This window comes from Indicator indicator, chromosome 21 (genome assembly GCF_027791375.1).
Source record: "Indicator indicator isolate 239-I01 chromosome 21, UM_Iind_1.1, whole genome shotgun sequence".
Taxonomy (NCBI): Eukaryota; Metazoa; Chordata; class Aves; order Piciformes; family Indicatoridae; genus Indicator; species Indicator indicator.
This window is the reverse complement of record NC_072030.1, coordinates 8,266,192-8,338,280: the sequence shown is the minus strand read 5'-3', so window position 1 is coordinate 8,338,280 and position 72,089 is coordinate 8,266,192. Positions and strand designations below refer to the sequence as shown.

Here is a 72,089-nt window from a genome sequence, read left to right as displayed (position 1 = left end):
CTTTCTGGGACAGCTAGAGCCAGCTTGCCAACCCCACAGCAGTGGTCTTCCTGGTTCCAAGCAGTACAGCTCACTCCCGAGGCAGTCCTGCCTGCTGCTGATGCTTCTCAGACAGCTTTCTGACAGCTGTGTGTGCATCAACAGGAGAATGGACGTTTTCCTTTGCCAGTGAATGGCAGAACACTGGGAACATTGAGGTGGCTTCCCAAGATCAGGATTTTGTGCTTGGGGAGGCAGGGAAATCAGTTTGCATTTTTAATTGATGAGGTTTCTGTTATTCCAGTGCCTCAATTATAACAGTTTTGGAAGGATTTTAGTGCTTAAAAATAACGGTGAAGAAACAAGTGGGTGTGTTTTCCTGCTTTTGAAGTAAGCATGCTTGCAGCATTCTTATTTCTTAGTCTCCAAGGTAGAAAGGGTCATCTGCAGAGAGCAATCATCTCTTTAATCACTTTACAAAATTCATTAGGTCTTTAAGTAGAATTTTTTTCCAAATTCTGGTCCTTGGACATTCAAGATAAAACTATGTTTTCTTTCCTTCCTCTCTTTCCTTCCTCTCTTTCCTTCCTCTCTTTCCTTCCTCTCTTTCCTTCCTCTCTTTCCTTCCTCTCTTTCCTTCCTCTCTTTCCTTCCTTCCTCTCTTTCCTTCCTCTCTTTCCTTCCTCTTTCCTTCCTCTCTTTCCTTCCTCTCTTTCCTTCCTCTCTTTCCTTCCTCTCTTTCCTTCCTCTCTTTCCTTCCTCTCTTTCCTTCCTCTTTCCTTCCTCTCTTTCCTTCCTCTCTTCCTTCCTCTCTTTCCTTCCTCTCTTTCCTTCCTCTCTTTCCTTCCTCTCTTTCCTTCCTCTCTTTCCTTCCTCTCTTTCCTTCCTCTCTTTCCTTCCTCTCTTTCCTTCCTCTCTTTCCTTCCTCTCTTTCCTTCCTCTCTTTCCTTCCTCTCTTTCCTTCCTCTCTTTCCTTCCTCTCTTTCCTTCCTCTCTTTCCTTCCTCTCTTTCCTTCCTCTCTTTCCTTCCTCTCTTTCCTTCCTCTCTCCTTCCTCTCTTCCTTCTCTCTTCCTTCCTCTTTCCTTCCTCTCTTTCCTTCCTCTCTTTCCTTCCTCTCTTTCCTTCCTCTCTTTCCTTCCTCTCTTTCCTTCCTCTCTTTCCTTCCTCTCTTTCGTATTGAAGTATTTGTCCTGCCTGTTTATGAATGGAAGTGACTGATAATACAAAGGCTGCAGCTACCTTTGTAAGGGAAAAAAGAAAGGTTAGTTGTTTAATCAACTATTTATACTGGCTGACACTCTGTACATGGTGTTGCAGAAACATATATTCAAAGAATATATGTTTTGTATCATCTAGGAATATGCAAATGTAAATAGCTATTTGAAGTGTCAGAAACTGTAGACCTCCCATCTGAATGTTACTACAACTACAGTTGCCAGTTAAGAGGAAAGTCTTTACTACTTACGAGTTTTGTGGGTTCGTATTTTGTCTTATGCCTACTTGTAAAACTCAAGTACCCAATAAATAATCGTGGTCATAGGTTAATATGTTATTTATCCCATATTCTCTTCCACACTGCTTATTTCCATTTTTCGCATGTTGTGGTATATGGTGCTGCGTAGATCCAAGGTCTGTGAGAAAGGTGCATCAAGAGACTGTTCTAGATGAGAAAGAAGTACCACAGAAAACGTAAGGATAGCTGTTTTGTTTTCTTACAAGGTCCTTCTGAGGTGGACACAAATGTGTCAGTAAACTAATTTAGCTGTCATAGGGATTCTATAAAGCCAGAGCTGATCAGTTAGGACCTGCTACCATGTCGCTTTCACCACCTGCTGCCAGGAGACTACCTATATTTGGGGACCATACCTAACAATGTATTAGGAAGGTAATATTTGTAGGGGGAGTTTATTGGAGATGTTTTTTTCTTTAACACCTGCTCTTGAAGATTATTTTGGAAAATCAGGAACAAGTGAGCACTCATTGGATTTATGTGGCAGAGCTTAAAGTTACGGTTCATTAATGCTATCCAAGAGTATGATGACAAAGCTGAGACCTAATGTGATAGCTGCAGACTGTCTGCTGCAGATGAGTAAGACCATTTTTCAAAGTGAATTGATATCAAGCACACTGGAAATGCCAAGACCCATGTAGGTTAATTAGTTTAGATGAGTACAGAAGCACTGTTTTCAGATTCAGTATTTTAAGCTGTTTCCAGCACAGAGCCAATGGTTTGTGTAGTTTCACTTGGACAGGAAGTACAGGAAAATGTGAAGGTTTACATTGCTGTTAAGTAAAACAAAGTGAATTTTCTGCATCCCTTAGTGTCTGTCTTTTTTAATTCTATATCTTGCATGCTTTACATTTTTAACCTTTGTTACTGGTTTTATACATAGTTTGGTTTATGAAAGAGGGCAGAAAAGCAGTAGAAAGCAGTTACCTATATCCCCAACTAATGGAAAGAACTCTGAAGTTAGTTGTCTTTAATAAGGATGTGTAAATGCATATAATATGCAGATGACTGCAAAGAGAAGCCCCAAATAAGTACACATTGTTAAGCTTGAGTGGCTTCCTTGTTCTCAATAAGTTTACAGAATGCAAAGAATACTGTTTCTCTATTTAATACATCAAACATGGTTTGAAACTCATTTTTGGCTATCATGGCACTTAAACTTCAGACTAAAATAACTGGCTTTGATAAATGTAGTAGTTGAGGTGACACTGACTTGAACTCAGCGTCAACTTTTGCATTTAGTTGTTGAAAGCTCTACTTGATCAGCCGATGGAAATTGCTTGAGGAATAAGGTGCTTTATGGCAGTTTCAAAAGCTGTGAAAGAGTTTTCAGCCTTGGTCTTTCAGACTTTTTAAGAGTTGCTGTAGGTAGATTTTAGGTAATGGGGACTAAAGAAAAGCAGAGGTATAGTCTGCCTGTTGTGTATGAATCTCTCTCTCTCTCTGTATGTATATGGTAGTCTTGCATTGCAGTAGTAAATATGAGTTTGCATACTCCAGTGGGGATATGTGAAAGTCAAAGCATTGAAACAATACAAAATAATGCTCTTGCAAAATGAGAAAGCCTTTCATTTTAAGAGTGTATTGACTTATTTAGGAAGCCTGTTGCTTGCTATTTTTCTCTTTTTTTTTTTTTTTTTTTTTAAAGAGAGATCCCAGTTGTAATTATCCAATTGTTTTTATCTGTATTTAATCACTATGAGTATTGCCAGGTAACTTATGTATATTTAATAGAATTTCGCACTGAATGAAATGGATATCAAGGTGAATGGCTTGCTGGCATGAATTACATATTCCATCTATTTTTTCTTTTACCTCAGTTTGTTGAAAAAAATGCAGTAAGGCTACTTACCAAGGCCCAGGCTTCATCTCCTTGGAAACCTGATCTTTCACCAGATGTTGAGAAATTTCTTTTTTAATCCATTCTGCAGAAGAACACAGATCAAAAGAGCATTTTCAGGCATTTGGAATATTCATTAACTAAAATCCACAGTCTGACATTTCAGTCTTTGTCCCAAAGGTGATTGATAGTTTCTGTTGCATTTGACATTACTTAAAATTTATTTTAACTTTAGCTAAAATTCCTGTACTAGTTGCATAGTTCAATTCAAAAAGTGGTTACTAATGTCTGCTTCAGGTGTACCGTTTGTGTTCCCTGTCCCTTCCTTTTCTGCAAGGATTCATCTTTCTTCTCTGTGTTCAGGTCATCTTTTTTCCTTTGCAGATGCAAAAAATTCTTAGTCAAGGCATACAGAATTTGTAACCTTTTCAGTCTCCTGCCATTTGAGAAGCTGTTATTCAATGTCTCTGATGTCAGATGCACTTCTAGGTCAGCTGCTGGTGTCAGAACAGCTTGTGATCCTGAGCTGAAGCTATGCTGTAGTTTACTAGGTTGGCCTTCTGTAGGAACAGTGCCAGTAGGCTACTTATAGAGCAAGAAATATTGTTGGCAGGATTTTAGAATGGTAAAATAACAAGCCACATTTCTTGTGGTCTAAGGTATTGATGTTCATTACTAACTTTAGAGAAAGCCATTCATGTGAATGTGAGCAGTTGAGGAAGATGGTTGTAGCTTTCATGTGTGTTTTGACACTATTTTCTTTGCAATGTTAGTAATCTCTGTTTTCCACAGGTACAAGGCGATTTAGTGGCACTTCATGTAAAGGAAGCAGAAGACTTACTGCTAAAGCCTTAATGGTGGCTGTGATGGAAATCCATCTTTGGAAGTACAGTTGTTGTAGTGCTGAAAATGCACAACTAATTAGTGTGTGTTTTTCAGGGATAAATTCTGGCATCCAGAATACTTTGCCAAAAAAAATAGGTGGTAGTCTTTGAGGTTGTTACAGTGTGTTTTCTGACATTGTCTTGACCATGTTTGGTTTTCCAGTTTGCAGTTCCAAACTAGAATACACAGCTGAGTGGTATGTATTGGTGTGTCTCTCAAATCACTTTAATATGAAGGCGTTTTATAGTAAGTCATGTATGCAGCCATTTGCCTTAATTTCTTTCTATGTCAGCTAAAAATAAGTGAATGGAATCCATGTATTTTAAAGATTGTATGTGGTCTTGATACAAGACCACTCAGAAAACTCTAGTTAGGCTTACTCATTTGGGATTGATGTGAGGATTTTTATTTTGGAAGTATCTTTAAAGTGGCTTTGTCTTTTCTAGTTCTTCTAACAGAAAAGGAGAAGAACAGAAAGACTGTAATAGAAATTGTTACATAATGTTGTACTGCAGAATATTAATGGAGGGAAGTGAGAAGGAAAAGTTACTTCCTAGGGAAAAAAGCCACCCCAAACCAGAAGAAAAAAAACCCAAAACTAGTATACTTTTGGTTTAACCTTTTTTTTAAGAATGTTTTTTTTCCCCTGTCTTAAAATGGGTTTATAGTTTCCTTGAACTGGTTTGATTGTGATACGTTTTTTTTTCCTTGACTTGTTATGAATGGATTTCTTTTTGTCACCTATGGATTTTTCTAGGAGTGTTATAAAATTTAGGACTTCTGCTTCTAGAAAGCAAAAGTATATATTAAAAAGTAATAAAACTTCTCTCCTTCGTGTTGAATGTGTACATTGTGATTGTGTTGAGTGTGATGGCAAAAAGGGGTTGCTTTGGGCGTTTTCATCCTTCACCCAAGGACCTCAGAGAACTGTATTTAACTCCTCCTCATTTTGGACTTTATGCTGCAGTTTGGCTATCAACATATTAATTTTTGTGCTCAGCATTTTGTCCTGTAGTGACACATGAATCCTTTGCAACATCTATTGGCAGTTGGTTGAATCTGGACAGTAGTTTTGATAACCGTTTGAATTGGGTTGCTATGGATAGTGTAGCCATCAACACTCTAACTCCTTCCTGGTTGTCCCTCTGCTGTGTGGTGGTATGTGTTTGGGTAAAAGTACTGGACTGAGCCATGTGCTGTAGCTCAAGGACAAGTTTTTTTTCCCCTCCAGAGACTGATTTGAGATTACTCAGTTCAGTGGTACAGCTTGTGGCTTTGTAGGTTAGGAAACAGCACAGCTCATGAACTGAGTCGTCCTGAGGGAGAGGTATATAAGACACTAAGTGTGAAGAGTGCTGTTTTAAATATATTACATTGCAACCTTGACATGGAAGGAGAGGATTTATGGCAGATTATTTTTGGTTTAAGCTGTGTTAGGTCATTTCTTTCATAAATACACATAAAAATTTGATTTAAAAATCTGATGTTGATACTGACACCCAGAAGCCAGAAAAATAAGCAACTTTTCACTTCCATTTCTGAGGCTCTGCACTTGAGCTTTTCACTATTTATTGTGCCATTTAATAAAGTTTTCTTTTTCATATCAAGACAGAGTAACTCAGCTAGACCTCTGACACTTTTCCCTTTTCCCTTACTGGCCCATGTGCTTCTGGGTTTCCAGATAAACAAATATAGAACTGTTTCAGATACACAAATCTCTCAGGAGCTCATTCACCACAATCCCCTGACCCTACTGGAGCTGAATACTTACACGTCCAAGTTGTTGTCAAACTGATAAGTTATCTAAAAATGGCAGAGTCCCAGCAATGTCTCCAGTTAGGTTTGCCAGGAAATCTGGAGGAAATGGAATATAGGAAGGAGACTGAAAGGAAGAAGATTTTATTTTCCACCAAGGCAACATGGTTTGGATTTCAGTCCACACACCTCTGCTCCCTTCTGGGGGTGGAAGCTGTCTTTTTAAAAAACGCCAAAACAAAAGAGCAAGTCAAGATTTTTATTTACTTTTTTTTTTTTTTTAACTAATTCTCTTACTTGGTGTAGATCTCATGTTGCTGTCAGTTTGTCTACATACGCTGTTTTCTGGAAGCAAAACTCTCTAAAACCTACTCAGGGTTCTCTTCAGAGAAAAATTGACACTTCAGGGTTTTCTTCATCTTTCTTGATTTTGAATGGCTATTTCTATCAAATAGCCATTCAGGAGAGCTGCCCTTGTTTACAGTGATGTGAAAAATCTATTTTTTGTATTACTGTGATGTACATTTTTAAAACCAGATTTACTAGTATTTTTGAACTTAATTTGGAATATAAATGGAAAGAAGGAAAAGGCTTAAGTCAGCAGATAACAGGAGAATCTTTTGCCTTCTACTTAAAATGAATCAATGGTTATTTTTTTTTTCCCTAGAGCATGCTAACATTAGTAAAGACCAAGTAGCTGCACATGCCAGAAATAAGCAGGACCCCAAAAAGAAAATCCTTCATGGATAAAAAAGACCCAAGGTTAGGAAAAAGTCCCTATTGGTATCTCATTGAGACCTAGAAAGCACTGCAGCATATTGACAATCTTTTGTCTCTAGGCAAACTGGTGTGTTTTTATTATTATAATAACAGCCTTACAAGACTATTGAGGTTCCTTTAAATGCTTAAGTTAGTCTAGGAGAGTTCCGGATGCTTTTCAGGCAAAATTAATGTGCCTTTTAGATTTGCTCAGACTGGTAGTTAAGCTTCCATGGATTCATTCATGGTATGCTGTATAACTTGTGTAATCTGCTTCCTTTGGCACAGCTTTCAGATGCATACTTCTTATTTTTTAAAGCAAATATTTTGACAACCGTCTGACTTGTCCTCTAGTTTTAGGGTATTTCTGTGGTGTGCTGTTTGCCTGTAGCCCTAAACATGGGAATGATGGCATCCTTTGACAAATGTGGAAAAGTACTGACTTGATACTCATCAATGAAACCTTTTCAGTTTTTCTGCTGGACTTTGTTTGCTGAGTCCTAGAAACTGGGTAACTGGTCTCTGACTTTGCACACCAGGAAAAAAAAAAAAGGCTATTTTTTTTTCCTCTTAAAGTTGCCTGTCTGAGGTTTTTTGTTATCATTGTGTCTCAGTTCTGTGAGTACTTTGTTTGCTTTTTTGTGTGTGTTGTGGTGATGTTGACATTTTGGAATAATGCTGTGTTGGCAACCAGGTCACAGCATAACATTGGTACAAGTTCTGAGATTTGTCTGTAGGAGTGGCTGGTGAGTAGATCACAGTGACTTTCAGGGAGGAGGAAAAGGAACTTTCCTGGCTTTCTAATACCTTCAAGAATCTCGATGGACTTGCAGGTTTCTACTTAAGAAACATTAGGAATAAGTACAGTTAACTTTTGTTGCCCTTTCTAATAAACCTAATTGCATGTTGTAGCAAAGTATCATAGTTTTCCACCTTCAAAGACAACGCAGCATATCCCCTTTGACTCCTCCCTATGATGTCATTTGGCTGAGTCTTTCTTTGGTGTGTAAGCTTCTCTTCAATTATTCTTTATGGTGTAGTTCTGTATTTTCCATGCATCCTTCCAAAAGCGTACTCATCAGAATGATTTCCACATGTGAGCTAATCATTGTCTTCCACTCTTAAAAGGAGTGGTCAGTTAGTTCCTGCTGGCTTCCTGTGTTGTTGTGTTCTGCTTATTGTCAGTTTTCACATTCTTACTATTCAGTCTGTAGACATCAGTCACCCCGGTACAATTTTGCTGGGTTTATGTGCCATTCTTATACAGAACAATGTTTCATAAACCAAACTTACCCTAGATGCTGAATAGCATTTCTACAGGTTATTTCTGGGCTGTGTTCTGTGCATTGGACATTGTTTTAACTTGGGTTGATAAAAGAGCCTTCTATAACAGGAGTAAGTTTATTCAAAGTGGCAGCTTGGAAGCAAAATAAATACCATTTTTTGGACTGTTTCTATTACACCAGAGGCTTTGTAGGCTTATTCTTGCTGTAATATCCCTGGAGAAGTTAACTGGCGTGTACTTGTGTTTAGTGTTCAGGTGTGTGTTTGCTAAGTAAGTTATATGTACACTTACTGTTGACATCATCATGTCTCCCCCTGCTTTGTACAATACTGGTACTTGTCTGGCTCCCTAAATCACCTTACTGTGATCTACTCAGACTTGGAGCTTTTTTAAAAAAATTTTTTTTTTGGCAGGATTAGTTTCATCTCTTTTGGATTTCTGAACAGTTCACTGTGGGGTTAGTTAAATGCCAGTGCTGAAGGGGAGTACACAGCTGAGAGATTAAACTAGGAGGCTAACAAGTCTTGCAGTTGCACTTAATTACAAAGGGATAAATGTTTAGACTTCTCATCCAATAAAAAAAAAAAAAATTCTGTCACATGAATCTCCCAAAGAAGGGTCTATGCTGCCTTGTAAAGTCCATGTAGGCCCAAATTAAACAAACTAGCTAACCTATTCATACAGATCTCTGATGTAAGCAGAGATTAGTCAGTAGCGTTGTTTCTGGCAATTTCCACGTCGCTTTGACCCTGATGTTACGCTAGTCTGGATCTGAATCAATCATACAATGGCAAAAGAGGTTTCAAGTGACTGAGAATGGGAGGACCTTATTGTCTGGGAGTTCCTAGAGTAGTGTTACAGAGAGATGAAAAAATGAATTTTTGGCTTGGTAAACAATGATATCAAGCTGGATTCAAAGGTGGATTGATCTGTGTATTATGTTAATTATGTAATAATGTAAATAATTTCCTGGACTTCATGAAGTGTTTATAAAAAACTGAAAAGAGTTCAAGAAATACATGTGTTCTGCAAACGTAACCTTACAACATGAGATCAAAGAAATTGGACTAGATGTACTTAGAGGAGGGAAAGGCAATTCAATGGATTTAGCCTTCAGTTAATGACCTGATCAGGTTACCTGGTAGGAGAAAATGAAATGAGGTAAAGTAGCTGGTAGGTGACCTACTCAAATACGTATTAGAAAAGTTGGAAATTTTGAACAATAGAAACTAAGCATTGAAACAGAAAAGATAGGAGGAGGGTTATAGATTCTTGCAATGTATCAGTTCACCCAGGATATCTTTCTAAAATAAACTTTGGCCTGAATTACAGAATATCAGTTAGTTGTATAAAATAGTAGATGAGGTTGCCTTCTATTGCTGAGAAGATCAGAAAAATTATCATACAAGGGAATGAATCTGGTGTTGATATTAAGATAAAATTTAATGTACTTATCTCCATGCTACTGTGGTAGTTTTAGGCTATGCATTTAAAATTTTTCACAGATCTTGAACAGAAAATGATAAAATGTAAATAAATCACTATGGGGTGTAAAAAGGAAAATAATGATAATTCTAAACAATCCCATTGGAGAGATATCTACCATATGATTTAGTTCCCAAAACAATCTCTCTCTCTTCTCACTTCTGCAGGCTGGGAGGTACTAACTTGCTTCTGCTTGACCTTGGCTGCATTGTTTAGGCTAAGTTTAACATCTCTCTGCTCTCTGGTCCCTTTTGTACAGGGGGGTAAAGGGGAGGCAGGGAGGGAGAAGCTATTAGTTTCCCCATGTCTTTGGCCAGGGAGGGTCCTTGTGCTGTTCATTAATTGTAAATACTTGTAAATATGGTAAATACTGTATATTTAGTATATATTAATTGCATTTCATTGTAGATTGTAGTTTTGCTTGTAAATACAGCTTTTATTTGCTTCCAACTGAGCTGGTCTGGCAAATTTGGGAAGGCATTTTCAACCCACCACAGCTACTCTGATAAAACTTAATGTACTTAATCTCTGTGTTACTCTGTGCTTGAGTAGAAGGAAGTTGAAGGACATACAGCCTTAATCAGTCTCTGAAGGAGAGGGAGGGTCAGAAAGACTTGTAAAAGAAAAAGGGACTACCAGTAATGACTCTATTGCAACCTATCTTTGAAGCAGCTTAAAAGGTTAAAGATACTACTGGGGATTCTCATATTGTTACTCTGTATAAGGCACAGACAGAATATAATACCCAAGAGTTTTGTTCAGCAATACTTAAAAGCAAAGCAAACCTCTCTTTTGCTCTGTAGCCTTACTAATTAAAGGGAGCAAATGACAACATTTCTATATTTTGAAATAAGAATATAAAATTTTACTATCAGTGATTTATGTAAGAATTTTAAGCACTGATACTTAGTGGAGGCAAAAAGGGGAATAGAAACTTGAGGAGCTGATACTCGTATTCAGGAAAACAAAGATGCAGTGATTTAACATGAAGATAATGAAAGGACATTTATGTTTGTCAGTTAAGGTAAATATTTCCTGTGTAGTCAGTTACCTGAGAATTTATGGAATATGAACTTAAGCTTATACCTCTAAGAACAAAGAATAATTTCAGTACGTATGGAAGAGTAGACATAACCCTTAACGACAGCTGAAAAGGGTTTAGTAGATAGCCTTAAAAAACTTTTCAGTTGAGCACCAGGTGAACAACTGAGGCAAGAACACATAGCAAAAAAAAAAAAAAAAAAAAAAAACAAACAAAACCCACAACCAAAAAAATCCAGCCAACCAAATCTCTGTTAAAGTTGGGGTAAAATGGCACATGAGAGTCTAGATCATATTCTGAAGTGAGTGTTGCAGAAAAGTAGGACTCTGAAAAAAGCTAGAAATACTCATATCTAGTGATTAGTGTATGATTCCCTGAAATACGTGATTCTTTTCTATTCTATTCTAAGCATGTTTGTCTGATTGGGATTTTCCCCATGTGTTACCAGTAACAGTACCTCTACTTTGCTGGCTTCTCTGGCCTCCTTAAATGAGAATTCTGAGCTCTACTGGATGATTTGAAATTTAACTTCATAGTGTAGGTGAGACTTAAGGTGAGTGGAGAACTGTGTGTATATACTGGAGTGCTTAGTAACGTGAAGCATGGGACTGACATGAGTGTTTGTTTTGGGTGGTTTGTGCCTGTGCTCTTTTACATGGATCTCTGCTCAGTGCTATTGTTTCTTGGTGCTGCATAGGAACTTAGTTGTTTGAACTGGATTTGAAATTCCATTTAGGAGAGCAGATACCTAACATATAAGTCTTGTTTCCTATAGTAGACTATTTCACGTTTGCCTTGCTAAATAAACTGAGTGTAATGTAACTGGCTGAATTTAGTCTTTCATCTGGTGTTGTGTGATGATATGGTCATAGCTGCAGGTTAGTTGATTTAAACCAGAGGTTAGATAGAAAGGAAGGTTTTTTTAAGGATGTTGTATTCTTTACACTTCGATTATGGGTATTCCATGTATGCTGTAGCTACATGTAGAAGTTTTCTCTGAATATTTACAAATGGAGATAATGTTCTTTTGCTAGTATTGAAAGAAGGTAAGAGTGACCATTGCATGCCATAACAAAGACCCAGTTCATGTAGAGTCCTGCCTCAGGCAGTGGCTGTAAGGGACTGCCTGGTGAAGACTAAGATTAGGGCAAGCATGTGTCCTCTACTACTGGCCCACAGCTACTTTGGGAACTTCACAAGCCAGATGTGGGGGTAACCTTCAGAAGAATTCCTTTCCACAAGTCAGTCCTACCTCTCTTTGGAAACCACATGAACTCCTGGCCGTCCTGCTGCTTGTCAGAGACTTTCTGCAGCCAGTTTATGTCATGCACAAAGAGCTGTGTTGTTTTGTACCTTTCAGCTAAGCCGTCTTTGTGTGACATTTGATGATTTTGTAGATCTTGGCCCTGTTAGTTTTCTAAGCTGAAGAATACTAGCCTACTTGATTATTCCTTAGGCAGAACTCATCGACCGTCTTGTTCCAACGAGTTAAGCTAGAAGGTTTTCCATTTTCTAATAAATTTGCTTGCTGTGGATTTGGGTGATATCCAAGTCATCCTCCGTACTATTCAGGAGCTGTAAATAATTATGAGCATTTGTAAGTGGTAACTAAGGGGCTGCATTATTAATATTTGGCACAAGATTGCCACTCGTGGAAATAAGGTCGTCTAAACCTACTTAAACTTTCTGTGGAGGAATGTGAACTGTCTAGTGATCCTTCCTAGGCCCTTTGGGATCAAACTGCGTAGGTCGTGGAATGTTCTCTTTTGGAATAAAACAATGGGTTGGAAAAACTTCTGTTTGCAACTGTTAGTCAGATGTCCCTTTGCTCTGTATTGTATCCCCTCTTCATTTGGAAGGGGAGGGGATGTTGTATGGGTGGATCTCTGATCCAAGAAAAAACAATCATTAACAGAAATAAACCTCACAGCCTTCAGTTTGACCAAGAGTCCTTTTGTGGTGCATGTGTAGCTGTGGCTTTTTAATTTTTTTTTTTTTTAATGAGCAAGTTATCTTTCTCTTTTGCCCATGTTTGGAGTTGGCAGGATTTTTATCTGGGTGAAGGGTGGTTGGATTTACTTTGTGTGTGCGTATGACACAGTATTCTTCTCCACTTGCAGTGGTTTTTTTTTTCTTTTCTTTTTTGTAGCAGTCAAGATGCCTGCACAGCATAAGGACCCTACTGAGTGAATTGTTGGTGTTCCCTGATTGTTTCTCTGCCTGTCATTATTCGATAATGAGATTCCTGTTCTAAAAACAACAGCAATTTTAAAACACTTTTCCAGTTTCAATTGAAACGTAGAAGTATACATTCAGGCTTGACTGTTGATTTAAATTAGATTAGATTTAAAAGCCTGTCTGCAAAAATGCAGGTCTGAGGCTTATGTACAGCTGTATCCCTGGCAAATGAATGTCACAGGTTTAGTGGTTCCAAACATCAGCATTGATGTACAAAATGGGAATGTTTTATCAGTTGTTTCTGTAAAGGCCTTTCCTACTGCTGCAGGCCTTTCTCAAGAAAATAAAGCTTATATTCCCACTGAAGCAATGAATACAGAGTGGATAGGAATACTCCTCTACTGTGTCTGCCTATTCATAACTTGTCATTCACAAAAGAACAAACTGCTGAACAGAGAAAATGTCAGTGCAGATGTGGATCAGTAGGAAGGTTTTAGCACACCTTGCCTTGCTCAAACCATGCAGGGATTTGCATGTTGAAAACAAATCCCAGTGGAGTGATATGAATAAGCTGGAAGTGCAGCTCAAGTATTTAACATGGATATTTTAACCACTTCATGCTGTTGAAAGGGATAGTTCTGCCTCTCTTCTGGCATGTCTCACCTTTTTGCTTTGCACTGGCTCTAGGTGTCATCTGACCTTTCAGTGAGATGGTTGGACTTGCTAACCACCCAGAAGAAGACTCTGCTTTCTATCAGGTTACTATTCGGCCTGATGAGGAGATTGATTCAATGTACAGTACAGATACGCTTTAGGGACTGTATAAAGTCTGTGCTGGACTACTGCAAGGGAAATCGGGGGAAGGTGACAAGGAAGAGAAGGGAATGACGCCATCCCTTTGATGGCACTAAGGCATTACATCAGCTGTTCTGTGGAACTTTACTGTGAGCTTTTCAATAGCATCTCATGCTTACCCTGAGCTAGACAAATATGACTTTCCAGGCTGTGTAGCTGTTACTGAGGTACTTGCCACTCTGGACACGAATGTAAAAGACATGAAATACTCTGCTGGTGTCTCTATAAAGTATCACATGATTTGCTCCACCAAATCTTACTATGAATGCTGTGATTTACCTGCAGCCAGAGTCCCTTCAGGACTTAACCTGTTCCAACATGGTCTTGCCTATGGCTGCAGCCTCTCTGGGTGCACCTGCTCTTGTCATGGGCTTATGCATGGCCATAGATGCTTTGGGGTGTCGTGCTCCTGTATGTACTCATTCATAGGTCACTGTCCCTTTGATGTGAGATCACACTGGAATTCTAGTCTGACCGGTACCACAGCACAGAAATAGCATCAATGCCACTGCCATCTGCCAGCCCAGGACCATGGCCATTGACATTCATTAGAGTGTTCTCAGGCACAGCAGAGTAAGATGATCAGCAGCGCATCAAGCAGTGAAAGCAAAAAGCAGCCACTAACGAGCACTAGACTGTAATGTACAATATGGCAAGCACAAGAGCCTGTCAATAGCTAAACAGCAGTAACAGCTATAAATTCAAACTAGTACATTCCAATCAACTTGTCATCATGATCTCAAAATCTTTGAGCCCCATATTGGGCACCAAAAAAGACTGTTGTTGTTTAACGCCAGCCAGCAAAATTAGCCGTACACAGCTGCTCTCTCACTTCTCCCCCAGTGGGATGGAGAAGAACATGGGAAGAGTAGAAGTGAATAAACGTCATGGATTGAGATAAAGACAATGTAATAAGTAATTGGAAAGCTATGTGCATAAAGAAAGCCAAACAAGAAATTAATTCACCACTTCCCATCAGCAAGCAGGGGACCCAGGCTCTGTCACATATTAATGGTGACTTAAGAAGACAAACACCATCACGCTAAATGTCCCCCTCCTTCCTTTTTCCCCCAGCTTTATATGCTGAGTGTGACATCGTATGGTATGGAACATCCCTTTGGTCAGCTGGGGTCAGCTGTCCCAGCTGTGTCCACTTGTGCACCCAGCCTGTACACTGGTGGGGTGCTGTGAGGAGCAGAAAATGACTTTACTCTGCATAAGCACTGCTCAGCCATGACCAAAACATCCCTGAATTACTAACAGTTTTCAGCACAAATCAAAACCATAGCTCCAGACTATTAACTCTACACCAGCCCAAACCAGCACAATCACGTTGCAAAGTATTTCCAGTTAGTCCAAGAGAGGAGGAAATGTAAAAGGTAGCTAGTGCTGTGGCAGAGCAAGCCATGAGTATGTCACTTACACATTTGGTGGATGGTATGGTGACACGTCTGAATTTACTTTTAATGTCCTGTTAAAAGACTTCTTTTAATTGTCATTTTGGTTTTACAGTCATGTAAAACTGGTGAAAGTGTGAAATGAGACTGGAAGAAGCTGTCCTATTGTGCTTGCCTTGTCCTGTAGCAATACTAGGTGCTGCTTGTGGGCACTGAATGGGTCATCTTCAGCTACAGCTCCTAACACACTGTGTCAGTGCTGGTGCTGGCCCTAGGTGGGTGTTGGGAACTTGCCCTACTTCTCAGTGTTTGCTGTTACTGTGGTTCCAAACCGCTTTATGTGGATCTCTCTGAAGAGCAGAGTATTGGATAATGCCACAGTGTGAGCTGTCATAACTCTGAAGTGCTGCCTTTCTCAGCATCAGCAGCAGATCACTCATTTAAAAACAGGATTTGGGGAATGGGGGAGGTTATTATTTCTGAGACATTGAGCAAGACTGAAAATAGCATGTGTATCTTTTCTATGATGTTTGTGTCTTTGCATGTTTTCCATAAAACTGAACTGCTAAATTGTTGCAGTATCTCAGTTTTCAATCATAGAATTTGGATTTAAATGGCAAATAGTGTGACTTCAGGAAACCAAACTGCTGAGCTTATTTATGTTAGTGTTTATTGTTCCACATATATCAAAGGGACTCCAGGTGCAGAGACAGGTAGCTGAGGCTGTTTGCCAAGAGCATGTGTGTGGAGGGGGTCGTTCTCTTAAAACTGGAAATGTGTGAATAACTGAGTTGTAAATGTCTCCCTTTCCACGCAGAGACTGTAACACAGAACAGTAGCTATGTCATCATTGTATATTCTGCAATTTTTTTTAGCAGACTACCTACTCATCTACTTAACAAAAAGCTGTGATGCCTTCCTATCCAAACCCCAGTGGTATAGTGGAAGAACAAAAAGGAGCTTTTAAGAAACCAGTGGGAAAAATGGAATGTTTTGTGGATATGCGTGTGAGAGGAAACAACAGAGAGGTGACTGAGTGGGGAATACCCAGCTTGGTTCCATGCAGGCTGAGAATATCTTCTTTTTCCCAAGGCCTAATTCAGGGAACCTGACAGCCTGTCAGCTTTTCTTTCTCAAAGTGGCAGAGTGCCCAGAGCAGGGACAGCTTCTTTCAGCCAGAGATGGAATTTAGCAAGACCAAAGGAAGTGTGTAAAAACTTACACTTTCATTTCAAGGTGTAAATGTAACCACCTGTGTCTACACTCCTTTTTGTGATAGTTTTGCCCTCTTGTTTCCATGCTTTGTTCCCTGAAGATATATAAAGTCTTCAGTTGTAGTTTGTTTGGCAGTGGATCTCCAAGTAGAAGGTCTCACACGTCCCAAATGTGCTTGGGTTCGTTGTAATAATGTGACTGTAAAACAGAATCCACTGTATGCATATGTGTAACAATATTTGAACCAGGTAATATAACTCAAAGAAAAATGCAGGGAACTAGGTTTGTCACATTGATAAACACACTTCAGGGACTAGAAAAAGTGTGTAGTGGCTCAACCTATTAAACTGAAAAATGATTAACATAACTGAATGCATAACATTTAAAAGGTAAGTGAGAAAGTATTACATGTACTATTAGTCATGCCAGAGCTTGAACATACTGTCTGGTTTTGATGCCTACTGTGCCCCAGTATGAGGAAGGAAGAGAACCTAACAAAGGCAGAGAAAGATTTGGTGACTGGAAGCTGGAGTAACCAGTGGAGTACTACAGTAGTGCTTTGCCAGTGAGAAAAGCAGATAGTGTTAAACTTTGCTCTCCCTTGAAATCTTTTGAATCTACATCCTGTAGCAAGTTATATTAAAGCAGAGATCTTGTGAACTATTTTACCAGCATTTAACATTGGTGGACTCTTGTTTCTCAAATGAAATATGATTTTCTTCTATAACTTGCTCTACAGAAATTCTGGAGTGCTGTGTTGAACAAAATGTCTGCAGCACTGTCTTAAAATAAGTTGGTTTGGGATTTTGTTTTCTTTGTTGGTTTTAAAGAATTAAAACATTGAATTCAATCTTTTTCCAACAAGTGGCTATTCTTTGGACTACAGATTTTTATTCCATTCTGGTTGCATCCTTTTCCAGTGAAATCAAATTGGATGTTTGAGATCAGAAGGACCTGTTGAAATAAGGGATCCAAAGGCATGAAAGAGTGTGCTAATTGAGAACAGCTCTTACATGGATAGTTATACCTGAGTGTAGTTTTTCTTGTTCTTTGTAGGAGACTGGCTGTGGTCTTCCAGATTTTTTCTATAGTAGCTATACTTTTTTTTTTTCTGTAAAAGTTGCTTTAAATTAGCCATCTTTGTGACATTTGAGATGAAATCTGAAAATACATTCCTAGAATACCTGTGGGGATCTTGGTGTGTCAGTGAAATAAGGCAGCACCCAGTTTGTTTGCACAGCTTTGAGGCAGAATTCCCTCATTCCTGCTTTAAGCAGAGGCATCTGAACTAGTCACTCTCATTCTGGCCATTGTGGCTGAGCTTAGGAAGTACATCAGCATTCGGTATTTAGTGATGGGAGGACCAGTACTTGTTGCTTCCAGAAGCCTGTATAGATGCTACAGTTTGATTCATGTGTAGGGAACAGCTGTGTTTGGAAGGTGTGCTGCAGAAGTCCTATAAAACCTATTCTTCCAAGAAACACCAGTCCATTTTGTTTTTCCTGTAAAAGCAGTTTCTGGAAACCTAAGGAATACATGTACTAGAGGATTGATTATTGAATTAGGCCAAGTTCCTTTGGTAACAGCAGCATGTTAGTACTGATTTTCAAAAGTGTGCATCACCACCTTTTCACAAGGGCTTGGTTAGTTCCCTTGTGATGCTTGTTTTTGATGGCTGCCCAGGTCAGCACAAGTGTACTTCAAAGAATAAGAGCTCAAAGAGTCTAATCTTGGCTGACAAGAAGCTTATACTAGATCAAGCTTTCAATAATGCTTGTAAACTAGCAAGCTTTTTTGAAACCCTTTTAGCTGAGATTCATTGAATAGGTAGAGAGACAAATGGTGTTCAGACACGAGAGGAAATGGCATCTCCTGTGTCTCAGGGTCAGTCTGTTAGTTTGATGCTTCTGATGATGATATAGTCTCCAGACCCAGTGGGTGTTGTGTAGAATTATATGCTAGACTTTTACCTATATCTCTAGAAATAGGTACCAGTCGTTAGGAGGTGGGGGGAAATACTTCATCCATGGCACAGACCCCTTCATGTTCAAACAGGTTTGATTCCTGGAAGGGGCATGGGTTGGCTTTGGATTTGTTCCAGGTTTTTCATTTTCTGATGTGAAGGTGGTCCATATCTCCATCTGTAAAGCCTTCTCATGGGACTGCAACCAGCCTTGAAGAAAACTGCTTCACCGGGAAGAGTATGAGCTTTTCCTTTCTTTGTGCCATCTGAAGCCTCATACTTAGAGATGCAGACAATACAACATGGGAAGGAATGACTGATACACTACATCGGTGTGCTACATATCAGAGGGATCTCTACAAGCCAGAGAAAAGAGTTGACAAGAACCTTATGGAATTCAGTAAAAGGAAATGCTAAGTCCTGTACCTGGAGAGGAAAAATCTTGTGCTATAGTACAAACTAGGGGCTGATGAGCTGGAAAACAGCTTGGCAGAAAAGATCTTTGGGGGCCATGAGCCAGCAATGGTGCCCTTGCAGCAAAGAAAGCCAGCAGCTTCCTGGATTGTACTAGGAGTAGTGTTGCCAACCGGCTGAGCACAGTGATCCTTCCCGTTTACTGAGTGCTGGTGAGACAATTCTGTGTTCCTGGGTCTAGTCCTGAGCTTCCCAGTGCAAGAGAAAGTTATTTCAGTTATTGCTTATTCTTGGTTTTGGAGCAACAGAGAAGTCCTTTGTCAAAAGAGCTGGAAGTAAAATTTTTAAGTAGTTCCCCTTTTAAGCAAGCAGAGATGGGATAAGAGGCCTCTCTGGAAGTCCAAGTACTCTATGAACAAGATAAAGTTTAGAATATGGTCCTGTGGCTCCATTACCACTATGATAATGTGGAAAATTCCTGTGAAGTGATGCCATGAGATGATTTGTTCTGACTTTTCTCAGAGATATCAGTGAGGAATAGACTTGTTTTTGGTAGGGTAGTGCATGTGGACAGTATATTGATCTGATGAGATGCTGCCTTTATATTAACTTCCTAGAGCTGAAAGATCTTCTTTGTTTGTGTGGAGTTTTTCTTCTGTTTATTGGAGACTCCCCCCCAATCTCCTATTGCAAAATGATTCATCTTGTAGCTTTGTGGCTGGTTTATATTCATGGGCTGTTTCCCTCCAGCCTACTGTGTTTTTCATAGGAAAGATGGGGAGCGGCTGTTGGCACGGTTAAGTTGCTTGAGCTGCTGAGGGCTGTGCCTCTGTCTGCCACAGAACAGGGGATACTTGTGCCCTGTTGTGAGGGGTTGGGGAGCAGCAGCTGCTAACATGAGAGGTGCAGGAGGCTGTTGGAGCACTGCTGCTCTGTGTGTGCTTAAGGATGTGGTTGAGACATGAGGTACTGATGTCATTAAGAGATTGGGTTGGGAAGAGCTCCAAAACTCAGATATGGGTCATAGGATGCAAGGGGTTGACGAACATGCTGATGAGAGAGTGGTAAAAGGATGACCTCCACAAGCAAACCAGGGAAAAATCACTTCTTGTTCCAGAGGATGTGGTGAGATGTATCTACATGTGAGAGGAAGGCACAAGGCTTCTTATCTTCTGGGAATACAGTGTTCCTGCAAATAGGGTAGGGACTTCAAAGAATGTGAATGTGCCATTAAAACAAAACAGTATCAATATATCAGGCAAATATGAAGTATTCTAACATCTGCTCCTTAAGTACCGAGGGAAAAGGAAAACACCGCTGCTTTAATTCAAAGACCTTCCTTTGATTCCCACAGATACTTAGAGAGATTCTAATGCAGGAACTGCTTGTTACAGCCATGGCCATGTGTGCTGGTATGCATCCTGAAGTTATCACAGGGACTCCTGCAGTCCTTGGGCTGCTTAGCAGAAATCCCCCACAGTTGTGTGCATCTGCCTCTGGAGTGTATGTACATCTACAAAAACACAGATAATGAAGTTAAATAACCCTGCTCTTCTCTTTCTTACTAGTTCATACAGTGACAGTTAACTTTAATACTGCTATGAAGGAAAGTAGATGATTTCCTTTTTGTAGCTGTTTTTGTTGCAGTCATTACTCATAGGGACAGTATCTTTTCAATTACTTCTTAAGGAAACCACACCACAGTTTTCCTCTGTCATTGCAAAATAGTGCTTTTAAAGTATGAGACACTTCTAATTCATAAAGTTATGCATTGTGTTTCTCTTAGAATACATATGTCTGTATGTTGGAGATAGCTGACTCTTGCCTAGGGGTAATTGAAACCAGTGGTCCTTGTGTGAAGAGGTCTTGACTACCCGGATGGGTGCTTGTCAGATGTAGTTAACCTACTTTAGCTCTGACCTTGATTTGCTCAGAGGTGTTTATGTACTCGTGATCAGCTTTGCTGCATGATTAGGTTAGTCACGTGTCATCTAATTTTTTTTTTTTTTAAGGGATGAACAGTAAGATTTGTTCTTACTATCTTATTAGCCTTGTTAACATGGGCTTGAAGTAAGATTGAATGCATGAGAAGACTCCTGAAGGAAGTGGTCCCAAGCAGGCTGCGGAGGGACACTGTCATGTGATACAGTGACATTATGTCTGTTTGATCCTCATGTGTAGGAAGTGAACTACATAGCATTCAAGTAGGTCTTTGGAGTACTTTAGCAACAGCCTGGGCATCATAAAATGAAGATTTGAACTTTGCTTATATATGGGTCACTTCTCCTTATAGAGGATTTTTTTTTAGTCGTTGAACAACTAGCAGCTGGAGGCTGAAAAGATAGTAAAATACTCCATTTTCTCAGAATTTCAAGAAAGCCTTGCAACAAAACGTCTCTCTGAACTGTTCACTATTATAGTGAGGCTTGCTGATTTTTGCTCTGATCATTGGGTTGACATTTTCTTAACTTCAAACCTCATTTCAAGAGACATCTGTGATTCTTAGCTCCTGTAATGCCAAAATGTTGCTCCTGTAATGCCAAAATGAGCATTTGGGACATGGTAGAGAAAGGGCTGACTTGAAAAGAAATTGAGAATTCTAGGTTCTGTGTAATTCTTTTATGTTGTTGTTCTTAAATGGTCAAGACACTTAAAATATCTGCTGTGAAACTATCAAATATAGACATTTGGCTGTGATTAAAAATAGCAGCACCAGATGAGTGAATGCTTGATTTCAAGATTTTTTTCTATAAAACTCCTTTGAAATTTTTGTTTTGCAGTCAACAACAAAACAATTTTTTTTTTCGTTAAAGCACACCAGTGATTATACAGTGTTCTGACAATTAAGCTAAATTGTTGACTGTTGCAATGTAGGCATTCTTAAATGGACAGGACTGTGTTAAGCTTACAAGCTGCCTTTTTCCCCCCCTTATTTTAATTCCAGTTGATCCCAACCTTCTGTCTGAGGTCATCTTAAATGGTCCATGAAACTATATTAAGCAGTAAAGTGTGAGTTCAACAAGTACACTCACATATAGAAGTGTTTAGCAACTTTTGGACTGGAAGGCCGGAGGGGGACTTTTTCACAAGCAATAGGACAAGGGGGAATCGTTTTAAGATGAGGGAGAGTAGGTTTAAACTGGAAAAAGTTCTTTAGTGTGGAATAGGTTACTCTGGGAGGTTGTGGATGCCTCCTCACTGGGGGTGTTCAAGGCCAGGTTGGATGAGGCCTTGAGCAGTCAAGTAGTTGAGAGGCTTCCCCATCCATGGCACGGAGGTTGCAGTAGATGATCTCTAAGGTCCCTTCCAGCCTAAGCTATTCTATGATTCTATGAACTGTGTTTGTTTGAGCCTGAAATTTTAGAAACTACTTGTTTCTAGTATGTGCATTAAACAGTGCTAGGGGTTTACATTAGGTTCCAAGCCTGAATCACAGGTGCCCAGTAACTGGACAGGGTTAAAAAGAGACATTGTAGTTTGATGTGACAGTACTTTAATCACTGAATTTGTAGGGCTTAGCCACAGGCCACACCAAGTTTAGCTATAACTAACATTTGCACATCAGCTGAGGTTGAAGATAGTGTTTTTGGATCTGAACCAAGCACAGAGAAGTGGGCAGTGACTGTGGTTTAACTGGTGGCTTGTAAATTAAGCTGCAGTAATCTCATAAACCACAGTAATGTAATCACATTTAGAATTGCTGGACAACACTGAGCAAGAGAGACAAAGCAGACAACTGGGAAAAGGACAATACAGGAAGAAAATAAGGCCTGATCCACAAGTAACTGTATTAGCGTGAATGAAAGCCTTCTAAAATGAACTGTGGTTACAGAGTCAAGGGAAATTTACAACTGGACTTAAATTTATACTGCTTTAGTTTTTGTCAGTGACAAAAAGTGGCTTCATAACTTCCCTCTACCAATATATCCACACATTTGCAAATACCCGGATTCCTTTTTCATTTCTGAGAAAGAGAATTTGTCAGGTAAGAAGCTCTGCTTCTAGAACAACAACGATCTTCCGTTCAAAATTTGGTGGCAGTAGAGCAACTACTTGCCTGACCTCCGATTTAAGAGCTGTGATCCTGGCTGTTATTACTGTTACAGGACCAATAATTTAGATAAACTTCTGAATTAAATTATGAATTTGCTATTCTGACAGAGCTGAAGAAAACGATGCCAGTGACTTTGGGTTTTGTGAGGTACAAACTAGAACACAGGAAGTTGGGCATGACCCTAGGAAAACCAGGCTGCCCAGAGAGGTTGTGGAGTCTCCTTCCCTGGGGACTTTCAAAACCTGCCTGGATGTGTTTCTGTGCAACCTGATCTGAGTGTACCTGCGTGAGCAGGGGTCTTGGACTAGATTATCTGCAAAGGCCAAAGAATGCTAAACAGGGCCAGAAAGGAAGTGATGCTGAAGAGATTCCTTCTGTTCCAAAGCTTTGTCCATTGGAGATGAACATCCCAATGTCTGACCCTTTTGATGATTGAAAAAGCTTCTACACTGTGTGAGAAAACTCAGATTCAGTCCTTAGAAAACACTTATTTGCAGTTGTAAAGTGTGTCTAAAATTGTTCTAAAGAAACATGTTTTAAAAAATTACTTATTTATTTTAAGCTTGCTGGTTTTCTTCCCATTTAGGTGTTTGAAAGTACACAATTGACAGAATATGAGGCATGGAAGAGTTTTAAGGTGATCAGCTGATTCTGGCTGAGCATCATCATCATCTTTTACCAGGTGGATCTAGGCTTCCAAGACAGCCTTTCAGGTAAAAAAAGCTCTTATTTCAAAGTAGATGCCATTTAGTAATGATTAAACTTTAAAAACAATTATGTTAAGTAATGTGTTTTGAGAATGGTCTTGGGGTTTGTGCAATATTCAATACACCGGTGACTGGAAAAGGGGAAACTGCCTATTATCTGGTTTATGGCAAAAAAAAAAAAAAATAGAAATAGCGTTTTAGGATTTTGGGGGGTTTTTAATTTTAGTTAAATATATACATTTCTGATTCTTTTAATGCAGTAGTTTCTGTGGTTTTGTTTTGTATTGTTTTTATGGTTTTTTTGCTCCCAACATTAGACAATCCAATGGCAGACCAAAGGATGGATATATCTTCTACAATTAGTGACTTTATGTCACCAGACCCTGCTGACTTGATCTCCAGTTCCCTTAGCACTTCAGGAATGGATTGCAATAGGAAAAGAAAGGGAAGCTCTACTGATTATCAGTAAGTTGGTTTTATCTTGATTCAACACTGCTAAAATGAGGTTGTAGCACAACAATACAGCGGGGGTGATGATAGAAATACTTAGAGCAATTTAAAAATAACACTTTCTTGGCAACCTATCATAAAGATTTAAAGAAAAAAATATGCACTAAGAGGAAACTTTATTATTTAATAATAAAAATAAAGCCTTCATCTCAGTGCAGCTAGAATTGAAGGCTATTAAGTGGGATAAGGCTGAGGAAGGAAATGTTTGGCTGCTGAAGGAGAAAAATTAATACTGATGGAATGTACAGTGTAAAGGTTGATTATATTGACCATTTACACAAGAAATAAAATGTCTAACTAGTGGGAGGGAAGATAATAAATTCATTAAAAAGCAGAAGCAAAACTGGAAATAGTTCCTTTTTCTTCACCTATTTTTTGTGTTCTTAGTCACTTCCTATCAGTGTGCTGCCAACCTTAGCCTGATGAAGCTGTTTTGATCTCCCAGTTGAATCTGAATAGCCTCTGGTTTGAGGCAGTAGATTTGTCTTTCCTTTAATCAACTGATTTAATCTTGTGTTGGTCCTTGACTGTAGGCTATTATTCTTGACAAAATAAAAAGATGATTTCTTCTGATTCAGTGGTAGAATGTGGTTTTGTTTTAAGAATGCTGCTTCTCCTCAAGGGAAGCTTGTTAACAACAGCGCTCAGAAGCACTGTCCAAGCCACAGCTTTTGTTTTGGGACAGGTATTTGAAATAGCAAGCAGTCACACCAACTCCGCTTTAGAATAGTGAAGGTCTTAGTACAGTTTGCCAAATTGTAATGTCTTCTGCTCTAGGTACACTAAGACCAACTTACTTAGTTTAAGTCACTGTACAAACCTCATATGTAGCTTTATGAAGTCTAGCTGCAGGATAACTTGTGAATGGGTCCCATCCATTATTCAAAGGCTATGGACTCCATTTTTATGTATCTTAGCACAAATGTTGTCATTTGTGGGCCTTTGGATTGTTGGCAATTCTTTTTTTCAGGGAGGGGTAAAATTTTTAATCCACACTGAAGATGATAAATAAGAATTAGGTTCCCTGCACATAGGGCTTCTTTATAGGAGAACTTGTGCACAAAACTTTAAAGTGTACTTAAAAAGCACAAAAGTGCTGCATGCAAACCTTCTCTAATATGCATTTAGTCTTCCTGAAAAGTACACGACTCCCTCTAGCTGAATTGACTACTACAAAATTCAGCCTCAATCTTACCAACTTCCTCTTCTCTAGAAAGAATTTCTCCATCTTTATTCTTCTGGGTAGGAAGCATTGCTCAAGTCCTCTTTTCCAAAAGACATTTAGCTCTTGTAAGTTATAATTCTGCCCTTTAGGTTGCATGTGCATTTCTTTTAAATATATGAAAATGCTGTTTCCTTGAATTTCGAGTTTACAACAAATGTTGCCACACCACAATTCATGTTGTTTTGCAAAGGAAATGGTGGATAGCAAATATTTCTACATTGAAACAGAACTTAAAGTAGACTTCCTCGATACCTTCTTGTACTATGTTTGTACCAGAAATATTCAGAAATGCTGCTGTGCAGCTTTAGCTGTCTGTTAACAATGTATATTTTACTCAGACATTGTCTGAGTTTCTAGTTCATTTACCAGTGAAGTCAGGGAATAAGGAAGGCAGAACCTGACTGTTCTAGTGAGGCTCTTTGTTCACCTCTCAAGCAGAAGCGTATTGATCAGCTGTCCTTTTGGCTCTCTGCACCAGCTTCTTTCTCCTGCCACTCCCCCAGGAAAATTCCTGTCCAACCTATTATTGTTACTTCAGCAAAAGCTGCATGTTCTCTGCTATGCTCTACTTTAGTCAAATGCTGGAATCTGAGACTTCATGCACAGGTCTATGAACAGTTAATTTATTTTCTTGAAACATTTGTAGCTTACTTTGTACTTCTTTTAGATTTTATTTTCTGGGTTTTTCTAAGGCTGAAATGAATTTTGTCGCAACAAGTATCCTGTAGGTAAAAGTGGCATCACAAGTGGAAAACTGATGCCTCATTTGTGTTTCTGAGTCCTGTTCTAGACCTGCATGCGGTTTCTTTGTGAGCAACAGAAGTGCTTTGAGCCATTGACTAAGACAGTAATACAACTGTGAACACTGAGAGATGAAGAAAACCAATAGCATTATTCAGACATCCTTTAAAAACCAGTCATAAAGATTACTGATGTAAAATGCAATGAATGATATATGAAAGAACACCATATTTATTTTAAAGAAGGCTAATATCCAGTGTTGAACAGGAATAACCAGTATGTTAATGGCTAATACGAGAAGATTTTCATAAGGCTTTTATAAAGAATAGCCTCTTAACATATTAAAGCTCATTGGTATTTCAGATCACTTCACAGTTTTGAAACAATGCCAATGGTTAGCTTCCATGTAGAAATTCTCTTTAATTTCCTTATGATAAAGGCTACATAAAGTTCAGAATTAGGACTTGAGTACAGATTGAAGGAAAATGTTCATCCGTCCTGCAGGGCAGAATCAAAACCTGAGAAAGTTAGGATAGTTTTTTTTTTTTTTTTAATGTGGTTTTATTTATTTCTGACCTTAGAGTCCTCTGATACTCCATTTATCTGATCATAAGGGCATCATGCATCAAACACACATCTTTCATTTTGGAAGATGAAACAGTATCTCCATGATTTTCCTAACATAATTTAGGTTGCTGTACTAGTTTTTCCACATTAAGTATAATGAACTATGCTATTTTTAATTAAAAGGCAGAATTACTCTTTCAGAAGGGAGATTAAGTTGTTTCCATGGAATATGTTTACTGCTATTCTCTTGTTTTCACTGTGCTTTTCATTTAAAATAGAACATAAATTAGCTTGAGAATTTCAACAGAAAAATTAGGACATTTTTCTTATTTTCTATATATGGTGTACTTGTATTTTTCTTTCTTTTCAGACTTGATGGCTTTCCTTTTGAGTAAGTATAAATATTTCAATAATTGGTTTCACTTGAAAAAGTTGCTGGGTGTTTTTCCTTGCCTTTTACCTCCCATTTACTTGAAATAGGCAGGTAAAAGTTAAACCAGAGCAAGCCAGGCTTAAGAATGCCCATTTAAGTGCAGTTGTACAAATTTGTGTATATCAAAACACATTCTTCCTAATTCTTTTGTCTAACAGTGCTGTAGTCTTAGGCATTCATTTTTTTTTTTACCAGATATGGCAATGAAAACTTACACTTTCCTTATTTCTGTACATATGGTTACAATACTAAACTGTAATAAGGGGAATGCTTTGTATTATTCATGCTTCTTCCTTCCTTATTTTTTTATGCAGAGACAAAATCATCCACTAACCTACATTTCAAGTTGTACCAATTCAAAATGTGCCTGGTTGGTTTCATACAGTCTCTCACTGTCCATGCATTTGGCCATCTCCAGTGGTTCATTTGTCTAGGTTACCATTTCCTACCTGAGAGTCAGCTGCCATAGGCAAACTGAAGTGCAGAACACACAGGCATCAGCACAAAGTAATTCAGGGCAGGTTGTGGATTTTACGCTAGGCACTTTAACTGCCTCTGGTTGTCCTTCTGACTGTAGTGAATGCAGGTTAGTAGCCCTGTTTCTGATGGAGGCATAGAAATATCTGCTTTAATATGTCTTTGAGGTTTTTTTTCCACTCTAGTTAACTGAAAAACATTTTTATAACAGATGATATCTTTGAACTGCAGCATGTTTTACTGTCAAACACATCAAACTGTGCCATTTTGTTAGCTCTGAAGGAGAAATAACTAATTTAAGAAAATAATATGGCAAAAACTATACAAACTCTGTACTCCTTCCAGGTTCTCACTTTTTATATTTGTATTTATGATTTAAAGATGACATGAATACTTTATTCTAATTTTATGATAGTTTGATAGATTTTGTTAATCCTTTGCTTAATCTGTGATATATTGATTTGTTCTCTTTCTGCAGGGAAGGTATGGATACAGATAAAGATGACCAACATGGAAGGTACTATTGATACAGTCACTAAAATGTTAGTTCCACAGTACTGACATAGGATCCTGGCTATAGATAACTGTTTTCAACATCACTGTGGTCATGTGTCCCAAATTTTGTCCCAGCAGAAACAGGCATAAGATTGTTGACTGAGTTAAAACAGATAAACAAAGAATGCTAATGCTTTAAGGTACAATATTATAAATAATGATCTTTCCTGAAGAAAAATATTCACATTTTTTAAAAACTGATTTTAATGAGGATCAGTAGATATGTAAAGTCATAGAACAGTTTGGGTTGGAAGGGACCTCCAAAGGTCATCTAGTCCAACCCCCCTGCAGTGAGCAGGGACATCCTCCACTAGATCAGGTTTCTCAGAGACTTGTTGAGCCAGACCTTGAGTATCTCCAGGGATGGGAACCTCAACTATTTCCCTGGGCAACCTGTTCCAGTGTTCTAGCACCCTCATAGTAAAGAACTTGTTCCTAACATCCAGTCTAAATGTACTCTTCTCTAATTTCAAACCATTGCCCCTTGTCCTATCACTCCAGGCCTTTGGAAACAGTCCCTCTGCAGCCGCCTTGTAGCCCCCTTCAGGTAGTGGAAGGCCACTAAATGCATCTAGAAGAGTTGGCTTTAGAGTTTCAATACTAACTTTGTGATATCATTTCTCAACAGATTGGAGTATACAGACCAACAAGGCAGAATAAAAAATGCAAGGTAATCTCATACTGTGCATGTGTTTCTTGTCCTGAAAATATTTTTTTCTTGCTTGATCTTCTCTTATTTTTTCCATATCTTCATTCTGTTGATGTTTTCCATGTATAATCTTCATATAGGTTTGTGAAAATACTAATTTGGTAGGGAACTTTTTGACATGGTAAAATCCTGGTTAGGAAGAGTCTAGTTCAAAGGTACCTTCAAGTGGAAAGCGATAGGATGAGTAAAAGACTTACATTGCCACTGCAAAAGGTAGTTTTAAGTACATTCATGTAGTGTAACCATTACAAATTCTTAATTGAATGTAGTTTTAAGTACATTCATGTAGTGTAACTATTACAAATTCTTAATTGAATGCTTTGTTCAAAATTTTTAATTGTGATTCCAGTGATGTTTCATTGTATGTGCCAAGAACAAAAACGGTGTACAGCAGTAGAAGTCTGTAGATAATTTTGTACTGTTCGGTAGATTGTTTCAGAGCTAAGGGTTCAGTGAGCTGTATGGCCAACATTTTACGTGTTTTCTGGTAAATTAGCATACTGCAGCCTTGCCTATTACTTAGCCCCGTTACCCAAATGGTGAACGTAAAGCATGTGAAGAATTCAGTATGGGGATGTCATTTTCACAAGAGTAAGAAGGTAACTCAGTTATCAGGAGAGGTTATTTTTGTGGGTTTTTACACTGGATTTGGGGATTTTAAACAAAAACTTGTTCTCTCACTGTTTTCTGTTTTTCCACACCACCTTACTTGTGCAGGGAGGCTCACAGTCAAATTGAGAAGAGGCGCAGAGATAAAATGAACAGCTTTATAGACGAGCTGGCATCTTTGGTCCCAACCTGCAACGCCATGTCTCGAAAGCTAGATAAACTCACTGTGCTGAGAATGGCTGTCCAGCATATGAAAACGTTACGTGGTAAGCTGACTGGGGCTGGAGGGAAGGGCAGATAGTGGGGGTGGAGAAGGATGGCAAAATGGAATTTTCCACAGACATTTTATTTTCTCTCTCTTTCTTGCCTTTTTGCTATGAAGGAATAAGTTAATACATTTAGGGAGGACTTTGATGCTGCACATTTATTTCTCTCTTAGTGATTTACGGTTGAATATCATGATCTGACTGGGAAATTTCTGGATGAGCATCTGACCTCATCACTAGGTTTATTAGAAGCAAGGCAACTGAGGCAGGTTAGGGGAGCGAGACACTCAGCAGTGCTCTTAATATAGTCAGTGTACAAAACTTGCTGGATAGAGCGGTTAGATTTTAGTGTAATATTCCTACAGGAGTTTTGAGGGTTTTTTTTCATACCTTTAGCGCTGTTTGAAAGAAGAGAAAGTACTTTGAAAATTCAATTTAGTCTTAAATCAGTTTCCGAAGCAAAATCAGCACCTAAAGGAAAACACGCAGATTTGGAAGAATTGAGATTGTTACTAATTTCTGTCCTAAAACTTCACATAAGAGTGAATCAGTGCTCGGGTACAATCAGTGATGATGGTGAAAGCTTAAGCCTTAAAGAAATACACCCCTGAGAAAAGGTAGTGATGCAGCTAACGTGAAGAAAGAATCACAGCTCTGGTTTCTAGGAGACTTGGTGTCTTCCAGTCATATTTATTATAGCAATTTTGAAAAGTTTAACTTTTTCTGTCATTTGATTAGGTTAGTGCTTCATAGCACTTCAGTGGTTACATATTTGACTCTCTTTTGTCTTCATGAAGAGAATAGAACGAGAAGAATTAGCCTCTAATAGATAGCTGTCTCATTTGTAGCTAATTTTGGGCTTTTGGCATTGTGATGCTGTTTTTTTGTCTTTGGCATGGAATGAGAGAACTAATTTGTAAGTTCATAAGTGACAATCTGTTTACATGATCTTGTCATGTTTTACTAAATTAGAAAGAGAATAAATAGTTTTAAGGTTTTTGTTGTTTAGTCTCTTTAATTCATATTTTTCACTTATAATTCTGAGAATAAACCATAAATCAAGGTTAAAAATACATCAAGGAACAATTTTATATCTCAGAAAGCATTTAATTTGCAGTACTACATAATGGAGTATTTGTGTTTTAGCAAAAAACTTCATCATTTTTTAAAGCTCATTGTAAAACAAACCCAAAAAGCAACACATGCAGTCAATAACAGTATAAGAAGGAGCCAGATGAAAATTGCTCATTGAAGTGTGTATTGTTAAATTTGTGATATGGGGATTGTTTGTTTTCTTCAGGTGCTACAAACCCATATACAGAAGCAAACTATAAGCCTGCTTTTCTATCAGATGATGAATTGAAACATCTTATTCTCAGGGTATGTTTCAAATTTTAATTAAGAGGTATGAATGGCTGTGAATATAACTCTCCCCAAGCCAAACACCAGTATTTTTCTGCTTTGTGTCTTGGCTTAAGAATATTCTGATTATGGAGGATAATGAAGAATCTGCAAGACTCCTGCATAAACTCAATGGGTTTTAATGATGACAAGTGTCTCTTAAGCAGAAAGATTCAAGAGGGCTGAGGAAACTGTTATTTTTATGGTAACCATCAGAATCTTCAGTTATTTCATGGGATGAACCAAAACTAGATTAACTGTTTTCTTGCAGACTTTCTGCCTTGGGCTACCTTGATGGGATTTTCAGTGCACAATGATATATTGAACTGCTTTTACAAGGTCACTGCTATACCATGGTTTGGGATGTTTGGCTGCTTTGTGTATACTTCTTTTATATCATGGAGAGTAGCTATAATTTGTCAATAGTTAAGCTCTTCCACTAGCTTGCATAATTTGTGAAACACTGTAGTGTCCATGTACAGCATATGCAGAATTTAATTTCTGCAGCATTGTGACTCTAAAGCTATAAAATTAGAGCCTAAATTCTGCATGTTTGAATGTGATTGAAAAAGCATGTTATTGAAATGGGGATCACTTTTGGACAGGCACACAAATAAATATCCAGGTTATGTTTGGTTTCTGAAAGGGGAACTATGGAATAAATATAGTTAAAATAATATTTTACTTTGAAGGCATTATTAAACATTGTAATATAGAACAAGATTATTAAACATTGAAATATAGAACAAGACGTGGATTCTTTCTTCCCCTAAAAGTGATTTTACATTCTGGGCATGATGCCCAGGATGATGCCAAAAGTGTTTGCAGATGCAAAACATTTCCTGTATTGTAACTTTGTATCTTCCCTGTTGGCTCGGCCCTCTCTAAATGTTAAGACGGCTCTCCTAGTGCAGGAATTCTGCTGTACACAAAGTGTTTTTAAAGGTTATAAGGATGCAATGAGGATGTGCAACTTAGTAATTTACTTTTCCTTTTTTCTTCTCCCCCTAATTAGGCAGCAGATGGATTTCTTTTTGTTGTAGGCTGTGACAGAGGGAAGATACTGTTTGTTTCAGAATCTGTCTTCAAGATCCTCAATTATAGTCAGGTATTCTTTTCCATTTTAAGTAATGTTAGGCCTTAAAGATTTGAAATTTTTTTTAATGAGTTTATGTGGAGGGGTATTTATCTGAACAGTCTGTCTTGATTTGTTGCAAAGAAAGAGCTTTTCTCTGCCATGTCATCAGAGAAGATTGTTTCTGATTTCTGCATTCAAACTAAGGAACTGAAAAGGAGCTGAACTTACCTCAGTTGATGCATTCTGGTCAGGGAGTTGCCCTCAGGCTTGTTAGCTAATTGGTAGTGTAAGCAAATACTGAAAAATCAGTGTGAGGTTCTTCCAGTAGCTTCATGTGAATTTTTCAACTAGTTTTCTTTCTGTCCGTTCTGGTTTTGCTAGCATACCTACTGATGGAAACTGGGAAGCAGTTATACCCAAGCCAGGTTTTTAATATATACTTAATGTGAGGATTAACTTACACCATGTTCTTCACTCTCTCATCTGCCCTTCTTACCAAATTTAAAGCCTGTTTTTGCTTCAGAAGTTTTTCTCAGCCAGTCTTTAGTTAGGTATATACTAAATATCTACTCATCATGAAAATTATGAAAGAGAACATTGGCAGTTAATTTTTTTTCCTTCAAATATAGCATATGAAATGAGACTGAAGAGAAAGCAGAATACTTGTAGGTGGTGGAGTTATGCAAAACTCTTACTAAAAATAATGAAGTACTACATAATGTAGTCAGAACTTAAATATCCAAACTTCCTGGATCCCAGAAGTTTGATGTTTCTTGGTTAGACCTATAGGTAAAAGATTTGTGTAAAATGGGATGCTACAACTGGGAAAATACGCTGAACAATTATTTTCATTTTCAACTGAATATTCAATCTCTACAGAATGATTTGATTGGTCAAAGTTTATTTGATTATCTTCATCCTAAAGACATCGCAAAAGTGAAGGAGCAGCTCTCTTCTTCTGACACCGCACCGCGAGAGAGGCTTATAGATGCCAAAAGTAAGTGTCACCACCTTTGGAACAACAGTCATGTAGCTGATTCACTGCTGCTGAGTACCTGCCTAATGTCAAAAGTGTCTGTGGAGGGTGTGGATAGGATTGTGTGTAATGCCGAGGAAGTTTTAGCTTTTAAGAGAGAAACAAGCAAAAAAATCAAAACCACCCTCCCCTACTCCCAGATTAAAAAAAAAAATTAAGAAGTATGAAACCAGTGCCTTAATGTAGAAGCTGACAGGTTGGGCATGCACTCAGTATAGGTGCATTAATTTAACTCACTTCACTTGTGAAGCATCCTCTTTTCCAGCCATTGAGGTTTAATTTTTTTACTGTTAGACCATAAGAAGCATTTGCTCTATTGTGTCATTAGCAATGCTCAGAATAAACTCAGTATTATTTTGGTAATTCTTAGCTGTCTGTCAGGACAGAGAAACCTTTTATTTATTCATTTATTATTTATTGCCACTTCCATCCATGACCTAACCTTTCTCTTACAAGGTTTTTAACCTGGTCCTTGGAATAATTTCCTACTATATCTTTTAGGTCTATTCTACTCTGGTATTTTGAAGTAGTTCTGTACCTCTACTGCTTTTGAAATGAGTGGGTGTTTAATTCACTCTCATAACAGGAGGCTGCATTGCTAAAGTAGAAGGTGGTATCTTAAAACTGCAGATTTCCAGGTCATTTAAGTCTCATCCTTGTCAGGAGCAGAAATCTCTAGGATCTCATCTCAAAGAAGCCACCAGCTCAACTTCAGAAACTGAGGCTGAGAGGGCAGTGAGCCTAGAGGCTCCAGCTGGATCAGCTGAAGTTTTTGTGGCTCCTGGTTTTGGCTGGTTGTTCAGTATGTGTATCCAGTGCTAGCTTTTTTTTTTTTTTTTTTTTTTTTTAATGCCTATGACAAAGTTAGGGCAAAAATAAATACTATGAATTACAGTCTTCCCATCTGCTATGATAGACTGATTGGTAGAATTTCAAGAGCTCATATTCTTAAAGAGGACTAGTATGTATGTATTTTTATGTTGGCACAAGTGACTCAGGCACAGCTTGTTCTCTTGCCACTGAACAGTGCTTTAGAGTGATTGTGGTGCAGGACAGTCTGACCTCCTTGAGGTGACCTCACTTAATTCTGATTTTCCAGGAGGCACATTTTACACTAAACACTGGAATTGTTCCTTTCCCCCTTGAGTTAAAAGCCTACAGGGCCCTAGAAGCTTCTGTACCTGTTGATAGCTGTTCGTTTATACATATCCCTGTGCAGAACTGGTTGAAGCAGATAGCAAGCTGTGGAAAAATTATGTGATTTAAATCCTCCATCAGCTCTTAGAGTACTGTTCCCAGAAGCTCCAGCTGCATCACTGGCATTGCTGATACCTGTGCTCCCGATGCATGTCAGGCATCTTCCCAGAGCTCTGTTTGTACCAGCACTCTGCTGTTGGCTCCCAGAGTTGAAGTGTGTTTTTGTTTCTCTGGTCACTTTCCACAGAAATGAATCTAAGAATCACCTGTGAAAACATGATGAAGTCAAGATTGTCATTAGGGCACATCTTTCAGTGAGGCTAGAGAGACATAATGGGAGGCCTTGAGGACTTGCAGTCCCTGGGTAGTTCCTGCTACCATTTTTTTTCTGCTTCCACTCTGAAGGGTCATGGACCTTTTGAGTAACTATGTATGAAGTAAGGCTCTGGTTTTGGGTAAATAATCTCTCTTATGTTTAATCAGTTGATTAGTGTGCAAAGAAATCATGATGTTTATTACCCAACTTGTGTGGATTTTTACAATCATTTGCTAATCCTTGCATTTAAAGCCCTCTGTTTTCAAGCTCGTGTCAAGGCTTTTGTGCTAGGAAGTGTAATCAGGAATTACACTGTTGATGTTATCAGTTGAGTTCTGCACATACTTACATGAAAGCCTGCAAAACAGGACTTCTGCTTCTGAAGAAGGATATAGAAGTACTTTGGTGCAATTGCTAGTGAAGTTGAAACTCTGTAGAGTTGGGTCATGGATGTAACCCTTTTTATGGTTAAATTTAGCTGACCTAGGTGGCTTCTTCACTTCTGTTTGCTACAGCTGGACTCCCAGTTAAAACTGATATAACACCTGGGCCATCACGACTGTGTTCTGGAGCAAGGCGGTCCTTCTTTTGTAGGATGAAGTGCAATAGACCTTCAGTGAAAGTAGAAGACAAGGACTTTCCTTCAACCTGTTCAAAGAAGAAAGGTAACAATTATGCATTTTTATTATTGAATGTAATGGCTGTCAGGCTTTTTTATTTTTTAATAGAATTGTTCATTTGTGGTGTTTAAATTTTTTACACTTAGTGAACATTGTCAGTATTTCGTAAGATACTGAACTGTGTCTAGGTCTGTCACTTCTTCATATCCTTTCCCACCCCCAGCTATTACACACTGCAGTAGCCTCTAAAGAGAAATTCTCCTCTCTGCTTTCTTGGAATTTTTGCAGGCAGTTTGTGGTTATTGCAATTTCTTAAGACACTGATCATACCACCTTCAGTCATGATCTTCTAGCCAATGTCTCAAAAAAAGGGAGCTGTTACCCCTTCTGCTTCTCCTTCACATTTGACAAGTGATACTTGGATGGATATCCAGCTTTAAAAAATGAGTGTATTCTGAATTCATCTGTGGTTTTGATACATCCTGCATACTGGAAATAGAGCATTTCTACACTAAAAGTTGTAACATTGGTCATAACATTATCAAAGTTAGTTATATCTTTTTCACCTCAGCAGCCTCAAGTTAAGTTGAAAAAGGTGGTGTCTTTATTAATGTACTAATTTCTTCAAACAATCCTTTAGATTATTTTTCTGCTTAAACTTTATCAAAAGTGACCTGGGTCTGAACTACAAGGTGTTTCAGTATAAACGGTGGTTTTGCAGAGGAAATAGTTTATTTTATTATTTCAGATTAGCTGCTTTGAAGCAGGAGTGCTGAAAAATCCCTTAGTGAACAGTATCCCAAATTTCCTGAACAGGAGGAGATGCGTTGTTAGCAGAACTTAGATGAAGTTCTTCAAAGCAATATGCATGACCTAACTGCATATTTTTTTTTTTTTTACAGCAGACCGCAAAAGCTTTTGCACTATTCATAGTACAGGATATTTAAAAAGCTGGCCACCAACAAAAATGGGACTTGATGAAGATAACGAGCCTGATAACGAGGGTTGTAATTTAAGCTGTCTTGTTGCAATTGGGCGGCTGCATCCTCATGTAGTACCACAGCCAGTCAATGGTGAGATCAGGGTGAAACCTACAGAATATGTTTCTCGACATGCAATAGATGGGAAATTTGTTTTTGTAGATCAGAGGTAAGAATACATCTAATAACTTCCACAATAAGTCACTGTCCAACACTGCTTTACTGGTAGCTTTGTTTAAAGCACTATAGATACTACTAAAAAAAAGAAATGACTCTTCAACTGGATTTTGAGTTGAGCTCAAAGGTATTACTGTGTATTTATTCAGTGTTACTGATGAAATAAATAAAAAAAAAAAACAAAACCATCCAACCAAAAAGCCCCACAAACAACAAAAGAAGCCAAAACCCTCCCAAAATATGGCTTACTCGATGTCACTTGACATCTGCTGTGACTTGGTGCATCTTCTTTCCAGAAAGCCTGGTTTATCCTGCAGTGAAAGAAGGTTTGACAAGTTGCTTCTGATGCTCATATTGGTTATTACCCATATAGGGTAACATACTGTTTGTTGCTTCACCAAGAAGGCTTAGAATTATTTTCCCAGGTGGTGGCTGTGCACCTTCAGGAGCACTAATGTACTGTCCCTCCCCAAATACCCTCAAAAGTCTGTCTTACGTTGTCTTCTGGGGGCTGGAGATAGGTTTACACGTCCTTAATGTACAAGGTGACAGCAATTTTTTTCTGCCTCTCTCCTTAACCCTGTTGGTATTCAGGGTTACAGGTTCTAAATCATTAACAACTCAAGAAGTCATTCTTGTCATCTTGTTTTAACATGCAGTGTTCATCATTCTGGCCCACTATAGCTTCTTCCTTATCAGGTCATTCTTGTCATCTTGTCTTAGGTTATATACCTCATTGCCACTTACCTGCAGCGTTGCTTTGCCTTTTACTCTTGAACTTAGTTTAAAGCTTGAGTTCACAAATGGATGCACAAAGTCTTTTTTTACTAGGTTCTTGAAATGTCCTCTATCCTTACCAATAACTCCTTGAACACTACCAGAGAATCAGATAAAGGATCCATGTCTTTCCCATGTTGCAGATTGCAGGTCCATTTCATTCTAAAGGTTACTGATGAGGAAGAAAATGAGTTGACTTTGTGGCTGGTTCTGATGAAACAAAAAGTTGGTTTATTTGCTTCATGCTCCTATTTGATTTAACCAGTAGGTCCCTTAGTGCTTATTCAGAAAACTTCTATTTGTTGACTCTTCTCTTTTATGGGTGCCCATTTGGTGGGCCATTTTTTTTGTCCCACTCTTAAGACTTGTGACTTGAGGGGAGAAAATGCTCCTGAAACATTTGTTAGGCTACATCTTGACCTGTACAGCAACAGCAGTGTGGATGCAGAGGGATTCAGATTGGATGTTAGGAAGAAATTCTTCACCATGAGGGTGGTGAGATACTGGAACAGGTTGCCCAGGGAAGTGGTAGAAGCCTCATCCCTGGAGGTTTTAAGGCCAGGCTGGATGTGGCTCTGAGCAACCTGATCTAGTGTGAGGTGTCCCTGCCCATGGCAGGGGGTTTGGATCCTTGAGGTCCCTTCCAACCCTAACAATTCTATGATTCCATGATTCTTCAGACCTTTGTCTATTTTTCAATGGCATTTTATGCAGAAAGGTCTGTACTATGTTGTAGCTGCTCCAAGGCAGCTCTGTCAGGTTTAAATTCTCAAATCACAGCATGCCTCCAGAGCTATGTAGAATCTTAACAGCCTCTGTAGTGGTGATAGGTCAAATATAAAACCTGAGGTGGTTTTTACCTGTTTAATTACCTGCGAACTAAAAAGAGTATTCTTAATGAATGTTTTTACCATCTAAGCTGAAAATACCTTTCTGCATTACTTGAGTTTTGGTAATCTGACGCTAATACTTCAACTTGAAAAGAATTTTTATTCTCATCTTTTTTTATTCCCCTCTCCCTCCTTTCCCCAAGGGCAACAGCTATTCTGGCATACTTACCCCAGGAACTTCTAGGTACTTCATGTTACGAATATTTTCATCAAGATGATATCGGACATCTTGCAGAATGCCATAGACAAGGTACAGTTATTAATAATTCAGTAAAGAGCTTTTGTAAAAACATTGGGGGAAATAGTGTATTAAGAAAACCAAAGAAACTTGAAACAATTGGTCTGTTTGCAGGTAATTTAGTTGAGAATATTGTACTGCATGTGCCAAGCAATACCATTATCTTAGACTTCCATGGGGGTTTGGTGAACATTTGAGGTTCAGTTTGGGTGAGGGGGTTGACTGCAGAAGTAGCATTCTTCTTCAAGGGTGAAGGGAGGAATGAACTGTTTTCCAGTGAGGGCTCTGCTTATGTAGCTGCAGTATCTGTTTGACATAAGGTTTACTCACTTTCTGCCTGTCTTCAGTTTTGCAGACAAGAGAAAAAATTACAACTAACTGCTACAAGTTTAAAATAAAAGATGGCTCTTTTATTACGTTGAGGAGTCGCTGGTTCAGTTTCATGAACCCTTGGACCAAAGAAGTAGAATACATTGTCTCAACAAATACCATCGTTTCGTAAGTATTTCCCTCTTAGCAGATGCACATCAGTGCTGGCTGCTTTGCCCTCTTTTCAGATGTGATTTGACCTGAATAGGTGCACATCTTCTGTATGACAACAGGCATCTTCTCCAGATAGCCCCCAGAACTGCATACCTGGGGAGAGGGGAATTAGCTTAGTAATTGCAGTGGTTTAGTATCTGTTTATTAAAGCCTGCAACAACATAAATACTTTATTTCTTTGAGAAAACCTGGGGTGTCAGTCGTTGTAGGCACATATGGGAGACACATTTTTTCCTTTCGTAGGGTCTTCCCCTCCCCTTTTTTCTTTTTCCTTGAGGGTTCTGTAGAGGTGCAGTGACTTCCTAGCAGAGTAACTGTTGTAGAGGAATTTTCTTGAGAGAAGCTTTTTGGGTTCTACACTGCACACTGAGTTGTAACATGGTGGTTTATTTCTGTTGTTTATCTAGCCTTGATGTCAGTCACAGTGCTTTCACAAAGGTGATGGTGACTCACAAACTACTTAAACTCTGAAGCATTCTGTACCGACACACTGGCAGAGCCACTGTTCTGCAGGGTTTTCTATCACTGATTTTTCTCGTTCTTGAAATCCACAGCACCAACGTACTTGATAGTGGAGACGCAGCCTTTCCCCAGCTTGCAGCTTCGCCACACAGCATGGACAGTGTGCTTCAGGCTGGAGAAGGTAACCACTGTGCTGTGAGGAAATTTTTGGCTATCGTGCCTTGTTATCAGCTAATCTTGCATGCACAAATGTGCTGCACTTTTGCATTGAGAATTTGTTAATATTCTGAAGAAAAAATAGGAGCAAAAAAGCAGTTCTTGTCCTGTTGAACTTAAATACAACAAACTTTGCCAGGCTGGTCAAAGAGAAGTGAGTGTGGCAGTTTAAAAAAAAAAAGTGTAAGCAGGACTGGAGGGAGTGACATAGAAATGTTTGACTTTGCTATTTGTACATTATCTAGGAGTGACTTCAAGCTGTACATAGGGTGAACAGGTCCTAAATACAGTTTGGCCACTTCATTTAATAATGAAGAGTGGAAGTGGTAGGATAGAAGAAAGCTGTGACAGCACACAGGTGAAAGACAGTGAAAGATGGTGCTAGCACTGAAATTCTTTCCAAAGAACTGGGAATCTCAGCTTTTAGAGACCCTTTTTACTGGGTACTACTTTTACCAGCTCTGCCTTTGTAGCTGTAGTGCAAGTATATCAGTTCTGTTGTGAAAAGGGAGGTTTAGTAAGTGAAATCATGAAAGAGGAAGGGTAGCAAAGCACTGGACAGCTGGCAGGGGTAGGAAGAGAAGCTGCCATGTAGGAACCACGGTTAGCAATTGAGGTAAGGGCAGTAAGGTGGTGATATCTGGGCCTTCTAAGAATGGAAAAAAAAAAACAGAACAAACTTGCTGCTACACAGCCTTTGAAAAGAAACCAGATGTATAATGTCACCACACTGATAGTTCTTGGCCCCAGAAAAGAAAGTTAATTGATTGAAGTTTCATTTCAAGTGATTGTGCCTGTGCTAAGGCTTTGATGACCTTTAAGTGAACCTTCTCATCTCCTGACGGGTCAGTGCCACAGATACTGAGAGTTGCTATTGTTAAGTATGAATTTCTAAAAGGTAGCAGTTATCCATTATGGGTAAGCAAGGCTAAGGGCTGTCTGGCCTTTTCACGGTTATCTCTGTCTTTGCTGTGCTGTGGAATACGTCAAGCTCCTTCCTGATTATATCTCAATTGTTGTGCAAGTGTCAAATCACATTAAAGTAACAGTGAGCTAACTGTTCAGACCTCACTTTTTCCTCCATTTTATATACTTGCAGTTACCTACAGAAGGGGTTGTGTTCATCAGGTAGTAGGGCTTACTTAGCCCATCCTGAATGGAATGCATGCTGCTAAGTTCTTCACACAAAGCAAAGAACAAACATGGTCGTAGGTGCACCTGTTCAGGCACAGAACAAAGCAGGTCTGACAAGCTATTTTGTATCAGCTCTGGATAAGAGGTACTATCAGATGCTTGAAACAGCCACGTTTTGATAAGCATCAGGTATCTTGTGTGCCTGCTGCTGCAGAGATGTCTAAGGGACATAGCATAGCTCAGTGCAAGTCAGATCTTTCTATACGTTTGAAGATACTCACCAGTTAGTGGAATTGTGAATAAACACAGTTCAGAATGTCCTTTTTGGAAACGGTTTGCAAACTTCTGCCTGACTCATTTCAGGTGGCCCAAAAAGGACCCATCCTACTGTGCCTGGAATTCCAGGTGGAACAAGAGCTGGAGCAGGTAAAATAGGGAGGATGATTGCTGAAGAAATCATGGAGATTCACAGGTGAGAGAAAACTAGATGAAGTTAGAAGAAATTCAATATTATTCTTTAAGAATAAATTAAGGGAGTCTTTTTTTCAGGCTGAATACAAGAATGACAGAATTGTATTTCTGAAGTAGACAGTAACAGATAGCTATTTGGAATACCTAAAGCAGCCAAAGCCCATAGGGAAAGAATGAAGAAGTTATAGCCTTACAGCTTCTTCATGTAAAAGACCAACATGGGAACTTTTTTTATAATGGTGATAATTCTTCGTTTACCAGAAACAATAGTTTTATTTCTAGTTAGCTCTTCTTTTAATTTCCTTTGCAGGCTATTCTTTTTCTAGTGACTTAAGGGTGGAAGTGGCACAACCTCCAAATGCCCCAAGTATTGACTACATGGCAATGTTTGTTTTCATGGGATCCGTTTTGCTAAGATGCTTTTAGAGTTGTTAGGTATCTAAGCTCAGTTTGTGCAGTTCTCCCACAGCTCTGTGAGCAAGGAGGCAATGATTAAGCTGACTTTTACTCCCCAGGGTCAGTCTGTCTAACAGTCAACATGTAGGTCCCTGGTTTAAACAAGGGGTCTTGGAGCACCCTTCAGGAAAGGGAGGCAGCAAATACATAGCTGTTCCTCAGAACAGCCATCTCACCCCTCACTTGTGAGCAGCTACTTTAAGTGGGTATCAATTTCTACTAGCTAACAATCCTCATGCTTCATCCATTTCCTCTTGACAACTGTTCTTCCTATAAAAGTGGTCTCCTCCAGCAGATGTTTAGTGGCAGTAACTGAACCATACTCTTCAGGCAAACATTCAGTCCATTCACCATGGTTTTGTTTCTGCTGCAGGCCAGAGACTACTTACTGCATTGCTTAAGTGAACAGCAGACTTATCCCATAAGGCTTCTTTCCTGTCTATAAGATTAGGAATAATGAGAAAAAAAAAAAAAAGCTGCAGCAGGGCTGATAATTTTCAGTACTTTGGAAAACTTAACTATCGCTTTTAGTAGCTGTAAAAGACTTAATTAGCCTGTGAATGTAGTGGGATAGCTTACCACCCAAGTTTCAATTTCATTTCAAGACCCTGGGTTAGTTCCAGTCATTTTTTCAGCAGCTGTTACTATTTTCCAAAGCTGCCTTCTGTTCATCTTTCCCAGGGGATATCTGCCAAGGCAAAGATTCCCATTTTCATTGCTTTTCTCTCTAACTACTCTTCCTCCCTTCAGTGTGGAGATTTGTTTGATTTACATTATTCATTAATAAAAAAATGTTTGATCAAAGCTACAGAAAATTGAAGAGAAAAACGTTGCTTTAGGACAGTTAGAAAAAGAAATCTGACTGTCAACTCTGCAGTGTCCTTCTGTAGCAGCAGGTCACTTAAGGAGCCTAGGTTACTGTGACAGGCAGCTCAAATTCTTTACTGTTCTAAAGTGAAGTAAAATACAACAAGAACCAAAAAAAGACTTTCCTCAGCACCCAGGACCTTCTTCTCTGACTCTTTCTGAAGACTGTACAAGAACAAATAAAGGAGTGGGGGAGGTAAAGTTTGCAGACAGAGCAAGCTGGACAATCTATACACAACTGTTCTCTAGCTGCAAATAGAACCATTGCTACTGCTGAGCTGAGTACCAGTCAAAAAGTGAGGAAATTGCAAAGTTCATTATTTTAACACCTTTACGCCACCTGATACTAAAGTCAGCATTTGAAACTCTAAGCCTCTGGCAGTCAGGTCTCAAAATTCCTAATAAAGGCATTCCCTGTTTTACCCCCGTTTTAGGATAAGAGGATCATCACCTTCCAGCTGTGGTTCAAGTCCACTGAACATTACCAGCACACCACCACCTGACACATCCTCCCCAGGAGGCAAGAAGGTAAGAACAAGCTTTATGAATAGTCTTGTAGCAGCAGTGCCAGGCAACATATCAACATGATGAAAGCAACGAATGAGCAACACTTCTACTGGCTGCTTGGCTGAAAAAGTTACCAGCAAGTCCAACTATCCTGGTGGCTGGAATCCTTTACAGTAGTCCCTAAAGTAAAGAGACACTGGCAGCTTTTGAAATCCACCTACTCTTTAAATTTTTCACTTTAATAGAGCTGTGAGAAACAGCTCTCCTCCTGTCTCTTGATCCTCCAGATAATCTTGACCACCACATCCTGGTAAATACTGGAAGTGCTATTGTTGGAGCACCAACTGCTCAAATGAATCCCCTCAGTTTTAACTGTACTGCTGTAGCACAGAATATGACAATTAGATGCTTTACTGTGCACTGACAGTTTATTTTTAAATCAATACCATCTTCTGTCATTGCTTGAGCAGCACTCACATACCATTACCAATACTTAACCATCTGAACACTGGTAGTGGCTGCACTTAAAGTCATCCAGAAAATTGCTACTTATGGTAGTTACAGGCAAGGCAAGAGCACTTAACCCCAGCCCTTATTCTGTGCATTTGAACACTGCCTCAGACTTATCATTTCTAGGTTTTTCCCTATCAGAATTGCTTGTAGTGGAACCCATAGCTGACAGTAAATATTTGTGTGTTTCTGTCTCTCTGGTTTTGAAATAGAACTTCAAGTTGGAACAAACAGAATTTTAATTCTAGGAGTCTTCTTGCTCCTTCTCCTTACAATAATTCAACATCTACTTCTAGCAGGGGCTGCTATAAAAGAAGCACTGATGCTGCCCTCAGAGGCCACTCAAGTACTTACCTTCCAGAGTACCTCTGCATCTGAACAGTTCAAAATGTTGGTTCAATGGTTCAAGCTCAGCTATTCCCTTGCTATGTAAGAATCCTGGAGAAGGTTCTTCTGTTTCTAGTGAGCTCTGGTGTACACAGCTCTCCTGTACTGTACCAAAAATGGTTAAGATTTACAATCCAGGAGCCATGCTCAGCTCATGCAGTCTGTCTTTACCTGGCAGGATGATACTCCTAAAATTCTCACTCTCCATCTGACATCTGCTTGATGGGCATAATGCAGAGGAAGTAGCTCCTACTTTACAGCTAGTCTGATGAGGTAGCTGTCAGGTGTTGCCTTTTTTTTCCCTGGAAGCTCATCTTCCCTATATTAAAAATCCCAGTATGGGACAATTTCCTGATAGTTTATGGCTTATGTTTTTTTCTTTCAAGATCCTGAATGGTGGTACTCCAGACATTTCTTCAGCTGGGTTACTGTCTGGGCAAATCCAAGATAACTCTGGTTACCCATATTCTGACAACTCCTCTATTCTTGGTAAGTGAAGTCACTAACATGCTCAATACCAACTGAACAGATAACTAACAAGAGGGTTGGTTTTAGCAGTAACTTGCTTTCAGCCCCCAAACCTCCCACTCTGCCTAAAAAGAGTAGCCTGACAATCTATTTTACTAGCTTACTTAATATTGTATTAGGGTTTTTTTGATAGTGTTTGGAAGCCTCTAGTCTCTTGCTGAATTGGTGTGAATCAGCAAGTAAAGTGAATAAAACAAAAGTGAGCTTCTGCTAACTGACTGTGTATACACTTACAGGGGAGAACTCTCACATAGGCATTGATATGATTGATAACGATCAAGGATCAAGCAGTCCCAGCAATGATGAAGCAGCCATGGCAGTAATAATGAGCCTTCTTGAAGCAGATGCAGGTCTTGGTGGCCCTGTGGACTTCAGTGATTTGCCATGGCCCTTGTAAATGATGCAGCTGGCTTCAACATCCAAATATCAAAGTGCATTTACTGGTGGAGTTCTACAGTCTGTGAAACCTGTTGGACTGAGAAGCTTTTATGTATGAATTTCATAAAAGCTGTATCAGAATGCAACTCATCCTACCATGTGTAACTTCAGACAAAGTGGAATAACCTGCTACAGTGTTCTGTGTTGATTTGGTTAGCTGTGTATAGCTTGCAATACTTGTATATTTTGGATTCTGTTGTTTGAGATTTTTTTTTTAAATCACTGTGCAACTCACTGGCATCAGTGGTAGCTTTTATATGCAAATGACCATTTCAGATGTATGGTGTGTTTTTACACTGCAAAACAGTCCCCATGTGGATATTTCTTATACTAATTGTACCATAAAGCTGTTTATTCTTTCTTGTAAGAATCCTTTACTATAAATATTGTTAAAGTGTAATGTATTAGACAGTTAAATATTTTTAAAATAAATGTTTCCCTTGTTCTAAGATGGAGCATTTACTTTGATAAATAAATTTGATAAAACCCTGCCCAAGGTGCATGCTAGAAGCAGTTGCTACCTTTTTTTTTTAGCCTTAGAAGAAAAGGGAGGAAAAAACAAAGCCTTACACACACAAGATTGTCACTACAATACATTTCTGAAGAAGCTATTATTACTTACCAAGAAAAACAAAGAGAAAGCTGGTACTGTCAGGCTATCTTAGCCTACCTCACTGTTAAGAAATACTTGTTTTTCACTTAGTATTAACCATCCTTCCCTGAGGAAAAAAAAAGCAAGTACTTTCAAAAATCATCTCTATAGTCTCATTCACAGATAATTCAAACCCATTAAAATAATGGAAACTTTATTTGCATGAAAAACTTGTTTACAGTCATTAATAAACGAAGAATGAACCATTTGCAATTTCCTATTTTATGACACTTATGAAAAATGTATTAAATAAATAGTTGTGAACAGAGAAAGGTAAGGCAAAATTTAAGATAAAGCCCCTATCCATCGTTCACAATTTTGGAACATGGCTCACGCTGCAAACAAGTGAAAAAATTCACTGAAGAACTTGGAGTTTAACAAGATGTTACATGGGTAATTGAATCATGTCCTCAATCCAAAAACCCAATCGTAGTTTTGTGCTCAACCATATACAATAACTTTAAAAGGGTCAGTCTATTCAGAGCAAAACTATTTACAGTTAATACTTTTGATAGAAGCACTTTGTTAGTATTGTGCAATACATTTATAAAAAATGGCTTCAAATTCCATTTATCAACCATTTATAAAGTGCTACTATCAATTCCAATTCTGCATTCTAACCCCCATGGAACAACACTGATGTACACTAGCCACCAGCATCCCCCTGGTTTTGGTGGCCTTAAGCGTGAGGACAGTCCAGCATACAAATCACCAATGTCATAAACCTACTGGTAAACACATACATGTATGTAACTGTAACCCCAGGGTGTATGCTCTGTACTTTCTCAAAACTGATCAGGGCCTCCCTTTGGCCTTTTCCAAGGTCCATACTGCAATATCCTGAACACTGTTACACAATGGAAAACACTGGAATTGCAGTGTAGCATGAGCTGAGTACAGAGTCACTTTAAAGGAGCATGCTTTTATTTTAGTGAGAGTCTGGATCACAGCGGTGGGTTTTGTCCCTCAGTATCCATCTCGCTGTTACTGGGTGGAGGGTGAATAGGCAGAATATCCAGCTCATCTACCTGGGGGGTAGGGTGCATTACCACAAGCTGATCCTGGGGTATATCTGCTGCTGCTGCTGCCAAGTTTGTGATAGACTTGCTTTTCACACACTGGAAGTCAACATGTCGGCTCTTTCCTTCCTCCTTCTCCCAGGACATCCGAATGAATGGTCTTTGGACATAGTTGTAAATCACCTCCGGCCTTCCACCTGGTCGCTTTTTCACCTTCTCTTTGTATGTAGGATAACCTAGGAAGCAGAGCACAGCACAAGTTAGCATTTCCTTCGCTGTTTTCTTTTACAAAAAGGCAGCCTGTGGAAGCATAGTGAACATCAGCAGCTGCCACCATCAACTTCCTGAATGGAAACAGGCACCATCATGTTCTTCATGTTATCTGTATGAGAACACAGTAGTTTAACTCCCAAGCATGTTGTAAGGAAAGAGGCTACAGTGCTAATGACAATGAATAGATCGCCAGCAGACAACTCTTCTGACCTTCACAGTCAGCTGCTTCTTAAGCAGTATGACCCAGAACACAGGACATGAAATCTCAGAACAGTGTGACTCTGAGCTGTGGTTAAGTTCTCCAGTGGTATCCTAGTGCATTCCTCCCAGCTCCCTACACGATTAAAATACACTGGTTTAGACCAATTAACAGTTCTTGGTATTCTGTGTCCCAGTTCTCTCTCCCCTCTGCATAAGTAATAATTTTCCTCACATATTATTATAGGGCACTAGCATTAAAGTTTAGTCAAATAGTTCTTTGTCTAAACAAAGAAATGCTAGCAGAAATAATGTGGTGGTAGCCAGCATAACACACAAAAGCAATTCTTTAGTTGAATGGCATTTCAGTCTGAAGGCTGTTACCTTGGTTCTGCTGAATTTACTTAGCTGGGAGATCATAAACAGTTAGAAACATTTGCAATTTGCTAACCAAAGCAAATGAAACTATGACAACTCTCTGAGTGAATGAATCCTGAAAGTTATAAAGGTTGAATTTTTAAGTATTTGGGACAACAATCAGATGGAAAACTAAATGCAAATAAATCCATTCATGGTAAAATTCTAAGACTACTTGATGTAGTTGTCTTTCGTGAAGTCAGAGCTGAGGCTTTATGGATCAGCCTCCTAACTTCCAGGATTTTTATTTCAGAGTAGTATTTCTGTGCACTCAGTGATCCATTTGATAGTTTTTTATTTCCTAAAAAGAACATATTTACCTGCCACTTAAAATTCTTTTTTTTTTCCCCATTTCAAGCCCTGAAAAGGGCACCAGACAAAAACCAGAATGTACAAAGCTGTAAAAATGCATCACTACTTCAAATAAAATACAGAGAAGATTTTGCATGAAAGCTAAGGGCAAATGGCATGAGATGCAAGCTGTAAGTCAGAAATAAACCACCTAAGTTACTCTCCAAACAATCTAGCAGCTAAGTACATCTTGTAGACCAGTCATAAGCCTGTAATCCATTTTTCCAGCTACACCAGTTCTTTATCAAGCACCACTCCCCGTCTGGCCATTCTAGCACCTAACCTCAATAGCAAAGACAATAGCAACCCTTTGTTTTGAAACTGCAGAGACTATCAGAAAGCAGAGAACAGAGAAGTGCAGCAGAGCACCTTCCCCCACGAGTGTGCATGCAATGCCTCTCTTACCTTCAATGCCCAGACGGATCTTCTTCAGCCCCCTTTCCTTCAGAACTGACTTGGCCACGTCTCGATTTTCAATGTATTTGAAGAATCTATACAATTTTGTGCTGTAAATAACTAAAAATACAGTTTAATGAGGAAAATTTGTACTCAAAATATGAAGCCTCTATTTTGAAACCACAAAGCTTTATCTAAGTGTTTTGATTAACCATTTCTACTTCAGAATAGGGGGAGAGACTGAAGAACTCTTGAGAACAATGTCTGAAGCACTGGGAAATGGGGTGGTTGCACATCACTTTCCCTGTCAATTTAATCTGTTTTATACGCATATTTTTTGGTTGATTTACAAATGCAGTAAGACAATTCACTGAGCAAATCACATTACATACTCCTAACTCCACCTCCACAAAAGCCATCTCTATTTTTCACCCTTTTTGATGGAATCCCTGCAGACATGAAAAACACCTTTCTATTCTGCTTGCCATTATGAAAGACAGATCTGCAAATCAGTTTCAGAAAACCCAGACTTTTGAAGCAGAAGAGGGACCCCTTTGAAGCTCAGATTACAGCACCTCAAAAGGAGGGACTTGAGCCATCAATCCTGTACATTCACAGGTGCTTTAACTCATCTATACACCAATCTCTTATACTTTCAGAATACTAACAGACACTTCCCCCCCACCCATAGAACTTTCTAGTTGTTCACTCATAGTAAACATGACTCCTATCCATTTTTCTCATCAAGTTCTGTAAAAGTACTGCCCTTCCTCCCATTAACAATACCTTGATAATAAACATTAACTTCTCTTTTTAATTACATTTTTACGTAACAGGTAACATACGCTTCTGGGAAGCAAAATATTAAGCAGAACTACCCAAAATAAAAGAGTGTTTTTGTGAGGCATTAGGGATGTTGTAAAGGCATTGCTGACTATGCTTACATACAAAATAAGTTATATCAGCACATTTACTGCTAGTTCTACCATAGCATGGCTTGGTGGAAACAATGAACTTACTTTGTGAATATTCCTCTCCCATTTGTGGAGGATACTCTTCATCCCAGTCAACAACATCATCGTCTGTCAGCACAACAATGTGACACTCCCTCTCACCACTTTGGGCGCTGGCTACCATTAATGGGAGAATCATTTCTTCTAGATAAAACTCAAATTGTTTGCGAGCACCATCATTTGATAATTCATGCATGAGGGCACCTGGAAGAAAATTTTAAGCACAGGCAGATTTGAAAGCTTGGTTAAAAAATAATGAAGGCAGGAAACACAACAATTCAGTTCATTTTGTAGTGTTTACTGCAGACTACTTTAAAGACACTTTATCAAACGTATACAAGAAGTAACAGCATAAATTCAAACTACCAGGACAGTCCTGCAGATACTAACATAACACTGGGCAGACACAGGAATGCCTTCAAGGAGACTTCCTTCATGTTTTACTACTGCTGAGCACTTGGTAATGCTAAGTAAGACTCCTATTGGCTTCCTAAAATAAACATTATTTAAGCTGGGTGCTGAAAGAGTAGAGCACGTTACCCACTACTTATAAGCAGTAGCTAAAAAACAAAGCCTCTCAAAACCCTGAAAACCCTGACAGCATGAGCTGCTAAATCCTCCTGCTAAAGACAAAGTGCTTCGGGAGTGTGACTCAGCAGGCAGAAGGCCCTGAGGTCTCTGCACTGTGGTGAAGGCACAGGTACCCTGCTCAGACCTCGCAGCTAGAATGCTACAGCTTGACCCTGCACAGACACCATGAGATCCCAGCAACCAAAGGCACAGGCCAGATCATTTCAACACTAGCCAAAACTTTGTCTATGCTCAGGGAAGGAATAAGCTGAAGAGATACTGCACATAGGGAACCATGACACACCCTACCACCACCGGCAAAGCTGTGCTGCCATTCCTAGTAACAGAGCTTAATTATCTTTGCAAGGAGTTGAATAAATTATCCTCCCTGTCCTCTGCAAAAAAAAAAATACCACTTCATGTTACTGTATCAGTACTGCAAATGCAGCAACAGAGTTTAAGAATTCCACAGAGCTGATCGCAGCAGAAAAATATCTGAAACTAAGCCACTATTTTTCAAAAAGGTGTACAGCCATGTCTCTGGGGCTTTACAAAAGATAAAAAAGAATGGATTTTACTAATGCAGCCATGCTCATTGCCCTAGTAAAGGGCAACATTTGGAATTACCTCCTCCCATATATTTGCTTCAGTTAGTCTACATAGTTCAAATTATTATAATAAATTTTGCACTTACTGAGATCTCTGCATTTAATAGTGCTGTACTCAAAAGAAATACAGAGATAGTCACATGCTTCTCTCAGTTCAGGAATAGATATTCCATCAGGACAGCGTATCACTCCAGTCTTGTAATAATCCTGCAGTAATGCAGCAAACAAAAACCCACAATGCTCTTCAACATTCACTTACAGAAACATGTCATTATATCATTTATTATGCTTTCTCCATAAGCAAACCCCCTGAAACATAGGAGAGCAGCATCTGTTAAGTAAGTTCCATTGTCCTCGAACTTGTCAGTTTTCTAAGCTGCTTTCAGAGCAGTGAGCTCTAGTGACAACGAAGTGAAAACCAATAATACTGATCATTCTGGTGCATGTATAACTGGCTTTATTCAGCTTTTTCTATTCTAATTCTGCTGACAAAGCAGTATGGCCGCTCTACTTCTTTGTGTAGACAGGAAATACATAAGGGGCCATTTTCTTCTGACTGAAGGTTGCTTTTCTCCTGTTACCTGAAGCAAGTTAAGTTTTGGTACCGTTTGATCTAATTTTAGCACAGAAGAGCTCAATATATCTGAACTAAGTGAACTAAATGCATAGGAGAAAGTGAACAAATTTCTGGCAGGCAGTATTATTTTTGGTTCATTTCATGCATGCTTTCTCTCTTCCTGGCTGTCACATGTGTCTAGAAAACTGAGGAGTGTTTCACATCAAGCATTTTTTTACCCCTTAGAGAATACAGAACAATATATATTCCATCCAAAGTAGTGCTAAATGAAAATGTTATGCCTCTGGATGCTCATGTTGCTTGTCCTAACAGTTCTTACCCCTGAAAACTCACCAGAATAGCACGAAACACAGTGGAACCAATTCCTTCAGCAACTTCATACTCTCCTTTTTCATTAGGACGTGTAAAGTTATGTTCTCTGCCTGATCCAAACATCCTGCTCAAGAACAAAAGTAATTTGGTTAGAATTCCTTACTAGGATTTCCCCCCCTGCTTCATCTGGAAAGCAAAATGTCAAAAATTATATTGAAATAGCTGGGAAAAAAGTCTATTGTACACAGCTCCATTTGGTTTGTGTTTAGCAGGACTACTAGAAAATAGAAAGCAGGGTAGTATAATTCAGGAAAGTCTAGTTTTATTCTTCAATCCTAACTTGTCAATAACCAGGCCATTTCCTGCCAGTGCCAAAGGTTGGGGGGAACCCAAAACAAGCTGTCCTTGATGTTTTTGAGGTAACACTGCAGAAGAACAGTTTTGCTCTGGAATTCTCATTAAAGACATTTGAAGTAATTTAAGAAACAAAAGTTAGTGTTCAAGCACACACAACTCACCTCAATTTCATTTAAGATTTAGTTAATACAAAAGTTAAAATAACATTAACAGAAGGTATCCATAACTGAAGGCCTGCATGTACAGCATATTTTTCTCTGCTAGGATGCAAGGAAAGGTAGACTAAAGAGAAGACTGCAAGTCCCAAACAGCGTATTACTTTTCAAAAGCACACCTCTGATACAGAATTACACCCTATGCTTACAAAAAATATTACTATCTACTCTTTGTTTTACTTCCAAATATAACCTGATGGCAACACTTTGCTTTCATACACACAACCCAAAGAACCACGAGCTAATGTATCGTGTGAATTCAAAGTCACTTTTTTCCACTTACTGATCTGACACATTTTCTGTTCAAGCTTCAATACAAGAAATAACATTTAGAAGAAAGGCAGTCTAACAGAATGTAAGTTCAAGGCAAATGATACACTCTTATTACAGTTACTTTTACCTCCCAGAACATACCAGCTAAACTGTTCCTGTTCAGTGCCCTGTGAACTGACATTGGGGAAAAGTGGGTTTATAAATAACTTGTGTTTCAGAGCAGTATTTCCGTACCTTTATTAACCTACTTTTGAATTAGCAGAATAGGCTTGTTCCATGAACCAATCCCAAGGGAAAATAACTCAGCAACACACACAAAAAACTAGAGCATTAGCCAGCACCACTTACTGTGAGGCTGGGCATGGGAATCCAAACTACTTAACCACTTAACTACCTACCTTCACACTGATGGACTTCTAATGATTCTATTCATTATTACTTCTACTTATTTCCATTTACAGTTTACAGAGAGAAGCAATTTTTACTTTCACTGTAATTCTCACACAACTTTTCACAAAAGAGGGAACCAAGGTACTATTTATCTCGCACAGTGGTGATTTAAAGTAGATTTAAAAAAAAAAAAAATATTTATTACCTCTACCTTAAACAACAGTTCTATTTGTGTTTTAAATATCATTATATATTTACAAGCTAAGAAACAGCCACATTTTAATAAAAAGGCCAAACCCAAAGTGACACAGGCATAAACCTTCAGTCATCTCTTGCCTCAAGTTTGTAAACAGTATTCTTTACATTTGGAAAAGGCAAAACCAGACAGTATTTGAGCAGGTATAGAATCTTTTCCCATCAAACAAAAATGTTAAATATGTTGCTTATTATAGTTTCTTCAGAAAAATATCACACACATTGTGCACCTGTAATCAACTACTGACCATTTTCACTGTTGGGTCTCTTTGCTTAGAGGCTCTGGTCTGTTATACTATCTGTTTGACACTCCCCTGTTCCAAAAAAGCATTTCAGAAGATAAATGTGCTGAGTTTGATTGTTGTCAGGGTAGGACCATTGAGCAAAATAAATCCCTTCCAGGTTTTCTTCCTGCTTTTTTAAAAGTGACTACCTGTACTCACTACTTCTATTAATCAACTACCATTAAAAATAAGATATGGAATGAGTCAGATAACATTGATGCAATGTCCAGCAAGATAGACGGAAATGAGTACATCATGAAATATGTTTATTTACTTATGAACTCTTCTGTCCCTGGGTAACATACATCTATTAGCATCTGTGCAAAAACAGAGAACTTACATCTGATTTTTACTCTGCAAACTGGCAATATTAAACATTAATGGATCAGCTATAGTGATGAGTTCATTAGCTATATTAAAAGTTTAAATATCTACAAAGCATTTATGGTTTTCTTCTACAATTAGAGATTAAGGCAAAAAAAGAAAAGAAAAGAAAGAAACCAACCTGCCCAACATTGTATTAGGTTGTGCAGTAAAGATAGAAGGGTCTACAACGAATCTGGTGTTATCCACTATAAGTGTTACTCGTTCAGAAGTTCTTACATTCCGAGCTCCCTCTTTTCCAGTTTCATACACAAATACCATTTCTCCGCTAGCCTTGCAGCTCCCGTCTGAACTTGACTGGCTACTGTTTCTGCTGCTGTTCCCCATGCTAACCACAGAACCATTTGGGGAGGTCTTCTGAGGACGAGGGCTGCTTGGTCGAGATGAACTGTGATCTTTTTCTCGATCTTCAGTGGAGACAAGGTGGAAAGAGGAATTAAAAGAAAGACAGAAAATTAAATTGTAGATTTTTCTGAGCTTCATGCAATTTATGTCTTTCCAGGCACAAACCATGTCACCTTGATAAGTGCAAATGCTTTCAATGAAATCTATCTAGTTAAAAAAACCTTTAACAATAACTGCCCGTTTATAAGGTCCTGAGATTTCCACCACTTACACATCAAAGCCACCCTGCCTCCCCAAAGCATTTACAAGAAAAAATTAGCAGTTTAGTACTGAAAAAGCAACTCAGCATAATAATATAGAAGCTATGCTAGTGCTGTAGCTCTAAGAAAAAGAATGAGTTCTGTCATTTGTTTCCTGTATTTCTAAATGCCTACGCCCTTCCACATAAAGGGGAAGTATTTAGTCAATTATCTTCTTAGAAAAAAAATAAATTTGTGGTTTGAACTAAATAAGAGCATTGTGTAGGAATGAACGCTGCAGATGGAAAAAAAAAAAAACTATGATCTATGAAAAAGGTTACTCCCAGCTCAGAGAACACGTAAGAAATCTGTATGTTGTATCATCAACCGATAATGTCTTTTACTGTACTAGGTGAACAAAATTAAGATCAAGAATTTCAATCCTGAAATGCTATAGATCTGAACACACCAGAATGATACTGTCTTGTTGGTGAAGTAACATTCCTGATGCATGGAGTGAGCTGAGATTCTGTTCTTTCGTGGGATGAGTCACGAGATCTGTCACTTGATCTGCGTCTGTCCCTTGATCTCTCATGTCCACCACTTGCACCATGGAGGCTCATTTTTGTGTAGTCTACTCCTTTAGCAATACGAGATGAGGTGCTGGAAACAGAAACAAGAGAAGCGTTCAGCATTTCATAATTTCAGAAACATTGCACATTTACGTTTCAAGGCATTCACACTCAATATCATGTTTGGAAGACCGCTGTACTCATTTTACATTTATGAACACGAACAATGATTTGAAACCTTAAGGAGACAGTAAGAATTACCTGTCTATTGCTATGTGATCTACAGAGACACTGCCTGACCAGTTGAGCCTGCCTGTGAACCTGTGTTCACAGAAGTCCCTTCCGGAACAGGTAAGTCAAATACAACAAAGTATTTTTTACTTTGATTCTTACTGTTAAATTAAATATTCTCATCACAGCAGGAAATGAAAAAGTTAGGGGTCATTTTTCCAAAGAAATCTGTTCTGGAAAACCCTTCTCTTAGCACAGGCTTTTAGTGCTGATTTCACTTACTTTGCAACTTGCCCTTCACAAAGGTGGTCAGCCTCTAACTAGTTGATACATCAAGACACACAAGCCATGGGTTTATTTCTGCGCATTTTTTTTTAAATTTTCAGTCACTCTTGGAAGAAGCAATAGTAATTCAGCACAACCCAGACAGCAAACACATGAACTATATTACTAAAGCCAAGAGCACAATAGGACATTTGTTCTAAGCTAGCAAATTTTCATGTAACAGTTTATGGTATTTTTAGACTGATGTTATGTTACATTCTTTAAATTTAAGATACTATTTACATTTCACAATTATTAAACCTACCCACAGACCCAATCCATTTCAAGATCCAACACTCTCAGAAGCTACCTAAAAATTAAATCTCATCTTGCAACAGTTATTGTTGAATTTTACCAAAATCCAGACAACACAGACCCATCTGTGTCCTTGCACCCCACTGGAATTCCTTTGCTATTTGCCTTTCAGGCATGACAAACCTCCTTATTTACAGGTTTAACTAAGGAACTTTCCAAAAGCCTCAAGTACTGAAGAACTGTGCCAGAAGTCTGCACAGCTACAAGGTCTGACAAAGAAGGGTCATTATTTCCCTCTGGAGTCTCAATGTCCCATTTTCTTACATTCTGCAACCCCACAACTTTTACCTTAAGACTTTAAATACAACTGTTAGGAATGCTGTAGGATTCAGGAACACAAAGAGGAAAGAGTAATGACCTAGCTAAGACGAAGCATAACAAATTGTAAAAGCATGAACTGTACAAGCAAGCTAGGAAGAATGTCCTCTTTTTAAGTTGCTTAGAAGTAAAATTATTTTTCTTTTGTTATTAAAAAAAATAAATCAAGACCATTCAGAAAAGTGAACATCTAGCATGACACATTTCAGCAACCAAAAAGAAGAAGAGCTTAAATCAGAACAAAAAGGCTATTATAGATCTTATGCCTTTTAGAATGGCACAAAATGAGTATTAGTACAATGCAAAGAATAAGAAGTACACCTCTCAAGCTAAGGAACACAAGCTTCCTGCCACCCCATTTCAATATTGTAACTGATAAGGCCGAAGTTTGGTGCAGAGAGAATCTACTGCAGTTCTCTTTCCTGCCAAGCTTAAAATATGCTGCAATAAGACATGCATTTTTAGGATGTGAAGTCAGCCAAAGGTCTATTGAATAAGGCAAAAGAACTGCAAGCCTCGCTTATGGCTAGGAATGCTCAATTTAAGAATAAAGATGATCCAATCGCTTTCATTAAAAGGAAACAATTTTCCTCAAGACTCCCAAAGCAATTCTGAATCTATTAAGATGTACAGCATTTCAGCATGGCTATTATATTTCCTTCCTTGGTTTACTTCTCTATTAGAGAAAGGTAAATTTTGTATTACAAAAGTCAAATGTGCAAAAGTTTAAGAGTGAGATCTGCAAAGCTTCCTTTCAAAAACCATCAACAATTTAGGAAAACTTTTTTTACCTTTTCTTCCATATATATATTTATATACGTACACACAGAGAACTATTCTAAAAGGTATAAAGTATATTCACAAGCTAATTAGAAATGTGGATTACAACCTATAATTTAAGCCTAACTTGAAAGCAAAGTCTGATTCCTGCTTATACATGATAATATTCACCACTACTACAGATAAAATATCCCAAGAGATGGCCTGGTTTTACTATTTTTTTTCTAGAAGAACCTCTGTCTCACCTGCACAATTATATTTGCACATCATCAAATGACCAACTATCCCACCCACACAATGGGTTGGTTAGGGTGTGTGCATGTGGAATACTCAAAACACAGTCCTATGACAAAGTATGTCAGTAAATCCTAATAAAGCCCCATGTGATCAGGCCTTTGTTCAAGCAGCACTGTGATCCTAGCCCTGATCATATTTCTAACCACGCAGTGAGAAAACAGAGTTTTGCAGGTATCATATTTTATAGTATCAAAATGTATGACCGTATGACTCACTATTTCTCAATAGCTAAAGTGCTTTAGGTCCTTTAAATAAGGCAAACACTAGGAAATGAAACTGATCCACTGTAAGGATTATGCGTTTTGGCAGAGCAGACACAATCACCCTTTAACAAGCAAGCAATTCGAATGCAGTTCTTAATCCAGAAGACCATCTAAAGCCACATGACCCTCAAAGCAGTGATTCAGAGTTCACACTGAAGCAGGGCAAACCTTAATAATCTCTTTACAGGAGCTGAGAAAAACAGGTGCTACAGGAAGTAACATTGACTCAGCTGGCATCATCCTTCCTCCTTAGTCATGTTTGAATAAAGGACTAAACATGCAGGGCACAACCAATTTCAGCTACACCTTCTGAGCATGGGAACCAGAGCTACTTCTGCCCTGGTACATATGTCCAGTGAGGCTGGAAGGAGAGGGGCTGTGTGCATGGATTAACATGCTTCCTGTTGCCAGCCATGACCACCCCCTTGGAGCATGGACACACAAGACATCAATTCTACATCACACTAGGGAAGAAGCAGAGGCTGCCAGCTGGAGGACAACAGGATCCTTAAATATTAAAATCAATTCTTCTGAAACAGTTAGATTAGTAAAATAATATCAAAGAGCTGTTCAAATTGCAGCTAGGCACACTATTTGTGTGCTTGCTTTTTCTGTTGTACTTCTCTCCCTTTAACATACAGATTAATGCCAACTATGAGACAGGCACATTATCTGTTAGCCAGAAGATGCAAGTCAAATGCCAAAGTTGCAAGATTTCTGAGGATTCAAGCAGTTTGGCTCGCAATAGCACCATCTGAATCATGAATCTCATTTTAATAACAACCATCTAAAATGTTAATCTTAAATCTCATCACTATTAGTTACAGTACATCCAAACAAAAAAAAAAAAAAAAGTCTTTGATTTGTTGGATATATACTCTGACGAAATCTGAGGTTCCATTTGTTCAGCATACTCTCGTAAGTATTACCACTGAAGTACAACTCTGATCTACACCGAGCAAGGGAACTAAAGTGAGTTTAAATCTGAACAAAGGACAAAATAAAGAAGTGGAATCTACCATAACAGAAGAGAGAGTCACTGGCAATATTTGACTAGGAAAACTATGTCACTGAGCTATCTGAAAAAGAAGCTACATCTGTGGCCAGTACATGTGAAAGGAGAGCTGTGGCTTGTATTTTCCTGTAAAGAAGTTTTAGAAGAAGTTGCAAATGTTCCAAAAAATTAAGACATCAGAATTACCAAATAATTTTGACTTTTTTTGATAGAAGGACTTGTTAACAGTGTAATTTCCCCCCCCCTCTAATGAAGCCATTATGGACAGGAGGTTGTTCCTGCAGTGAAATGCAAAACCTCTTTGCTCCATACTGGCAATGTGTGGACTTCAACTATATGTCTGTCCCCAGCAAAGCAGGCAAGCCAAACTGGCATTCACTAGGGAGTTCCACAGCTATGTTGATGCTACTACCTACCTATACTGATGGCAAAGCAGAGCTACCCCACTTGCAAGAACAGGCAAACTGCTAGGAAGCATTGTGGTTCACAGAAGCACTATGCAGATCAGATGTAACAGCAGTACTTCTCAAGCAGCAAAGAACTGCTGATAATTGAAAGTGCCAAGAAGCCACTGGTCTCTTGCAGCACCTGGCTGCCATACTGTATTAACCTGTAACGTCAGCCTACAAGAGCCAATGCTGCTCTGCACAGTGCATGATTTCAAGCCTCCAAGAAAGTCATTATAGCTTCAGATCTCTATCTCACTCTGAAAATAAGTGCTTGATGTCAACCTTCAGTTAATTTCCCCAGCTGATGACCACCAGCTGTAACTCGTGCTGTGGAAGCCATGGGCAGTGACTGAGGCAATACCAGTCTACAAGTGAAATTTTCACCTGCATGCTTAACATATTGCATTTAAATGAAAACTGTATGAGAGAAAAAACCCAAAGGAACATTTTAAACCTCCAGCCTCAATCATTAAAGCTGGAAAAACCCTCATATATAGAGAGAGCCATCTAGCACTCAAAAGTTTATACAGGAAAGGTAAGACTCTCAGTTTATCAATTACTTTACAAGCACCAACCCTATGAATATTTATCTAGAGGATCTTCACGAATTTAATACACAGCTTTTCTTGGCTCTAAAGGAACACGGGGACACTAGTACTGCACGCAGTCAAGAACTCAAAGTCAATTTATTTTCCCTCTCAAGTCAGGGACCAAGGAAGCTCTGCCTTTGTAAGGAAAATGCCTCTTCCCTTTAAAATCACTTGCCTCACAGAAAGCCAAGATCAATCAAGGTTTTATTTAAGCAAACCTATTTAATGTGATGCAAAGGAGGAAACAGAGTACTATCTAAATGGCACACTTGTCACACTGGTATGCTTCCTATTTTTTGCAGTAAGAGAAGAGCTGTCTTTAGTAGAAGTAAATGCTTAAGAAGTAAATGCTCATCAGTTTAGTGATGCTTTGGAGTCATCTGTGGAAGGAGGGCTTTGGTTTGTCTTTATACTTAACAACATATTTCTCTGAATATATTACTAATTATTAAAAGAAGTCATTAAACTGAATTAATTCTACTGTCAAAACAATTAGAATGTATTCAAATCCTACAGAACACTGCCAATAAAGATGCTTGGTTTATAAAACTGGCTTATCCACACAGAATTATGGTGCTAAATCACTGTACTTACTATCCTCACAAACCACACTAACACCTTATTTAAAAGAAAAGGACACAGCAATGGAGTATTAACCAAAACCCTTTTATTCTCCCTTTATCTAAAATTTACATTAACTAAATTTTCCTAAAATATAAACTTAGATCCAATTGTTTCCTGGGATGATTCACACAATTAACACTTGTCAAATACAGAGCTTTACCTAATACACTAAGTTATAGATACAATGCTATAAGAATTTAGGAAAGAAAGAAATCTGTTCTGCTCATATCGCTAGGACTTACACAATGACAATGCTTATGCCCCTCTTCCTCCCCCTGAAGTCTGTTCTTTGTCAGCAGACGTTTCAATTGACCAGTGCACACAAAGGACAGTATTTTTCCTTTTCCTCATTCTTCTTCTGAATAATGCCCACAGATTATTCCTGTTAACAGATACGCACCTTCCTCTTGTATCTATCAGGGAAGAAACACAAAAGCATGGGAGTAATTTTGAAATCAGAGCACAAAGGAATTCTGTTCCTTCCAAGAAGGCAGCTTTGAAAGCCAGATCAGCATCCTTTGGCATTACTTGTTAAGTTCAGCATATTTAGTATTTCCATCATTTCTTCAGTAGTTGACTGCACCATCAGCGAGCTTTACCTTTTCCTCCATCATCTTCCCCTCAAGGATACGAGGTTATAGCTATACAGTCCATTAAGTGTTCAAAGACGTAAACCCCTCCAGATACTAATTCAATTTCTCACAGTCACTGACTCAGCCATGCGTAGTGCAATACTGACGTCTGACCTCACAGCCTCCTGTGAGCTGAATTCATACTTGCTGTTTCCCCATCTCTAAGCAGCCATTGGGTACTGCAATTGACAGGCAGGGAGGGGAGCGTGCGAGAGGAGAGCTGCTCAGTACCGTGCCAAGTACCATCTGCGAAGCTATTTCTAGTCCTGCCAGCTTGTCGGGTTTCAGCACACAAACACCGCATCTGAAAAGGTTATTGCTAACTTTCTCTTGTCATATCTCTCATAATCATTCCAGACAGACAAATCCATGCAAGTTTCAGGGGACAGTTAATTTGTTCCTGTAAAGTCTGTCTGGATTAATATTTAAAATTAATTCACCTTTCAGTGAGTTCATCAGCAGGTACAGCGATAGCCTTTTGAGAACAAGCCAGCATAGCATCCATGTTTTAACTACAAACATCCCCTTTTCCAGCAAGTCTAAGCCAGGAAAAAAATCTTATGACACTTTGTGGCAATCTAAGCATTGGTTTATATTTATACTCATCTCTATGTTTACTGATCAGAAATCACCAAGTCCTGACATACTACATCTTCACATAAATAGCTGATCAAATGCTTGACAAGTAAAGCCCACCAAACACAAAAAAGACAACACAGCGAATTAATACACAGTAGGATACAATTTTTCTAAAGTTTTTTTTCTTTGAGGGAGGATAAGTAAGCATTATGGTACAGTTCGGGGTTTTTTAATGATTCTTTTTAGAACATCTGTAGGCTGTTTTAAGGAGTCATAACACACTCGAGGCACAGTTTAAAAGCTAGTCTTACAATAAATATCAAGATGTCAGAAGCAGTAGAGTGGAAATTAAAATATGATGAAAGCTGAAGGAATAAGGGGAATTGTTCAGCAAAAGATTTTTAATAAAGAGAAAGTAAGAAAAATAAGACACTTGTGGTAAGAAAAGCAGGAGCGCATTGGCATTTCAGACTCAAGAGTCAACTCTTTAGACATAGAAGGAAAATTTCTGATCACACATTTTCAGCTACCTGAGTCAGTGAATTTTCTTCTGTTTTTAGGGTCTTGTGAGGGAGGACTCACACCACTACAGTCCCCATGCCCCAAGGGTAGAATAACCATCACAGTCTTGTAAGCCTTATCTTCCCTTCCTAGTAAGCCATGGGAGACATGCCTATAATAAATTATATAGAAGTTTTTTTCCAGCATGCTCTTCTCAGGTATGTTTTTGACTCCCCAGCACCAAGAAAAAGTGCAAGTACACTAGGTTCTTTCAGCACTGGTTTCCTACACAGGGTCTTCCCTTGTAGCAGAATTAGCATGTTTTGTTCTCCTTTACTCCTATTTCAGGTAGAAAGAACATGCCATGGTTGGATTTGCTCCAGATTCCCAAAAAACTGCCCCTCAGGCTAGGACACACATCCATCAAAATCTGGTAGAAGCACAGAACAGCAGTCACATCTAACTTGGGGCTCCACCTCCAACAAGGAAGCCCTCAGAAAGAATTCTCTCCACTTAAATGTGGGGAGTGCTATAGAATCTTACCTCAGCTCAACACAACTCTGTGAAAACTCTCCTGCTCCAAGATAATTAAATATTCACACAATTTTAGTCTTCAGAGGGCTCTCTCAACCATGAGTAATATATTTCTTAGTAACTCAGTTCCATTTCAGGAAGGAAACAGAAATCCCATGAGTGTTCAGTTGTCACAGGGATTTTTCAGGCAGCTAGGAATTGACATTTAGGCAGATACATATTCACACCTTATGACTTCTGCAAGCTACCCAAATACACAACCTCCATAAATGAACACCAATTCCTACTCAATTTGAAAAATGGATGAGAGTGTTAAAAATCAAAGTTTAAGAAACTCAGAGTCATATTTCTTCTTAGGAATTTACATCCTAGTGCAAATAAAATCTAGATGGAGAGCTCTTGATCTGCCAGTTACCAGGTTGCAATCAAGAGCAGGAATATTTGTAGTTAATGATGATGCAGAGTAACTCACAGAATATGACCCAGGTTTGTGACAAAAGCAGGCCTCATTATTTCCACATTGTACATTCTGTAGGCCTGCCGCCCCACACTATAAAAAGTTCAACTGCAGAAACCAAATCTACACAAAGGGAAGTAAAACCTGTCCTACAGTGGAGGACAGATTATATGTTCTGATATTATTCCAGATATGAGAAAAGGACCCTTCTGGGGCTGCTTCATGTTCTTACAAACTGCTGAAGTAAGTAGCATTTCTGTTCACAGCTCATGAACGCATTCTCCCAGCATAAAAAATACCAGGGAAAAACTTCTCAGCATTCGGCATCTACACGATAACTTGTCATACACAGGAAAATTTTCCAAGACGTTGAAGATTTTCCAAGATTCAAGAGTCATGACAACAGAATCACATCACAGCCACATTTTGTTCATTAATGCACTGGAACAGGCAGGACTTTGAATCTAATACTACCTAAACAGAATGAAGAAGCAAGAAACTAACAAATGGGACTAAATGAGAAGTGCTTTAGAAACATTTAATCCAGGCAACATCTTAATGAAAAGGCAAATTAAAGACAGATTTTTTTGGCCACAAGTCCAGAGAAAATACTTGGTACAACAGCACTAGAATTATAGGCTTACAACAATAACAAAAACCACAACACTATAAAGTACATGCGGGAAGCTAATAACCAATGACAAACAAAACAGAAAGGTCAGAACAGCAATACCTAACAATGAAAACATTCATTCAGAGACCATTTACTTTAACCTTAGCCACAGTTTAGTTTACATATGCTTCCTCAAAGATTTCTTCTCTCTTACTTGGGTACTTAAATAAAAAGCATCTCAAGTATTTTTGTAATAGCTTGGACAAGCAAGACTGTTTGTATTGTTTGTTAAAGTCAGCTTTAACACCATATAATTTCATCCTGTCAGTCTCTTTAGATTCATACCAGGCATAGTCTGCATGGTACTTTTAATCTTTATTTTCCACATCTCTCTCTTTTGAGTTTTCCATTACATTGCCCATCTCAGAACAAGTAATAAAAAAAAGAGAGAAAAAAAGACAGCGTAACTTGCCAGAGATTTCAAAAAGGGGACACACAAACTAGAGAGAAAAAAATGCCATGCTCACCTATGCAGCTGTTTAATACCTACACCTTGTTAGTTTTGCCACATATCCTTTGCTCTAAACAGACAGCACAGTGAAGAAAGCCAAGCCCTGTGGCTCTCCTTGCTGCTACATAAGCCTTACACATTGGAAGACAGCTCACAGTCCTAGATTGTTTTCTATGAGTCTAGAAAATTATCTAAGCTATTTTAAGAATGTTAAGGCTAGAGGATTAAGCACTCCAGAGCATCAAGAAATGACAAGCTACACATCTATCTTAGATATTACTCCCTTGCTGAGATTTTCATAAAGTTATTTCACCATTACCTTTTTCAGACATTAAATGTGTTTTTCCTTATGATAACAAGGCATATTTCACAAGTGCAATGAAGTAAGACTCAAGTAGTTAAAATTTTAACAAAGCAGTTCTGTTCAGATAGCAGCTTTACCAGAGACATGAAAAGCTTTCATAAAACACTAGCTGTTGATCATTTACTGGAAACACAAATTGGTTTTGCCAGAATTATGTTCAACTTAGCTGCAATTATTTTAGATGCATAGATTTCATGGCTTCATATCGAAGTGATCAACAGCAGCCTTTTTGAAAGGCATAGCCTATAGAATTTGTTGAGACTCTTATCTGCATCAAATCATCTTTTCAGAAAGCTGCTCAGCTTTTTATTTAAACATCTCCCTGGAAAGATAATCCACAAGAGACCACACATGGTAAGACATGTGCACTGTTTCTTTGGACTGGATTTACCTAGGTTTGACTTCCAGGTCATCTGCATCTTTTAGGTTTTATTCCAGATGACCAGTCATGGGAGGTAGCATGAGATCAGAGATGACTACGTGAACCAGACTCAGCAATGAATCACCCACTTCAGTCACACTCTGAGACCTGGCAGTGAACAGTTCTCAACTAGCACACAATGCCCTATTATATCTATATTGTTCATTTGCTGATACAGTGTCACATTCTGATCCTAAATAAGAACCACAAATCAACCATTTGCCAGACACCATCATCTTAATAAAACCATCAACTGAACAAAGCTGTATTCCATAGCTGACCACTAGCACCAGCCACGCTCTTCAGTTCTGCGTTAACCATTCCATTATTCACGCCACAGACAGGGCTATAATTATGTGGGTCTCCTTGTGAACCTTTTAATTATTGGTGCATTCTTTTTTCCTGCCTTCTTGGATGTCTCTCAATTATCCAAGACTTAATGACAAGAAAATAACCCACAATATTACTGGCCCATAGAATACTTTGGGAAACACTTGTCCAATTTATCTTAACCTGTACAATAAAAACTGAATTAAGCTGCTGTAATTGAATGTGTGCCTTAGCTCTTTTACCATCATCTCACAAATGTGAAAGCTTAAATCACTAACAAATTTAGCTAGCTAACAGAGATGCTTTAGTTATATTTAGCAATTCTAAAAGGGCGAAGTACTTGGAAGATACACACTTATTTGGATGCTTATATATATTTCCAGCAACATGCTTCTTCACATACATTTGATAGATGACTAAGCACCTTAGTTAGGTCATTTTTGAACAGTATATGCTGGAAAAAAACCACTATTTAACTTAATAATGTCCTCAAATCAAGAAGCATTGAAAAAAACATTCTTACAGTGAGACATGCAGGCAAAAACCAGATCTGACACACAGCTCTACAAAGAAAGTGCTATAAAGTGTGCTGCTCCCATGCAAGCAACTATTAACTAATAGTTATCATGAACAAGTTGCACATTTTAAGTACACTACTTAAATGGAGAGCACCAACATCTAAAATGTGATGAACAGGAAGTAACTCCTAATAGCATCCCCAAAAAAATAACTTTAGTCACACAGCTGGTGTCTTGATACACACACAAGGCATTCAGGTTTATTAGAAAAGATGAAAATCCCACACACAGGAAAATAAATCTAGCACAGATTAGGGAAGCTGACAAACCAGTTTGGTTAGAAAATACCTTTTCCGAGAATTAAGAAACATTCCTTTTAAGAACTACAAAATTTATGACAGGACTTGCCACAACCAGATACAGTATCCTTTAGAAGGAACTGTTATTTATAGTTTTTGAGATGCAACAGATGGTACACAGCACCTACCTTGAATGTTTACAAAGTTTACGAGGTCTATTATGCAATTTCCGATCCCAATTCTCTGGATCACTGGAGTTACTGTCATAAGGATGAGGCCGTCCTGCCATTCCACTGCCAGCTTCCTCACACTACTGCTCTGAAAAGCACACATGCAGCACTCACAACCTACATTAAAAGAGCAGTGTTTACCTTTAAATAATGCCACACATAAAAAAAGATTATAGACATGCAGAATTTAGTATGTTAAGTGTTGGGGTTTTTTAAACTGTAAGGACAGAAATTAGGATATACTGAACCACAACTTCTAAATTGCATGACAATAATATCCTACACATTTTGCTGATACCTACACTAACAAAACATTGTTAGAAGAAATAAACTATAAAAGTTGGCAGACAACTTTCATTTTGCCACAGTGAATTTCACTGTATCCGAACAGAAAAGTCACTGGTTATAAAATACAAAACAAATGCATCATATTTTTCTTTCAGGTGTATAAAGTTAGTTCAAAGATCCCACCTGTAGAAGACAGACCAACAGCTTTAGTGTTTGAATAGCTGCCCAAGAGGAATACAGAATTAACTTTAAGAAACAGTTCTATGAGAGTCCTTTCTTCAAAAGGCAATCAACAGCAATCCTTAGAAATGCTCTGTTTCACTGACCATTACAAGCCTACCCTTCCCTGATACTATTATGTTCAACTCTCACTAAAATTCACTCATATATAAAACAGTCACATCTGTCAACAAAGAAGGTCAATCTTAAGTGACTGATGCTCAGGTCATACCTATAAGTGATAATTGTGTCAAGAGAGTTGTATACTTTAGAATGACATGGTTACAAAAAAGAAAAAGTAGCCACAAGTGAACAGCTGACAATTGTAGAGCATCTGGAAAAAAATAAATCAAATTACTTAGAAGGCTTATCTATCTGTAAAGGAAAAATAAGCCTACTATGTTTCTGTAAAATTTTAGGCTAAATATTTCAGAAACACCCTCTCCCCCCCTCCTTTATTGTATTATTACCTTCATTGGAATTTATCTTTCTGCAAGCGAGTCCCAAAGGAGTTAAGACTTCTTTTTAAAAAGCTGTCCCTCTAGTCAGGGAAAACAACAAATTCTTCTTTAAATTCTCTTGTCTAAATTTAGGACCAAACATTTTTGTAACAATGGAATGGTACAGAACATACTTCTTAAAAATGTTACTTCCACATGAGTCTTTCCTTCATATTCAGTTCTAACAAAGAAAATATATTTTATACCAAGTATACAATCTCTGCCACAGGGTTGTTTTTTTTTCCTGTTAAGAGTTCCTATAATTAAACACACTTTGACTGGAAGACTCATGATCAGGCATCCATACAGAGTCAGAAAAGGAAAGGAAAAAAAAAATCTTAAAATTACAGGAAATAGTCAAAATTCTCATGAAAAAACCCAACAAAAAACAAACAACCAAAAAGCCTCATTGTGTGGAAATTCAGATTATCAAAGCACAGTCAACATATGATAATACTACAGAAATACAGAAGGTTACAGAATTTGCACACATCAGGTGTGTTCAGATGCTTATAAAAGAAAAACCTACAACCTATTTCAGAACAGAAAGAATATTATTAATCAGACAAGGGGAAGGAAGGCTGATTTATAAATCCAGTCATGAGTTACTTTAGCAGAAGCCATTCAGAACTTCGGTGTAATACAATGTATCATTTTCACACAAAAGTGATAAAAAAGACACCTTTTATCCTGAACAGAAACAAATTGTGTTCATTAGACTGAGTCACCTGAGCAAGACATACCGTGAGTCTTGCTACTCATGGCAACAACATGATGTACAACAAGCAGCAAAGATGAGCCATCTCCAGAGGAACACCACAGCTCCCATTCTGAAGTCACTACCAGCTACAGACTGCTGCTTTCCCTCCCGTATTTGCTGAAACATGATAGTGACAGGCTAATTTATCACTGTTTCTTTTCAAGTTTTTTTCCACAAACTGTCTCTTCTCTTTAAAATAATTTAAAACATTAAAATAATTTCAAATCATCTATAAACACCTTGGCCTCCTCTCAGGTGTGGGCCAAAGCAGGTGCCTTATCAGAAGCAGGTTGTTATGCAGGAGTTAATTCTTATTCATTTCATTGAGGTAGGATGTCAGCATTTGAATTTAGCTTTTGTACTGGAAAGATAACAGCTGGTTTTATGAGAAATACACTGGAAGGGACAATTTAGAGTCACTTTCTAACATTACCTTACACTATCTGCCTTCTCCCCATCTTTCATTTAATGAAAGTGACAGATTCAACAGAAGGGTACAAGTTCATATCCACTTCAAGAAAACAAAGATTGTTTCAGGTAGGATCAGTTCCTCAATCTGCTTTGCTATGCAGTTACACACTTAAGCCGTTACAAACAATAGGTGACACAGAACAGAAACAAATGGGAATGCTTCTGATGAACAACAGTATTCCCTTTTCCCAGCTTAAAGCATGAAGGATCCCCAGAAGTGTCACTGATGAAGTACCAAACTGGCACACAACTCAAAATGATCTGAAATGCCCAAAGTCACATCTTGTAAAACTTCTAACACAGTTCCAAACGCATCATCCTATGAACAAGAAACAGTCTTCCCTCCATCCTCTACTTAGCAGGATCTTAATAAATAAGACTTCCTAAGAAACAACTGGCTGTAACACAGAGATTTTTTTTTTCTTCTTGACCACTGCTGATAGTGCTTCTGTATGGATTACAAACAAATGTAATTTATCAATTTTATTTGATGTTTTAAACATATAAGACTATAGATAAAGAATACTTTTAGATGCTTTTCTCAACTGAGAAGAAGAATTTTCAATTAGCAAATGCTGCATAAATTCTGTAAAGTAACTAACTAATCCTGATTAATACTTCTGCAAATCCACTTTTTTTCTGCAGTAGAAGAGGACATTTCAACTATGGATCAAACAGTATTTTTTTTCTTTAATATATTCACACTGTAGGGAATAAAGTAAGCATTTTTCCCTGGACATTCTGGTCTTGCACATGAAAGAAAAAAACTTGCAGGAGTACATGGCCCCAAATACTATTCAATGCCTTCCATAAAACTGCTTTTGAAATGATGGTAAAGGCAGAAAGTTACTGGAAGCATGTAAATAAAGAAAAAAGCAAAACAAAATGAAATTAACCAACCAACCAACACAAAACAACACAAAACCACCGAAAGAAACAACCAAACTAAAAAAAACAGACAAACCATGACAACAAATCCAACTATCCTTTGTAAATCACAAAATACTGTCAATATTTGCCATATCAGCCAAACTGACTGCCATTCCAATTAACTAATGAGCAAGTATCCAGGTGCAAAGAATGATTTCTTACCCCTCTGCAGAAAGCTAATGTTCCAGAGAATTATCACAGGAAAAATTGTGCAAAACAGGAAATCAAAGCTTTCAACACATACAGCTATAACACTTCAGATTTGCTAACATCAACTGGAGGCCAGAATCATCACTAATTTATGAAAGTTGTGGACTACTGAATACAAGGAAATTGTAAAGACAGACGCCCATTGAGTTTGAGAAGCCAATAGCTGAGGTAGTAACCAGGCCAGATGTTGCAAAATAGTAATTAATGCGCTTGTACCACTCATGAAAGGATGTATCATGCACTAACTTATGATAGCTGCAGACCAGATTATGTTAAATAATACTTAAAGCATGTTCAGTTCTGTGCCATAACAAAACACAGTGAACGAAAGATGCACAGCAGATTAAACAAGACTTAGACAGTATCAGACACTGGACAGAGTGGATCTATACTTCTGTGAGATGCAGGACTTGCGCTCCTCAAGGTACTGTGGGTGAGGAACGAAAACATTCTTTGGAAATCTTTCCGGAAAGATTTCAAGTAAAGCTAATCTCAAGCAATATCATTATGTTTTATACCAGTCAGCCACACCATATTTATTGGGAATACATGTAAGGCTGCAAAGCTGGAGTCTGACTGAAAAACATGATTAAAACAGCCTGAAGTTTTGAGGTAGAGGCCCAAGATGCCATGTTTTGGACATCAGCTCATCAGGTGGAACAAAACTGATTGCTCCAGCTGTCAGTACAGAAGACAAGATTCGGGTAACTAACATGCAATACTTCAGGCAGTTCCTCAGCTTTAAGCTTTGGTCAGAAGTATTTTCTAAAGCAGGACAGGTTTCAGAAGCTCATAGGCTTTAACCTGCTCCATCAGTGAAACAGTGTAAATTGAACCAGGATATATGACAAGATCCAACAGACAAGTAACCAACTTGAACCAAACCTGGCATTAGTTGTGACACAGAAACTCCAAGATTCAGATTACTTAAACTTTCTCTAAGAGTCACAGCCTGCGGTTCACTGCTTCTAGTCACCAAAGCACAAAGCAGCAACAAAAATAACTAACTTAAAATTAACATTTACTGGGAATGCAAACACAGTGACATTACATCCTAATTAAGAAGTACAGTTCAAAGTACACATGTTCATAATGCAAACACCATATATCACACAAACCCATACATGTCAAGTGAGTTTCTTGCAAACTAGTGCACATATCAGCCACAATGCAGCCACATAAAATAGCATTATAAATTATCATCTTAAAGCATAGCTGAGAAACACCCTTTGCAACACAGTCTTAACATTAACACAGTATGTCAGGACTGAAGTTTCTCTTAATAAGTACAAAGTCAGTAGAAATAAACCAATAAATGAAAGAGCAGTCACAAGAAGCTAATGATATTCTTAAATGGAACGCAATGTAAAACATATTGGATACTGAAAGCTTAAAAAGCAAGAGGCAGATGATTCCCAGCTCCCCGTCTGTATTAGGATTCATGATGTAAAATCAGCCTAGGTCTACCTGTGAAAAAGCTCAGTGGATTGAGCAACTTCTCCCACACAACAGCAGAATCATGGTTATCACTGCAGGAAAAAGGTGCAGAACCTAATTTCTTGACAATACTACTATCCTCTTCCCCTGTGGCCCCAAAATATAAAACAGAACACAGACAGAACAAAGCTTTATAACACTCAGCATCAGTGATAAGACGAACAGCATGAAAATAGAGCATTAGGTAGATTCCTTGAAGAAACACTCAAGATCTGCCCCATGATTGTAACAAGCTGTAGCAATACAACTCAGTGAGTAAGAAAATCCCAAATAATTGTTCATATTTTAAATGCATTCTAAATTAGCTTTAGATCTTATATGCATTTTAAAGAGATACGTCGTTTTATCGATAAGCAACATCACCAGGCCAAGATTTAAACAACACTGCTAAAGGAAAGCTGTACTGAAAGAAATTGGCACATAATGAGACTGGGTTTTGTGTGTGCATACAGGACAACACAGCCGCAGCCTCAAGGGTACAATCTATGAAAGCAGACAGTTCATAACAAAAGGTGGCAGAAAACCCAACAGTGATGATGTTTGTTACTAACTCAATAAGCAGTTTCATGACATATCAGCTGTTTACAGTTTTCAAATACAATAGGGACTAAAAGGAAAACTGGACTTCAAGAAGGAATTTAGTGTTTGATAGGGGAGCTTGCTTTAACTTGTCTTTCTTAATCCCCAGTTTCCTTGGCATTAATACACTGGGCAAAAGCTCAAACACAAATGTGCTAAAAAAGCTAAGAATAGCCTCACAAGAACAGCATCATTGGTAGATAGCAATGATAACCACAGGTAGACTGTTAGAGACTACAATGAGGTTTTGAGACAGAAATGGTACAAATCAAGAGGTAATACGCAAAAGGCTTTTGACAGGAACTTTGCATGTCTGAATAAAAAATTCTCTGTGATGTTTTGTAAGAAAAAGACCTACTCAAAGCCAAAACCACACTGACAGACCTGCAAAACAAATACAGTGGCACACGTTTCCTTAACTACAGAGAAATTGTTAAAAAAAAACCCAGCCAGTTTATTTTGACAATACTTGTGTTCAGGCTACAGGACTTAATGGTAACCTACACAAGATGATGCAGAGACAGACTTTTATTTCAGATAAAAGAAAAAAGAGCATGAACTGTCAAATTATGAAATAGGAATAGTGTGAAACCGAGAATCTGATCTGTATTTCTGGATCATCTAATTGAAGTACATGGAATAAAGAAAGAGAGGGTTTTCCAGGGAAAAGATCACCACAGATGAAGCAACAACAGAGATAAGTACTCCTTAAATGAATTCTTGAAGACGATTCATGAAGAAAAAAGGCAAAACAAAAATAAGGAGAAGTGAGATGACAGTCAAAAGGGTACTGAGAAGTCAGGTTTTAGGCATGTACCCCTTTTCTTTATTTTAAACATTTGTAAGCAGCAGCCAGCAGTAGAGAACAATTAAGATGCAATGCTCAATCAATATTTTGTACAAAGGAACCAGACAAGTGACATAAACAAACCTGGAAAAGGTCTGTGATGGAGCTGGATCCAAATTCTGAAAGAAGAGAGTTCTGAAGTGACACATTTGATGAGATTAGAGATAAAAGGCAAAGAGACACAGAAGCAATAGCTAGAAATAAAAGTGAATTGAAAGAAAACTAAGTAATGCTAAGCAACAGTAACA

At 38.4% G+C, this 72,089-nt stretch overlaps 2 protein-coding genes across 3 annotated transcripts; one reads left to right on the top strand and one right to left on the bottom strand.

The window, feature by feature from the left end:
- Positions 1-23,312: 23,312 nt before the first annotated feature.
- On the top strand, positions 23,313-44,975 carry BMAL1 (basic helix-loop-helix ARNT like 1). Its single transcript, XM_054390542.1, has 18 exons — positions 23,313-23,330; positions 23,642-23,789; positions 26,738-26,758; positions 27,756-27,794; positions 28,461-28,502; positions 29,259-29,416; positions 30,717-30,796; positions 31,833-31,925; positions 32,775-32,892; positions 34,960-35,109; positions 35,967-36,213; positions 38,032-38,138; positions 38,474-38,624; positions 39,224-39,312; positions 40,845-40,953; positions 42,710-42,803; positions 44,066-44,168; positions 44,444-44,975. The coding sequence occupies exons 2-18, from the start codon at positions 23,650-23,652 to the stop codon at positions 44,602-44,604; spliced, it is 1,902 nt and encodes a 633-aa protein (XP_054246517.1). The 5' UTR covers positions 23,313-23,330; positions 23,642-23,649; the 3' UTR covers positions 44,605-44,975.
- A 1,266-nt stretch (positions 44,976-46,241) lies between these two features.
- On the bottom strand, positions 46,242-65,599 carry BTBD10 (BTB domain containing 10). 2 transcript variants are annotated; one of them, XM_054390521.1, is made up of 8 exons: positions 65,499-65,599; positions 54,243-54,436; positions 53,311-53,596; positions 51,053-51,155; positions 50,229-50,349; positions 48,971-49,168; positions 47,961-48,071; positions 46,242-46,552 (listed from the first exon to the last, which is right to left on the bottom strand). In XM_054390521.1, exons 1-8 carry the CDS (start codon positions 65,597-65,599, stop codon positions 46,242-46,244), a joined length of 1,425 nt encoding a protein of 474 aa, XP_054246496.1. The 2 variants fall into 2 exon arrangements, with proteins under 2 accessions (XP_054246496.1, XP_054246495.1); XM_054390520.1 differs by lacking the exon at positions 65,499-65,599 and adding an exon at positions 59,952-60,076.
- Positions 65,600-72,089: the final 6,490 nt, after the last annotated feature.

Coding starts and splice junctions, on each gene's coding strand:
- BMAL1 (XM_054390542.1), top strand. CDS start 23,650: ATGGCAGACCAAAGGATGGATATATCTTCTACAATTAGTGACTTTATG. Junction 27,795..28,460: donor AAAGATGACCAACATGGAAG/GTACTATTGATA, acceptor ATTTCTCAACAG/ATTGGAGTATACAGACCAAC. Junction 32,893..34,959: donor GAGGCTTATAGATGCCAAAA/GTAAGTGTCACC, acceptor TGTTTGCTACAG/CTGGACTCCCAGTTAAAACT.
- BTBD10 (XM_054390520.1), bottom strand. CDS start 60,076: ATGCCAAAGGATGCTGATCTGGCTTTCAAAGCTGCCTTCTTGGAAGGA. Junction 54,437..59,951: donor CTGATAGATACAAGAGGAAG/GTGCGTATCTGT, acceptor TTCTGTTTCCAG/CACCTCATCTCGTATTGCTA. Junction 51,156..53,310: donor CCTAATACAATGTTGGGCAG/GTTGGTTTCTTT, acceptor GTTCTTGAGCAG/GATGTTTGGATCAGGCAGAG.